This window comes from Impatiens glandulifera, chromosome 7 (genome assembly GCF_907164915.1).
Source record: "Impatiens glandulifera chromosome 7, dImpGla2.1, whole genome shotgun sequence".
NCBI lineage: Eukaryota > Viridiplantae > Streptophyta > Magnoliopsida > Ericales > Balsaminaceae > Impatiens > Impatiens glandulifera.
Window position 1 is genome coordinate 49,322,954 of NC_061868.1, and position 51,053 is coordinate 49,374,006.

A 51,053-nucleotide genomic window follows, 5' to 3' on the forward strand; every position below is an offset into this window, starting at 1 on the left:
CACATGTTATATTTCATTAATTCTAATTTTACAATCCACTTTAAATTATTGAAGTGAATGTTAACTAAGAAGATTTATCATTTTATATTTAAATATAAAAAAATATTATACTCTATAATATTGTATAATATAATACCCATATAATATTATAGTATTAGAAACTCGTTACACGAGACAATTTGTAAGGACAACCATCTCATTTAGTATAAATAATCAATTAATTTACATTAATTATGATAATATTCACAATGATTTTGTATTTGAAGGAATCAGGTTTACGTGGGCTTTTCTTAAATGTATTTATCGGTATTTAAACAATAACTTAAAGGAAAACTGGGCCTACTCTAGTTGATAGACCATTAAAGTAGTGGGCTTTACACTATTGTACTAAAGGAAAGGTAAAATTTGCATTTATAATCTACTAACTTAAGTCAAAATCAGGTCTAAACTTTAAAATTAAGAATTTATTATTAATTTTTAAAATATTAGTTATATATTATGATTATTTATTTATATAATTAAATATTATATATATTGATTTTTTAAGTTATTTAAATATTAAATTAATTTTAAAATAGTAATAAGTAAATTAGATTATAAAAAATAAAATTATATTTACAATATCAATTATATTAAATTTTTTATTTGTATTTTTTATTTACATTTATTTATTTTGTAACGTAAAATCTTATAAACCATTAATTTGAGTGAATGCCGTTTTGTGGGGTTAAAAACAAAATTTAAATTTGAGAATTAAGGAAATAAAAAAAAGTTAACTAATTTAAGAATTTATCTAAATTAAATTTGTCAGTCTCTTCCAAAATAAGTCTATTATCTTTTGGTAATTCAAACTTCAAGGACTACAACTATAAAACAATAACAATTAAAATAATTTTATAAATTTAATCAAAATATTGTTTTTTAAAATATAAACTATTTCTTAAGGATGCTTGGATTTCAATTTTTAATTTGTCAAAAACAAATTTGTAGAAATAAAAAAATAATATGAAAAATTAAACTAGCCTAAACAAACCGAACCTAACAAATAAAAAAAACCCTATTCTGTATGCGAACTAGCAGCCGGACACAGATGATGGAGCCGGTGAAGATAACGTCGTAAACCTGGTAAAGGAGATAGTGTCTTTGTCGGCGTCGACAACCTTAACTCAGTAAAGGGTCTTCTCGGATGAGTTAAAGTTTTAGTTTTAGTTGAGATTGAGCAGTGAAAATGGTGTTAAATGATCTATGGGAAGCTCTGAGTTTCGTCTGTACATTGCAATTCTGGAGGATGGGCGTTCTCTGGACAATCTCCATCATTTTCTCATATTTTCAGTTAATCTTTAATGGGTTTCTTCGAAGGAAAGCATTTTCTTATCCACGTTGTTCCTTATCTACAACAATGGCAGCTGGAAGATCCGTCTGTATTGTCACCGGTGTAAGTCCATCAAATAATCTTATCTGGGTTTATTTGATTATAATTATGAAAACAAATTAGACATTGAGTTGACAAATCTGTACTTCTTTTAAAGGCAACATCTGGTTTGGGAGCTCAAGCTGCTTATGCACTTTCGAAAGAGGGATTCTTTGTTATTCTAGGTATTCTTATGTTTCACATTAAGTTTAAAACTATAGTTGAATTTCCCATAAATGTTATTGTCTTTGTTTCTATGTGCAGTTGGAAGATCTTCGAATCAACTGTCAAAGGTATAGTGATTTCCTTCCTTCATTGTGTTACCTTTCTTATAATGTTAATGATTTTTTTTATTCAGGTGGTTGAAGACATTAGAATGCAGAATGAAAGTGCTCTTTTGAAAGCTTTTGAGGTAGATATGTCGTCCTTCCCATCCATAATGAAGTTTAAAGCCTCCCTTGAGAAATGGCTTTTGGATTCCAACTTGCATTCTTCAGTTCAACTACTGATCAACAATGCAGGGATTCTAGCAACGTCATCTAGATCCACAGTTGAAGGCTATGATCAGTTATAAACAATAATTCTTTCGATTTATATCTAATTTCAGATGCTATGTATGATCAGTAATCAAATGTATATTTTTTATTTCTTACAGAATGATGGCTACTAACTACATTGGTTCATTTTGCCTTACCAAGGTCCTACAACCGCTTCTTCAAAACAGCTTAATTCCTTCACGGGTTGTTAATGTTACTTCTTTTACACATCGAAATGGTGAACTTTCTTCACTATCCTTACTTAGTGAATGAATCTTTTTAATTTTTAAACAGTTTGATGAACCTTGCTCTGTCTGTCGTAGCTGACTTACAGGTTGTTGACAAAGAGAGTGTTTGCGGACGAATGTTCTCAAAATCTAGAAGATATCCTTATGCACAGATATACGAGTTCTCCAAGTGTAAGCAGTTTTATTTATTTACTTACATTAATGTTGTTGACCATAATTTTTAAATTAAAGTTTCCATTTGTCAGTGTGTATATTACTCTTCTCCTACGAGCTGCATCAGCAGTTTAATGCAATGGAAAATTCTCATCAAATCTCTGTTATGTAAGTAACTAAATATGTGGATTTCATTCTTAAATACATGGTACTTAAAATGAGGTTCATTTGTGTAATTTTTTGTCTGTTTTGGGAAAATGAAGTGCTGCTGATCCTGGGGTAGTTAGAACAAGAATCATGCGAGAGATTCCAAAATTTCTGTCGTGTACAGCTTTCAGTGTTTTAAAGCTTCTTGGACTTCTGCAGTCGCCTGAAATTGGAATCCACTCGATTATCGATGCTGCACTAGCACCTCCAGTAAGTAAACCATGGTTTGCATCCATTCTCTTCTGAATAAACCCTTATATATATATCTCATTTACAGGAAATATCTGGGGCATATTTTTTCGGGGGCAAGGGTAGGACAATAGACTCTTCTACCCTTTCATACAATGCAGCATTGGGGAAGAAACTCTGGGCTACATCTAATGACATATTTATGGAGTTGCAGCAGCACAATAATGTCAATGGCTTATGATCTGTTTATCCAATGTACACACTCTAAAACTTAATTAATTTTGCAGTTTCTTTATTGGTTTACCTGTAAGATTACATACTTCAATACAATAGTTATATATACACCCTTTTAGGATACTAAATTCATTTTACTGGCTTAAACAACTCGTATCTTTTGCCTTGTATCATATAATGTTTTTTGTGCAATACTGATTAATGAGCTATTTACACCATTAAACAGAAGATTGCTGGTTCGAAGAATTTGAGAAAGCTAAAAGAATAAAAACCCGGAAATTGGAGAATCTAAGACAATGCAAAAACTAGGGAAGTTTCCTTCTGTGGGTCACTCCTTATACTGTAACCCAGCTAAGATACAAAGGAGTTAATTCATGTAGAGAAAATAACTTTAGTCAAAATCTTACCAACACAAATATTGAACATTCAAACACAAGCCTTGTTTCCTTGCTGCTTCTTGGGGGAGAAAGTAAAGCATAGAATAAGACTTATCCACACTCGAAATATATATCGCTTTATTTGAAATTGACAACTCGTATATTGTTCAGTATTCGGGTTTGATTATGTCAAATATACCATAAGATCAAACACAAATGCCTTAATTTCCAATTTGTAAAGTGAAAAAGTATGATCTTGTAATCTATGGGCAGAGAATTTAATAATCTCCACCAACCCTTAAAGAATATCTGATTTAATGTCTTACTTTTTTTGGCTTAGATATTGAAATTGAAGACTCTATCTTTCTGCATCAACTTTGATTATGCTTTTTCTCATTGAAATGTAAACCAGTTACATCACCATCCACTTCTAGTAGTAATACTAGTACTACTTCTTCTTCCCCAAATTACTCTTATATATTACTTGTTTAAGTGTGACAGTCATATTTTCATTCTATTTGATAACCTAATTCAATATTGCTTCTTATACTTTAGTTTATAGTTTCAATGCTTCAACAATATTTTTGACATTTCAAAGTCAAGTTTATAAAAAAAAGGATAGTTCACATTTAAATATTACCTTATGTTATTGAAAATAATTATATATATACATAAATCAATTAGGATTTTGTGTATAAAAACTCAAACTTATAACTTTATATACATGAGCTCTTAAGTACTATTACATTAAAATATTTTATTCCAATATTGATTATAATTGTTTTAATTTAATTATATTTGTTGGTAAAATGTCAACCAATGTTTGACAAAATGAAAGAAGGGTTGATGATCTAACTTGGAATTTACTTATTTATTGAAGATTTGTGGGTAGTTGAGAGCTTCAAAGATTCTGTTCATTAGTTTACTTGGAGCATTAGGAATTTATTTTATTATTTTAAATATTTTTACTTTATATTTATTAAAATTTAAATACAAAATATCATTTTAATAATTCAATATACAAATTTACAAATAACTTAAATTTTTATAGATAATTTTTTTTTAAAATCATAAAAAATTCAAGATCAAACAAACTATTGGCTCAGGTACTTATAAATTATAATAAAAGATTGGATTAAGTTGTGTAGGGTGGTTAGTATAAATCCCATCGCATTAAGTACAAATGTTATATAATTATTATTTTTCTCAAGTAACAATTCAAAGTAGTTGGATTGAAAAAAAATGAAATTGAAAAAACATTAATAAAAGAGAGGCTTATCATATGGAATAAATATTCATAATTGGGTAGGTTTTAAGTGGAATAGTGATTTTTTAATCTCTTTTAGTCAATAATTATTGTCATTTGAACTGGTTTAAAATATTATTCTAATATAATATATATTAAAAAATGGTTTTATTTGTCTAAATTCTTTGGGTTTTTATGGTTTTTTCTTTAATACTGTTTTTCAGTAAGGTTTAGAACATAAATTAATAGTTAATATATTCAAAATATATCTTCCTTGGCAGTTTAGGTTTCTCATCTTAATTTCCCAGCAATTTCTCAAAAGAAAATATCTATGTGCGCGTAGAGACGTTAGAAGACCATCAAGTAGTATTTAACAATTAAATGGTTTAATTCTTAAGTAAAACAAAAATTTTAAAAAAACATTTGCTTATATATTTTTGTGGTCTCGTATTTGGGCCGGTGGAGTGAAAATATATTTGTGTGCTTAAAAAATAACGAAAAAATTATGAATAAATGTAAGTTTTTATTTTTTTGAGTGCACTGAACCCTATATAGACCCGCTCCTCCTTGAAACTAAGTTGAATGTCACGCCTTTGGAATATTCATCATTCATGTTATGTAGACAATATTTGTTTTAATAATATTAACTATATATAGTCATGATCTTCAAACATCTAAATCAAGCAGTTGTAGTGGTCCATATTCTTGTTAGTTTGGTCAATGTTTATACTGTTTATTTAGTTGTTTTTTTATAAGCAAGGTCTGATCTAGGTAGGATTGAGTTGGACTTATGTTCAGTCTAGAAAAAACAAGTAATTATGTATCCTTCATTCAATTCTCTCTAGGTGCATTTTATTTTAGAACTTTTATTTACATTAAATTCAAAACTACAATAAATTTGTAACTTAATTACATTTTATTGAATTCCCCTGATTATAATTTCTCGAATTATAAATGTCTTTATTTGTTCATAAAATGCAATTTTGGCACTATATATTTGAATCTGTAATATAGTCGGTGAAGAAATTATTGGACGGTGATTTGCGGCTCCGTTTATTTAGTTGAAAACAAATGAAATTAGCTTTCACCATCATCACTTTTATAATCATTCTCCATTAATATATACTGGACGGCTAACTATAATTTCCTTCAACATTGACCCGTTTGTAAACATTTGAAGTCTCAAAACCTAAGAGCTTGTTTGATATTTGAGTTTTATGGGTTGTTGATAAAAAAGTTTGTTTGTGTTAATTTATTTTAAAACTAGTTTTTAAAAACTCATAAATTTTTACTCTTTAAATAGATGACATAGAAAGATTAAAGAGAATATATCAAATAAATTTTATTAGATAAAGTGAAATGATGAAAAATAGGTGTGCAGAAGATTTTAATACTAAAAATGAATTATGTTGAGGTTGAATAAATGATTATATAGGGTATGGGATCTTCTAAAGAAATAAATTATCGTTTAAAAATAAATAAATAAAATGAGTGGATATGGTTAGATCAAAGAATTAGTTATAATGTGTTTGAAAAAAAATTGAATTTGGAAAAAATAAAGGTGAATTATTTTTAAATGGATTTGATTGATGGTTAATTAGATTGAAAAATTAGGGAATTATAGGTGTTATTATCACTTTATTATATTAAAAGTATCCGATGGTTAAATTGGAATTGGAATTTATATTAAAATTTTAATTTAATGAGAATTGGTATTCGAATTATCATATTTAGAAAATTAGAAGATTGTAATTTAATTTTAATTCTTATATTTGAAAAAAATAATTTTAATATATATTATTTATTTTATTTAAATATTAGTTTGATGCAACTAATTAAGATAACTCAATTGTTAAGAGATTTTTTTAATTTTCGATTTTTATTAAAAAATAATATCAATTCAATGTATTAACTTTATATATTAAAAATTATATTTGTTCAACATTATAAATTCTTAAATTCAAAAATAAATATATGTTTAATATTTAAACTTTTTAAATTAAAAATTTATATATATAAATTCAAAAGGATATCTTACTAAATTAAAAAAATATATTAAAAATATAAAAAAATTGAAATTATAATTTACTATTTAAAACATTAGAATTAAGAATTATAAAATTACACTGTATTGAATTTCATTAAAATTCTAAATAATATATTCAACTTAAGAATTAAAAATTAAAAATTAGTCTAATTCTAATTCTAATTCTAATTCTAAAGTTATTCAAAACAAGAATTATATATATATATATATATATATATATATATATATATATATATATATATATATATATATATATTATATTTGTTTGAATTACAGAATTATATGTCATCACAAGTGGGGTTGAAATCTAATTAAAAATAAATTCAATTTTTCAATATATAATGAGACATCATTCCTAGGTATAGTTAGTAAAAAAATATTCCCTTGTGAAATTAAGTCCAACTAAGCCTTAATGTAAACTCGCCCATAATACCATTAGTCTACATTTAATTAATGTATATTTATTATAACTAGCTATATATTCGAAACAATAAGGTGACTTTAAAAAAATGTACGAAAATAGTGTTTATTGTATGTAGCAAATAGTAAGAGTTTAGAAAGATCAAATATTGACCTTGACCAATGACATGGGGATCACTTAAAACAAATATCTTAGGTCAAACTTCAGGTTTGACTTTGCAATTAAAATTAGACTTTCGACCATATATTTTAGCACTTTAAACAATATATTTCTATTGCTACATATTTTATAGCAATGTTACCAAATTTTTAAGAAAATAACCATAATTTTGGACAACTCATAACAAAGAATATTGTATTATTAAATTGAAGAGCTCTGTAAAAACAAACATTTAAAATTATCAATAAACATTATTACTAATTAGGATGTAGTTCGTGAATTTGCACGAGTAATGATATAAGAATCGAAAAAAAATACGGTTAAAATGTATTAACATTTTTAATTTACTCTCACATATATATCTAAATTAATCACAGATCTCGACCCGGCAATTCGGACACTTTAAAAATTAAACATCATATTTTATATATATATATATATATTAGTTAGCTAATAAGTTGAACTTAAAATGTCTCGCGTTCATCAAATTTTGTGTTAAATTTAAAATATAAAGTCTTATTAGTGTAAATTTGAAACATATTTATAACATTTTAAATTTTATTTTTAACCGTATTAAATTTATGGGCGGGTCAACTCACAATCCGACTCAAATATCCATTACTCTCACATATATTTCCAAATTAACCACAACTTTCAACCCAAAACCTAAATATTTTGAAAATTAAGCATCATTATATAATATATATATATATTAATATATATTAGTTAATTAAAAAATTAAACTTATATTGTTAAAATGTCCCACGTTCATCAAATTTTGTGTTGAATTAAAAATATAAAGTCTTATTAGCCTAGTTGGTTAAAGAGTTGTACTTATTTTGTTATGTTGTAATTCGAAACATACTTATAACATTTTTAATTTTATTTTTAACCGTTTTAAGTTTATAGGCGGGCGAACACAATCTGACCCAAATATTCATTACTCTCACATATATATCTAAATTAACCACAACTCTCGACCCGACAATCCGGATATTTTGAAAATTAAGCATTATTATATATTAAAATGTCCCGTATTTATCAAATTTGGTGTTGAATTTAAAATTTAAAATTTTATCAGTTAAAGTACTTGATTTTGTTAAATTGTAAGTTCGAAACATATTTTTAATATTTTTAATTTTATTTTTAACCGTTTTGAGTTTATGGACGGGTCAACCCACAAATATCCGACTCAAATATCCACTCACTCTTATATATATATATCCAAATTAACCATAGTTCTTGACTCGACAATTCAAACAATTTAAATTTTAAGCATCATTATATATTTGTATTATTGTGTGTTATTGTAATGATAATTTAGGATGTTTATTCAAGTGTTGGTAGGGAGACTTATAGCCGCTTTTATGTGAGTGGGTCAGTGATAATAATCACTTTGTTTGTTTATACGCGGCCTTCATTTATACTCTCGTTCTACACATAGTATTTTACCTAACTATTTCAACTCCAATACTTTTCTATATATATTGACCACATCACCATTTAACACTAATTAATTTTTTATTAATCTTCATATTCATTTCATGAAAAATTAAACCCTGTTTAAGAATAATAAATTTTTAAAAGTAAACCCTCTATGTTTAAACGATAAAAACAAAAAATTACGAATTTAATCCTCCCTTAAAATTAATAGTTAAATTTGTGTCTAATTCATGCAATATTTATTATTTAGAAAAATAATAAATAAGTCATATTAACACGTCACAGCTACAAGTGACTACGTTATTTTCACAAAATTATAGTTGACCGTTTCATTAAAAGGACAATGGTTTTCTTTTATAACCAAAGGATAAGGCAGTTGACTCTTTTCTTATTATCAAATTTTAGGCGCGTTGGAATATTGTGGGACAACAAGACAATATATCAAATTAGTCCTTTAATTTTTATTTCTATCAAATTACAAACTTAACTAAATATGTCAACTTCTTCTTAACTTAATCTTAATTTAATTTATCATTTAATTAATTTGATATATTTATAGGATTACCTTTCATTTTTTATTATTTATTTATAAGGTACTTGTTCTAACTTTTCATACATTTGGATTAATATATATATATATATATATATATATATATATATATATATATATATATATATATATATATATATATATATATTAATATCCCTATCTACTTTCAGATATATATATAGCCTTTGACCTTATAAATTAATTAATTATCCTATTAAAATAATTTGTGCATGTCCCTCCCCTGAGGCATGGTACATTTTACTATTAAAAATACAACAAGTCTTTTGGTCTTAGTCTTGACGGTCTCAAATTTTATATAATTCTTAATTCTATATATTTTCAATTGATCATTTATTATTTAACTTTAATAAATTCAGATTTTTTAAAAATTCTAATTGGTTATAATATTGTAATTATGTAAGAGTACTACTTAATTAATTAAGAATAGCTAAAAGTGTATAGGTGTTGAATTTTAAGTCTTGTTAAAAAAAAGTCTCTTTTAAATTTATTTTATACTAATCACCCTACCCAGAGCAAATAATTTTATACTACAAAATTATTAGACTTAAATACATATTCATAATTATTTAATTTATTTGTATGTATGTAGGTAGGGTAGTCAAGCAACATTAATATTCACAATAATAATAATAATAATAATATATTTATATTAAAGGACGTCCTCCAAGGCCTTGGCTTGGCCCATGGGAAGCAAACATATTAAAAAAGATTTAGAATTGTCAAACACATATAATTAATTTTGGTGGTGTTCCCCAATCCAAACCAAATTCTTGGTCGGTAAGTATTATTTATATCCTAAACAATATTTTTAATATTAACCTAAGTTATTGTTTTTTTTTTATTTTCTTATAAGAATATACCCAGTATAGAAATAATTAATTAAAAATACGATCGAAGGTGTGAAAAAAGAGCATTCAACGAATCAAACATTGAATACGTTGACAAATATGAGGTGAGTTGTTGGATTCTTAATTAATGTCGTAGACAAAGAAGTCTCTCCATGATCCGTGCGGCTCAAATTTACCTTCTGTTGTATATATATATATATTTTAAACGAATATTACCCCCAATAAATTGACCATTAATAATTAATATTTTTATTTTTGAACCTTATATTAATTATGAAAAACGATAAACTTAACATTTTTTTTTAATGTCTGACATGTGGGTAGGAGAAAAAAATTAAAATTGTCCCGAAACGCACGTGGGTAGGAGAGAATGTTAAAAATGTTTCGAAAAGATCATTTCGAAACAAAAAATAATAATTTATGGTTCTGAAATGAGCGTTTCGGGACCTAAAATGAATGTTTTCGATACCCAAAATGAGCGTGTCAGAACTCGAATTGTGCGTTTCGAAACATGGAAACAACGTGACAAGACACGTCGGATTCATGGTCTTGCTTTCGCTTACCTTTTGTTTAGTTGATAATTCCTCATTAATTATATGGTCTATTGTGTTTGGGTGTTTTATTTTAATGATCATGTGATGTGGCATTCTTTTGTCTCATTGGCTATAATATTCTTTTATCCGTGAATTCAAAACATTTTCTATATAAACTACCATTGTGTATTTCTACCATTTGGTACGTAAATAAATTTCTCTCTCCCTCTCTCTCTCTAAATATATATATATGAACATGATGCAGACCGGATCGAGGATTCCAGTTCAAACCCAGACTGGTGTCAGCTTCAAGATTAACATGTCGGAATTAAAAAGAAAATCCTCCCCGGAGAATCTTCAGACTTTCCGACCAGCTGAATCTACCAGAAAATACCTTTCCAATCTGGAGAACTTCCTCAAGATACAGTCACAGCCAAGTCCGCCAGAAACAGAACCAGTTTCAAAGAGATTACCAGAAAACAGGGGTAAGTCAGGGTTTCTGGAGAGACTGAATTTATCCGGAATTCTGAACCAACAAAAGGTGGTCGAGGAAATATCTGAATCTACCAGAAAACACTTTTCCAATCTGGAGAATATCCTCAAGATACAGTCACAGCCAAGTCCGCCTGAACCGGACCCAGATTCAAAGAGATTGCCGGAAAACAGGGGAAGGTCAGGGTTTATGGAGAGACTAAATTTAACAAACGGAATTCTGACCAAACGGAAGGTAGCCGAGGAAATACCCCCAATTCATATCAAGAGGCTACAACGTTTGCTCTCGAATTCAATGGAATATTCTCCCAAAAACAAACTCGGCAGCCGGTGGCGAGAATATCACGGCTGCAATGACTGGGCCGGTCTCCTCGACCCATTAGACAACAATCTCCGGCGAGAAGTTGTCCGGTACGGCGAGTTTATCCAAGCCGCATACCAAGAGTTCCACTTAAACCCCGCCACCGTTTCAAACGAAGCCCCAATCCCCCGTCAGGTAGCACTTCCCGACAAGTCCTACAAAGTCACTAAAGAATTATACGCCACGTCATCAGTCGGCCTTCCTAAGTGGGTCGATGAGGTGGCACCGGATCTCGGGTGGATGACCCAGAGAACTAGTTGGGTCGGGTATGTTGCGGTTTGCGATGACCAAAGGGAGATAGCCCGGATGGGGAGAAGAGACATCGTGATTGCCCTCCGGGGAACTTCAACTTGTCTAGAATGGGCCGAGAATTTCCGTGACTTATTGGTTCAAATCAACCCGACCCGGGACCAACCCAAAGTGCAATGTGGGTTCTTAAGTCTATTCAAAACACATGGAGTTCACGTACCTAGTCTATCCGAAACCGTAACCCAAGAAATCAAACGCTTAATAAACCAATTCAAAGGCGAAACATTAAGCATTACCGTGACCGGGCATAGCCTCGGTGCAGCCCTAGCTCTATTGGTGGCCGACGAGTTAAGCTCGTGCGCCCCAAACCCTCCCCCGGTGGCTGTATTCTCGTTTGGTAGTCCTAGGGTTGGTAACCGATGTTTTTCCAACCGGCTCAATGCAAAAAAGGTTAAGGTTCTAAGGATAGTAAACTCTCAAGACATAATCACTCGTGTTCCGGGTATTTTCGCAAGCGAAGAACTCGACAAGAAGCTAAGAAGCTCGGGGAGTGCGACGGGAGTGTTGGATGTTCTAGACGATAACATGCCGTGGGCTTATTCTCATGTTGGGACGGAGTTGCGGTTGGACACGAAAATGTCGCCATATTTGAAACCGGATGCGGATGTAGCATGTTGTCATGACCTAGAGGCATATCTACATTTGGTGGATGGGTTTTTGTCATCAAATTGTCCTTTTAGACCAAATGCTAAGAGGAGTTTGTGGAAATTGGTAAATGAACAGAGTTCTAATGTGAAGCAATTATACACAAATAAAACATTGAGTCATAATAATATTGAGAGTAGACAAATATTAGATAGAGTTCCTGTTTACCCACCAAATTAATTAAACCAAGATATATATTTATTCAATATATATTTACTTTACTTGCCAAATCACTCTTGTAACTAAAATATATCAGGATAGATCAAATGAAACATAATTGAAGTAGATACAATGATTCCAATACATTCTTTAGCTTCTTCCAAAGAAAAACAGTACAATGCAAATACATTATTGAGATTACTAGTAATTCAAATATGTGAGATATATATTATAACATAGATAATATATGTTGAATTATATATCTTGTATTTAAACAGGTAATTTGTTTTAGATGATTTAAAAACAACTAATTTAATTTACAATTGTATTAATAATATTCTTTGTTTATATATATAATCAGGGCTAACCATAGATAATCTCGATAAACTCATAAGTTAGGGCTAGTGTTAAGACAGACCAATCCTTATGTAAAAAAAAAGTCAATCCAATATATCACCAACATCATTTTTCTAATTTATTATCCATTGGAATTCAATCATTACAAATAAAAAATTTATTTATATATACTAAACGAAAATAAATATGAATTAAAGATATTTGTTAAGTTTGATAAAATAAAATTTAAATGTACATGACATCACAATATTAAGCTGTTCCAATACATATAATAGAACTACTTATTTGGGTATGAAATGATATCATTATTTTAAAAAAATATTACATATTTCTCATACAAGAGATTAATCTCTCAAATATTAATACGTCCATTATTCTTAATGTCAATAGTTATGAAAAATGATAATAAGGTTTAAATTTTAAAATAGTGTTAATTTTGTAAATTAAAAAAAAAAATAGTTATAAGAAATGGAGATGAGAACTAACTATAAGTTAATGTAATTCAGTTTATTTGTTTGAACTTATTAATTTTTTTTTATAGATTATCCAACTTATTTTTAAATACTTAAATACATATAATTTAATTTATACACAATAACTTTTCCCTAGTTTATTCATATTTATATCTAAGTGATACAAAAGAGATATAATGGATCTGCCAAAATATAGTTTGGGCCTTTCCTTTTTCCAATGGTTACTCATGAGTCATGCCTAAAACAATTGAGCCTTATTAAAGAAGAGTTTTTTTTATTGCTAAAAGATAAAATTAATTTTATTTTAGCAAAAAAAGTATTATTAATTTCTGTATGTACATAATGAGAAATGATATTCTCAACGACAAGTTAGCGAAAAAATAAAATTGAAACTTTCTATTTCCCCCCAAACCAAAATCTTATTTTCTCTCTCTTCTATTTCCCCCTAAAACCAAAATCATATTCTTTCTTTCTCTTTTGTTTCATTCTCTCTCATTCTCTTTTGTTTCATTTTCTTAAACTCACCGGCGATTCTCTTCTTTCATTTTCACCGACTTCTCTTCCGATCGATCGAAATGGTAAGACTTCTTTCGTTTATGAAACGTTTCATTTTTTCCCAAAACCAAAACCCCCACGACAATCTCTCTCTTTATTTTTCGTTTCAATTTCCCAAAACCCAACTCACGTCGACTTACTGAAACGTTTCATCGACTCTTCTCTTCCGATCGATTGAAATAGAAAGTCTTTTTTCTTTCTTTCGTTTATCTTCCGTTCGAAATGATTATCATATCAATATTTATGTTTAACGTTTATGGTTTAGCTGCTGAATCGATTTAGATTAGGGTTGTAAAAGATCTGGATCTTTATACATAACTTACAAATCAAATTAACATTACAATAAGATTATTGGTTTAAAAAAGAAATAGAATAGCCATAAAAGATCGTATATAAACCATTTCGGAGTCTGAAATCACACTGAAATGGTGATTTCGGGACAAGAAACGCTAGTTTCGAGACCAAAAAAGCTGGTTTCGGAACTAAAAAAGCTAGTTTCGGGACCCGAAATGAGTAGTTTCGTGACCCGAAACGGCCAAAAAAAAAAAGTTTTTTTTTTTCGAAATGAGTGGTTTCGGGACCCGAAATGAGTGATTTTGGGACACTTTTTTGAATTTTTTTTTAAAATTGAAACATTATAATGAATCTTAGAAAAACAAAAATAATTGAAGATAATGTTGTTATACTATAAATTTACATAAATAAAAATTTATTTACAATGTTACAATTTGAGAGATCTCAAATAATCTAATTTCTTCATTAACTTGATCAATAAGAAGATCTGGATCTTCATACATGACCTACAAATCAAATTAACATTACAATTAGATTATTGGTTTAAAAAGGAAATAAAATAGCTATAAAAGATCATATAGAAACCATTTCGGAGTTTGAAATCACCCTAAAATGGTGATTTTGGGACAAAAAAATGCTGGTTTCGGGACTAGAAATGCTAGTTTCGGGATTAGAAAAGTTGGTTTCGGGACTTGAAACAGCCAAAAAAAAATGAGGGGTTTCGGGACCAGAAATGAGGGGTTTCGGGACCTGAAATGAGTGATTTCGGGACACTTTTTTGATTTTTTTTTAATCTGAAACATTATAATGAATCTTAGAAAAAAAAATTGAAGATAATGTTGTTATAATATAAATTTATATAAATAAAAATTTATTTACAATGTTACAATTTGAGAGATCTCAAATAATCTAATTTCTTCATTAACTTGATCAATAAGAAGATATGGATCTTCATACATGACCTACAAATCAAATTAACATTACAATTAGATTATTGGTTTAAAAATGAAATAAAATAGCTATAAAAGATCGTATAGAAACCATTTCGGAGTTTGAAATCACCCTAAAATGGTGATTTTGGGACAAAAAATGCTGGTTTCGGGACTAGAAATGCTAGTTTCGGGACCAGAAAAGTTGGTTTCGGGACCAGAAAAGGCCAAAAATAAAATAAAAAATGAGGGGTTTCGGGACCAGAAATGAGGGGTTTCGGGACCCGAAATGAGTGATTTCGGGACACTTTTTTGAATTTTTTTTAATCTGAAACATTATAATGAATCTTAGAAAAAAAAATTGAAGATAATGTTGTTATACTATAAATTTACATAAATAAAAATTTATTTACAATGTTACAATTTGAGAGATCTCAAATAATCTAATTTCTTCATTAACTTGATCAATAAGAAGATCTGGATCTTCATACATGACCTACAAATCAAATTAACATTACAATTAGATTATTGGTTTAAAAAGTAAATTAAATAGCTATAAAAAATCGTATAGAAACCATTTTGGAGTTTGAAATTACCCTAAAATGGTGATTTTGGGACAAAAAATGCTGGTTTCGGGACTAGAAATGCTAGTTTCGGGACCAGAAAAGTTTGTTTCGGGACCAGAAAAGCTGGTTTCGGGACCCGAAACGGCCAAAATTTTTTTTTTTTCGAAATGAGTGGTTTCGGGACCCGAAATGAGTGGTTTCGAGACCAGAAATGGTTTATTTTTACAACCCTAATTGAAATTAGTTCTGCAACTAAACCCATAACAACAGCCAAACATTATATAATCATACTTTCGGGTCCCGAAACCACATTTTCGGGACCCATAACAGCCAAACATTATACAATCATACTTTCGGGTCTTTAAACCATCCATTTCCGGACCCATAATGCAGCAAATACACAATAATCATAGTTTTCTATCGTTAAAATCATTAAAATCCCTATCCCTAACCCTAACCCTAACCGCAAAAAGCTAAACGATCTCCAAATAATCAAAATGATCTACGATTCTAAAAGAGAAAATGTTATTTACCTTGTCCTTTGAGATCTGAGAGATCTTGGAGTCTTGTATGGAGATGTATCTGAACCACCAGCCTGAAAAAATAGTATGAAGTCAACACGAAGGCAGACAATAAAGTGAACATACACGAAGGAGTTCTCTTACCATTTTCGATCGAAAGAAGATGAAGAAAATAGAAGAAGGCGGGGTTCGCCGAAAGTGATAAATGAAAAGAAGAAAAAGAGAGGGAAGATTAAAGAGGGGGGAACTGAAATATTTAATTTTTTTTTATTTTGTTTTGCTTTTTCTCTCTCCTAGCTGGCAATGCCACGTGGGATTCGTGGCCTTGTTTTCGCTAAAGAGTCGTTGAGTTTATCAATACTCGTACATAATATAAAAAATATTAAGAATTTAAATCTCATTATTACACAAAAATATCGTTGATATTTATATTTGAATTATAATATAAACCAAATTACATAGTTTCATATTTTTGTTAAAATATTATTAAGAGAAATTATTATATTCAATATGAAAATAGAAAAAAATGTTTTACTATTTTTTGTTTGCTTTTAGTCATGAATTGAATAAAAAATAATATTTTATAAATTACAAATTAATAATATATATATATATATATTAAAATAAATATAATATTTATGTCATTTTTTAAACATTTTTATTATTTTTAATATATATATATATATATATATATATATATATATATATAGAGAAAAGAAATGTATATATTAAAATATATAAATATATAATAAACATATAAACAATAAAATAATTAATCTAAAATATAGTTATTTTTTCTTTAAAATTATATATATATTTTATTTAAAATAAAGAAAGTTATAAAAAAAATTCTTATTTTTTTATAATATTCATATATAAGAAAAAGAATATTTTGAAATATTAATATTTGTTTTTTAAATTATAAATAATAAATATTTGTAAATATATACGATTTTAATATAATATATAAAGATTATGAGTGCGGGTGCCTATCCTTTCTTATGGTAAACGCGCATGCAGCATAATACAGCCAAGTAGGGTTTTGAAGATAAAGTTGCGTAGCATCTCAGTTTTCTGTCTTACACTCCCGGCTAGGGTTTTCTGTGTTTCACTTCATCTTCCCCTCGCTCGCCGCCGTCGGCTCTAATTTATATTCTCTCTCTTTCTCTCTCTCATCAATTTTCGATTTGCTACTCATCGAACTATGAGATTAATCAAACACTAGGAGTTGTGCTTTCAAACGACTCGAAAGCTTTCAGCTTTACATCAACTATTTCATTTGAATCCTTGACAAATGGCAACCATAAACCCTTTCTATCTTCTCGACGGTGATGACAACGAGGATCCCACCCAGCTCATCGCTGCTCAGCTTAAATTTGAATCGGCCCCGAAGAAGGCCCCAGCTGTTCTTCCAGTCAAGGCGGCGACTCTTCCAACCAAACCCCTCCCACCTGCACAGGCTGGTCAGAACCCTCTTCTTATTTTTCTTTTTTTATTTACATATCTATATACTCTTGTTTTTGCTGCCTCCGATCAATTGACGTGTATCGGTCTAGATATAAATTGAGTTCTTCATTGATTCCATTGTTAGCGTTATTTCTCAGCAAAGCTAAACGGAATAGTTTTCATTTAGTACGTGCTTTATCAGATTTGACTTTTATAGGGAGTGTTGGGTATTGAATTTCATTGTAGTTCTCTAAGGCCACACTGTATTGATTTCATCAATAATATTATTCATTGAGTTTTAATGTTGAAAGTTAGATTTAATTGTATCTGTTAGAGGCTAAACTTTCTCTTTTGGCTGAGTAGTAAGAGAAGCCAGGAATGGTGGTGGTCCACGTGGTGGAGGTCGTGGTGGTGCTGGTGGTCGTGGTTTTGGCCGTCGTGGTGGATTCAGTAATGATTCTGTCAGCAATGAGAACTCCTTCAATGGTCCTCCTAGAGGAGGATTCAGAGCATCTGAAGATGGAGAGTCTGGAAAGCCTTATGAAAGGCGTGTTGGCTATGGAGGTCCTCGTGGTGGGGCTGCTGCTGGTGGTCGTGGTGGGCGTCGTGATTATGAAAACGGAGATGCTGTGGAAGGTGGTGAGCGCCCTAGGAGAAATTATGAGAGGCGCAGTGGCACTGGCCGTGGGTCAGTAGCTTTTCATTCTGTTTGCTTATTTTTTGTTTTTGGTTTAGAATTGGATTTGATAGTGTTTGAATAATGGCATTGTTTTATACAGAAACGAGGTGAAACGTGAAGGTTCAGGCCGAGGAAACTGGGGATCTCCTACTGAGGAAGTTGCTCCTGAGACTGAAGAGGTGGTAAATGAAGTTGTTGAGAAGAATGTGGAAGCTGAGAAACCATCTGATCAGGAACAATCTGGTGATGCTGCCAACAAGGAGAATGCTGAAAAAGAGGCTGAAGAGAAGCAGCCTGAGCCTGAGGAGGATAAGGTATATACATTCATTCATACATCAATTTCTCCCTAGAACTTTTTTATTTATGTAGTTTGATTGATTATTGTGTTTGTATTAGGAGATGACTCTGGAAGAATATGAGAAAGTAAGGGAAGAGAAGAGGAAGGCTTTGTTGGCACTGAAATCTGAGGAAAGGAAGGTTCAAGTGGACAATGAATTTGCAACTATGCAGCTGCTGTCTGGCAAGAAAACTGAGGCCGAGATCTTTGTCAAACTGGTAATCATCATCATCATGTATATTCTGAAAGCTTATTCAATATTCTTACTGTTTGGATTAACGACAGGGTTCTGAAAAGGAAAAACGCATTAAAGATGCTGCTGAGAAGGAGGAACGTGCTAAAAAGGTTTGAACTCCTTTTCATTTACTCGTATTCATATTTCTAAGTATATGAGCTGTTTGTTTGTGAGAGTATTAATCGTTAAAATGGGATGCAGTCTGTTAGCATAAATGAGTTTCTGAAGCCGGCTGAGGGAGAAGCATATTACGTGCGCGGTCGTGGCCGAGGAGGACGTAGAGGCGGTGGAAGAGGTGGAGCTGGAGGAGGCTATGGTGGTGGCAACAGATGGGATTCTGCAGAAATGGCTGCTCCTTCCATTGATGAGACAAACTTCCCCTCTCTCGGTGGTAAATGAGGGTAGTTTTAATTTTATTTGCAATATAACCACAGGATTGTTAAATTTGTCTTCTTTTTAAGGTTTCAACATAGTCTTCTCTGTCACCCCTGCTTCTCTAGAAAAGGAAAAGAAAATCTGTTTCATTTAAGGGAGTGTATATTTTTAAGATGTCTTTTGCCTGTGGGATTATCTATTTGCATTTTTTAGTTGTTAGGTTGCTTTGTTTTCTTTCTATTTTCTTCATTTCGAACCTTTTAAACAGTTTTGAATCTATTTTTCTCTATTGTTATTGTCATTTCCTTGTTAAAATGTCATATTTGATAATATTTCAATTCAATTATTACTGCATGTTTGATTGAATCAATATATATATTTTTTGAATGAATTTTGAAGTTTATAAAAGGGATTTTGAAAAGAAATCGCTAATTGTGCATAATAAAAAACTTAACAGCAGTTAACAAAGACCTGTGCGGTTTTGGAGATAAAAGCATATTGGTTCCAAATGTGACTCAGTCATTTCATTCTCGGTCGGGTACAAGAACTTTGTTTTGAAAGAAAATAATCCCTTGATTTTAGACAAATATTATTGTTGCTATTTGACCAATTCAAAATCATTAGTAGTGACTCCGTCCTTAACGCTCTATTTATCTCATTGGATCTGGAATTCCTTTGTTCCATCTCTTTCCCTCCCTCACTGATCAGGAATGAGATTGATTCTGCTTTGCATGCATACAAGCATGCAGGTCATATTGCTTGGATCGTGATTAGTTCTTAATTTCTCGCAAATCTCTCTATTCTCATCATCATGAGTGGTGCTAAACATGAATTGATATCGGTTCGCCCTAAAGTGCTCAAATTCCAATGTACGATTATCTTTGTTCTTCTTCATCTGTCTGTACACATCATTGTCAAATTATATGTATATGTCTTGAATGCTAACAGGTATTGTTCTAAGCTAATCTGTTCTTGAATGATACAATTGGAAAAGGCTCTGAAAATGATTCTGTTCATATAATGGTGTGGCACTACCTTAATTTTCTTTCAATTGATAGTAATAAACTGATAATCCAATGTACCTGTTCTTAGTTGAGCTGGAAAAACAAACTTATTGTGTTCTTGAAGTTGAAAATAACAGATTACATTCTGTCGCTTTTAAGGTACTCTCCCAATTCATTTACTTGTCATGCCTTCCTCAGAATGATAATATGCTATCTATCTATCAATCCAATTCATCATATTTATAGGTAAAAACAAATTCACCAGAGAAGTACATAGTATGTCCAAACAAAGGTGTTATACAGCCTTGGCAAATATGTCTTGTAAGAGGTGAATGATGATAATCCTTTGTTAGTAGTTTGCTTGTTCTTTGTTCTAATAGATTATTTGAAGTTGCTGCAATATATCTTCAGTTACTCTTCAACCTCAAAAGGAATACCCTCCAAATATGCAATGTAAGGATAAGTTTCTCATCCAGAGCACAATTGTTGATCCACACGACGAGGTTGATGATCTTTCACAAGATACTGTAAGACATGTCTAGCGGTTAGTGAGCCTATTTGACTGTTTTGCTCCTAATATGTTTGACTGTTTTTCATGTTTTCTTTCACAGTTTACAAAGGATTGTGGATGGTCAATAGAAGAATGCAAGGTTAAGGTTACCTATGTATATCATGAAGCATCTATTGACGATTCAGAAGACGACCAAGAAACATTTAGGATTGGGAAAAGGGATTATGAAGACAATACTGTGAGTTTTGGGCATTTTCTATCTGACATAAATCTTTAATTGGTTGTTATATCCTCATTTAAGCTGGGAGCCATAATTAACAAGAATTTGAATTGTACAGGATGTGTCGAAGAGGAGAAACCCTTTATTCAGTTTCTTATTTTCATTCCTAGTGGTGGTGGTAGGATTCTCGGTTGGCTTCATTTTGAAACTTTTGAGTGAAGAATGATCCCACCCATATTGCTTTAAATTATGTATATTGTTTTAATGTCTCAAGTTTGATTCTTATTGAAAATTAATGTTTAGATTTCATTGGAGATTATATGATATCCAAAAAGTTTGTCAAACAACGATCTTCACGAATATTCTAAGTATTCTAACAAGCATGTATTTTAACTGAAAATGTTTGTTACACCATTTTTTTATGGTAAAAACTAAAACTAGTTATGCTTGTTAGAAAAAATAGATTAAATTTGTTTAAGTAGTTTTGATTAAAAACGTTACAAAATTTTCATTCATTTCTTATAAAAAAATGTGTTTGTGATAGTTTAATTAATCTGTATATGTTTTGTTATTAATTTTCATTTAAAAAAAGAAGAAAATTATAATAATTCATCCGGATCTATATATAAAAAAGAAAATAGAAAACTATAGAGATCAGCATTTAAGTTCAAACTTACAATAATCGGGAATTTCGAAAAGAGCCTCTTGCGTATATATAGATTGGCGTTAGTCTTCTTTGATCTGATTAATTATTATCGCGTGTTTGAGAATATCTCTTGAAAAACCAGAATCGATCTCTATCTTTGGCATTTAGAAATCAAAGAGGAATCGATCTCTAACTTTGGCATTTAGAAATCAAAGAGGAATGTATATGTTTTCGTAGTTCTTTGGATCCAATTCTGCACCTCCAACCGGTTGGAGTTATGAATCTCTGAAGAATTTCCCCCAGATCTCACCGATCGTTCAAAACCATCTCAAACAGGTTTTGATTGTTGTAGGGATCCTTGGTTACATCGGCAGTATTGTTTGGATACCTTGTAATTTATCAGTTGCAGTTTTCTCCCTTGTGCAACCAGAATTGTTAATAGATGCCTAATTCAATTGTTTTATTTTGTGCAGCAAAAGAGAACCTTTTTCAAAGGGGCTATTGACCCTCTGATTGAGCTAGATACTGTGGCATTATGTTCATTTGTACAAGGTTTGAATGAAATTTAGTGCATACCCTAATAATAATATATTACTTTGTCCTGTTGCTGTTTGTGGGTTACATAGTTGTAGACACACAAGACATAAAAATATGTCAAATTGATTTCATTGCAGCTTAAGAACTTCGAGTTGAAAAACAAGGAGAAGAGATCAAGATCAGATTTGAATCATATCAAAATAGAGGAATTGTCACTGGGTTACAAAAAGGAATATAATTAAATATTAGAGATACAACTATTGTTTAAGGTATGTCGTCTTTCCACCACCTGGGTCGGGTGAACACTATGCCCCGCTTCACTATTTCCAGGAGATCTGCTTCATCTTCATTATCATCATCATTATTATGGCCTTCCATTTCCATTTTAGCATGGAGAAGAAAGTTCATCAAATTCTGATGATCGGTCAGTGGAGGATCATCTCTCTTTTCCTCCTGCCCAGCAACAGATGAACTCCCGTCTATAGGTGTTTTACCTTTTTGATTTTCGGTCAAGTCAAGTTTTCTCTTCTTACCCATCTGTGGCGAATCTACAACATTAATGGGTGATCTGTTCAAGTCTGGTATTTGTTCTTGTATAGACTCATTGCCTTCCACCTCCATCGTATCGTCTGCATCCCTGCTACTGCTACTGAGGTTTTGAAGTCCCAAAAGAAGATCCAGTGAGTTTTCACGTACTACAGGATCCGATGTCTTCTGTTGCATTGCATCTCCATTGCCAGGGTTTGACGAAGTCGAACCCTTGGTGATTCTGACCGGCATTTCATTGTTGCCGTCAGAATCATCATCGGACAAAAACTCCACTTCGCCTGCAAAAGGGCATTTTCGGAGATATGACTCCTGTGACTCACTGATATAGCAATCGTCTATCATTGAGCCGTAACGATCATAGTCTTCTTCATTCATATTTTAAGAAACACAAACAAGGGTTTAGAGAAACCTCTTTAGGGTTTTACAGAGACCTTTCTCACTAAGGAAGAACTTCTCTTGCGCGGTGGTGTTGTACAATATTAGGCTTGCTTCAACCTATTTAATCTATGTTTTGATTCAGGCTTTTATTTATTTTTTATATATAATTAATATTATATATATATTTATTAATTTAATTTTAAATATTAATAAATGATTTAAATTAAAAAAATAATATATTTAAAAATAAAATATATTAATATATTATTTTTTTTAAAAATTATATAATTTTAAATATTAATAAATGACTTAAATTAAATAATAATATATTTTAAATTAATTATATGAATATATTAATTTATATATATATATAATTTTAAATATATTTAATATAAATATGTATATTAAATAAAAATTAGTTTATTTTAAAATAAATAATATAAATATATTAATTTTTATAAATATTTTTTTCTTTATTTCTGTTTTTAATTTTTTTTTTAAATATTTAGATGATTGATTCAGGTATAGGTATATATTATTAGGTGATGCGTACTAACATGTCTGTGAGTACCCGATGTTTAGGTTCAGGTATTGTAAATTGGGTTCGAGGTCGGGTCAGGACTCAGGTATAGAGGAGGGAAGAAGGTACCGATTGGTTCGGGGTCGAGGATGAGGAGTGTGTGAATACCAAACCCAATACTCGACTATATTAATATAAATATTTATTTGTTTTCACTAAATATTAAAATGACCTTTCACATTCTCATCATTAACTATTTTATAATAATTACAAAATTTATTTTACTCTTATTGACACTCCACTCCTACTTACATTTCACACTTACCCAAACTTCACAAATTTTCACTCCTACTTACATTTCACACTTACCAAACTTCACAAATTTTCACAAATTTTTTATTATAATTTTTTTTTCTCTATTATAATTCTTTTTTATTTTTATTTGTTCGTCTTCAACAATCCAAAACTTGACCTTCATCACTTCTTCATCTTTATTTCTTAATATTTTATCTTCATTTCTTCTTCAATTATAATAATAACAACGTTGTTATTATGTCTTCGATATCTATAACATACTTATAGACAAATAATGCTTCTATTTTTTCTTATATTTCGATATTACTATTTTAAATTTATCTATTCTTTAATTATTCTTCAATATTTTGTTTTTGTAAATTCTATCATTTATATTTTATTTGGGTAATGGGTACCCGACGAATCGAGCATGTGGAAGAAATATAGATACCTGTCGGGTTTGAGTTTAGGGTCGGGTAGTAAAATAAAAATCGAGTACAGAGATGAGTACTTCACTACCCGACGGATAAGGTACTCGTTGTCGTCGTATCTATTATTCATTCGATATTCGTATAAGTTGATTATAGTTAATAAAAAAGTAATTTATTATTATTATTATTATATATCTTTTCGCTCTTTCACTTTATCTCTTTTATCAAAAAATTTAATTGTCAATTCATTTTCAGGTCCACTCACCCTCTTTCTATTATCATTTATTTGGTCACATTTGATTTATTTAAATTATAATAGGTACTTTAAGATAAATAATTAAACATAATTTTATTGTCAAAACTATAATTTTAAATTTAAAAAAATCACAGTCTATTTATATTTAGTATTTTGCTTGATTATTTTATATATTAAAATATATATTATAAATAATAAATAAAAATATATTTTCATATATGTTTTATTATTATAATAATTTTATATAAATATATAAAAATATTAGAAATAGATGGAATAAATAATAAAAAAATGTAAAAAATAATTAAATAAATGTAAAAAAATAATAAAATATATAGATGAAAAAGAATAAATAAAAATATATATTTAAAAATGATGAGAAAGAAAAATGTTGATATTACACAAAAGAGGTAGAAAAAAAAATTGAGTTTAAACTTAAAATGTGTTTAATTATAAGTTTGTATGTATCCAAAATTAATGTAACAACTTATTATGCAAACACTAAAACAATATTTAAACAATAAAAGGAAGTCTTAGTTTTTCTTTAAGGATAAAATAATCAACACCCTTCTCTTAGGCCTTGTTAGTATTTGGGTTTTCAAAATAATCTAACCAAATCAATTGTCACTTCACTCCCCTTCTCATCCTTCAAATCAATCAAGTCATTAACCAAAATACCCTCTATTTTAAATTATAATTATTTATTTTATTTATATATATAAATACCTTTTAAGTCTTTTTACCAAAAAAACATAATCATTTTCTCAAAATTATCACAAATCATTACAAATAATCATTTTTCTTTTTGTCAGGTTACCGAACAAGTCCTTAGTTATTTTTATTTTTTTATAAATTATAACAGTAAAGTATTATATTTTATAGGACAAATTATCTAGACGACCCTTTAATTACTTCGATCGTTCACTTTTAGCCCTCAAATTATTTTTTAAAACAAATCGTCCCTTCAATTTTTAGAAAAATCACTAATGACCCTTCCGTCAAGTTTTTAGTTAAACATAACAGTTAAGCTTAAAATATTATTATTTTTATATATTATCTTTAATCTTATTATTTTTATATTTATATATATAATCATTAAATCACTTATTGAAAGACCGCCTAAATAGTTTGTTTCTAAATTTAGACAAGCGTTTTTCTTTTATTTATTATTATCATTATTAAGGCTATGTTTGGTACCAAGGATAAGACTGTAAATATTGTATAAGTGTATGTTCAGTAAAAGTAAATTAAATTGGCTGTTTGGATGGATTGTTTTTATATCTATAGTGATATTGAAGTATAATGAAGTAATCCAACTAGTTACAACAATGTATAAACTTTTTTTATAAAATTTAATTCCTCTTAAACCCTCTAATTTTATAAAATCATTAAAATTAAAATTTCTTTATTATATTTTAAAATATAATAATAAAAAACTATAACTAAATATTTATTTATATTTAACTAGGTTTAATTTTATAATTTAAACAATAGTAATAAATACTTAATTTTTTTATTTGATTATTAAATTTTTATATATATTTTTATCTTTATAAACACAAATTATATTACAAAAATAATTTAAATGTGACAATTTTATATCTAATAAAATATAATAATTATTTTAAAAAACTAATAATGTTAATTACAAAATAATAGTATATCCAATTATAAGAAATTATATATAAAATAATGTAAACATATAATAGTATTTTTACATTATAAGATATTTTTATTATTAATTTTAATATAAATAATAAAAAAAATTACCTATAAAATAAATATAAAAAAATAATTTATATAAATATAAGGATAAAATAATTTTTTACCTTTTTACTACTTTTTTATAACCCAACCAAACACAATAAAATAAACCTATTTAATTTATACTCCTAACTAAACACAAAATATATAATTTATACTTTTTAATACCTACTTACAATTTATATTCTTTACAATTTATACCTATATAATTAATACCACATACAAAACACTACCTTCAGATATATATAACGAAATAGTCAAGATTTAGAAGATTTAGAGTTTAAATGTTTCCATTTGAATTAGATATTTGTAACCAATTATTAACCATCAATAAATTCTCTAATTTGTCTAAAGAATGAACTAGATATATTAGTTTTCAAGTTTAAATATTCAAATTTAAGTTTAAAATAGGATAAAAAAATGTTTTTAGTAATTTAACATATTTATTTTATAAAAAATTAAATTATTATTTACTATTTTGTCACACTCACACTATAACCAAAAAAATCACACAAAAAAAATCATTTATAAAAATTTATCATTTATTATATATATTTATGTTTATGTGTATTTATTAAAATATTATTTATTTATATATTTTATAATTAGTATTAATTAAATTTAATATATTAAAAAAATGGTTTAATAATAAAAAAATTGAAGGAGAGAGATTAACAGGGTGAGTGGTCAACTCATTCATTAATTTCACTTCCCTTTATGGCAGTGTATTAATACTTTCTTTACATTAAGAACAAATTAGTTATAATATCTATTTTAAAATTATAATATTTAAATATTGTTTATATTTTAAAAAAATAAAAAAAAAATTTAAGAATATTAAAAACACAATTCTTACAACGGATTCAAATTAGAACGATGATTCCCAATACAAATATCAATTTTCAAGAAATGAATTGTAATCAATATATATTTTTTTTTATGATTACTTCTGAATTCTGAAAAAGGAATATAAAAAGAACTGTTGTAATGAGGTGCCTTTTTATACTTGTCCTTATATTGGGCAGAATCGCTGATTCTTGCAGTGGGACGTTCCCTTTACAATTCGACCTTTACTTTCTCCGGCGAATGATCGTCTAATTTTATTGCCGGAGGTAATTACTCATCCATTTTCCGATCATAGTTCTTCACGTATTTTTCCGATTAGGTTTTCCTCATTTCTCCATTGTTTTCTTTGTTTGAACTCTTTTCATTTCGATTTTGGCAGGTGAAATTGTGCAATTTTTGAGCTCTATCTTCCAATTTATTGCTGGATACTCCTGAGTTATCAGATCAGGTTCGTCTTCTCGCTTTACATTACGATTTAAGCCACGAACGTGCTTAGTCTTTGTTGTCGATACTTTGCTTGCTTACTGATTCATTTAGATGTTTTGGCTTTTTTGTATCTAATCTGGATCACTTGTTGCTCATTGCATGTCAAAATTTAGTTTGTCTTTTATCATTTCTTATCCTCTAGGAATTTAGGTGTTTCATTTTCATTCTTTAGAAGTGCTGTTAGAAATGTTTGCTAATGTACTAGATTCTTCAGATCAGTTGACATTTATTCACTATTGAATGACAGTAACTAGAAGTTCTGTCCTAGTTACTTCAGTTAGAGAAAGACATTATCAGACGGCTGATTTTTACTATTGAATGTTCTCATGTTCCTTTTGATCCACATGATACACCATGTAATAACTTGAGTAGAGAACATCTGTTGTTGAATCAAAGCCTCCCAAAAGTTCTTAATGTAATTGAACATGACCTACTCAGTGTATACATGTTTTCATCACTTCCTAATTATGATATCTTTTAACAATATATAGTATTGTTCTACATTAATTAAACTATTAATTAGAGACTGTGTTTTGTTTTTTAAAAAAGAAAATTTCAATAAAACCATGGTAAATGCAAAGATCATATTTGAGGCCAGTGTCAGCCTGATTATCGGGAATTCAATATGTGAAACTCAAATGTATTGATTTATGATACTTCTCGTTTTCGAACCAAAATAAAGCGTGAAATGGAACCCCTTTATAAAAATATGTCTAGGTAACTTCTATGTTGTCACTTCTCTATTTGGATTACACACTTATTTGACTTCTGTAGTTTTATGGTACTTGAAAAGTGTTTCTAATTTCTAATGTATATTGTTCTGGTGACAACTGCTGAAATCACTTCTTTGATGTTTTTTCTACATCTTCCATTTTTATTATCAACCTTTTTCTTGAAGTTTCTTCATATGATGAAGATGATGCAGTTGAATATTGTATATTGTTTAGGTTTTATATTCATCTTCAGAAGCAAGAGCGGGAGGGGTGTATACTCGTGTCTGATACCGAGTCTCCTAAAGTATCTGTTATTTGGCATTGAGGTAAGTTAAGCAAGAAACTGAAGTGTGTTCTAAGCTGATCGAAAACTCAACTAGGAAAAGGTACTGTACAAGGTGGAGCAATGAGAAAACCGAGAAATGATTTGGCAGGAAAGTCTGTTAAAGCGACAATATCAAGTTGTGCCAAAGAAATGGCTAGTAATAACGTGTCAAGTAGAGTTCTTCGCAAACGGAAGCCTAAGGAGGAGTTACCTGAGAAGAGGACGAAATCTAAAGTAACGCGTGAAAAGTGTAATAATGATCATGATGGTGGTGTTGGAGACGAGATGAAAGTGTACAAAACCGACAATAGAGTTAAAACAAGAGCATCAATTGGTATTGACGAAGGAAAATCAACTTCTTCTCAAAAAGATGTTTTTGATAAGGGAGACGAAGAACCTTCTTTCCCCCCCAAACCGGAATTGGAAGTAACACTACCTCCTTTAGGTCCCAATGCTTCAAATCAACGTGATATACGTAACAGAGTTAGAGAAACCCTCCGCTTGTTCCATTCTATTTGTAGGAAGTTGTTGCAAGAGGAAGAAGCAAAATCAACTGGGAATTTGCGAAGAGTTGACCTTTTAGCTGCAGAAGTCATAAAAGAGAAAAAGAAAGAAGTTAACACAGAATCTCGTATTGTAGGATCTGTACCTGGAATTGAAGTAGGCACAGAATTTCAATACAGAGTGGAGCTTGTGCTTGTAGGTGTTCATCATCTCTATCAGGCTGGTATTGCTTACACTAGGAGCAATGGAAAGATAATCGCGACAAGTATTGTAGCATCAGGTGGATATGCTGACACTTTGGACAATCCTGATATTCTCATATATTCTGGTCAGGGAGGTCATCTTCCTGGTAAAAATAAAGCCCCTGAAGATCAAAAGCTAGAACGAGGAAATTTAGCTCTATTCAATAGTATTTCAGAAAAAAATTCAGTTCGGGTCATCCATGGAACCAAGGAAACAATCAAACCAAAATCCAAACTGAACTCCAAATCCAGGCCAAAGATAACAACCACATACACCTATGATGGTTTATATCTGGTGGAAAAGTATTGGCAAGAGATTGGTCCTCATGATAAACTGGTATACAAGTTTGAGCTGAGGAGAATTCCAGGACAGCCAGATATTGCATGGAAAGAAGTGAAGAAAATCAAGAAATTTAAAGTAAGGGAAGGTGTGTGTGAAGATGATATATCGCAAGGGAAAGAATTATTTCCCTTTTGTGCTGTGAATACAGTAGATAACGAGAAACCTCCAGGATTCACTTACATAACGAAAATGCGATATCCTGATTCATACGACTCTGTTCCTCCAAAGGGTTGTGATTGTACAGATGGATGTGTGGATTCCCGCAAATGCTTGTGTGTAGTAATGAATGGGGGAGAGATTCCGTTTAACTATAATGGGGCGATTGTTGAAGCGAAATCTGTTGTGTATGAATGTGGTCCTTCGTGCATGTGTCCTCCATCTTGCCACAACAGGGTGAGTCAGCATGGGACAAAGATACAGCTTGAAATATTCAAAACAGAGTCTAGAGGTTGGGGGGTTAGGTCATTGAATTCAATATCTTCAGGGAGTTTTGTATGTGAGTATATGGGTGAGCTTATAGAAGATAAGGAAGCGGAAAAAAGAAAGAATGACGAGTATTTGTTTGATATTGGAGAGAAGTCTGGTACCGGTGGCGGCGGTTACACAATTGATGCAGCTGAGTTTGGAAATGTTGGTCGTTTTATAAACCACAGCTGTAGTCCAAATTTATATGCTCAAAATGTGGTGTATGATAATGAAGACGAGAGAAAGCCTCACATAATGTTCTTTGCAGCTGAGAATATTCCTCCTTTGCAGGAACTGAGTTACGACTATAACTATGCTGTTGATAGTGTGCTTGATTCGTCTGGAAATATTAAAAAGAAAAACTGTTATTGCGGAACTGCAGACTGTACTGGAAGAATGTATTAACCATTTGTTACTGCTGCTGCTGCATATGATCAAGTAACTTTTTCTTCTTCTTCTTCTTCATCTTATATAAATCGATATTATGTTAAATGATGTCTTCTTCTTCTCAGGTTAATGTTGTATTCTCAACTTGTTTCTGGTTACTCAATCGGCAGGTGTTTGGGACTTGGAAGCACTCATCATTTTCCTTCATAGATGAAAAATGTTTCTAAGTTGAACCTTAGGTTAAAAAAATGTTTGTGAAAGGAAGGCAATTTTCTATAATGTAAACAACTTATGTTTCATCATCGTCATCTAATTGTAATGGATCCTTTTTTCCCAAATTCACTAATAGAGCATTATCAAATCAGTCTTAATTTACCATTTGTCTAGTGGTTAGAATATTTTATTGTTAGTTTATTGGTTGTGTTCTTATATAAGAATAGGCAGTCAAATGCTTAAATAGTGAAAAATACAATTGCAGAAAAGGAAATGATTTAAACGATAAAATCATATAATTGATTTGATAGTAAATCTTCAATCAATTAGACTAGCTAATTGATTGATTTGCTAATGACTTAAATTCTCGGTCAGTTAGCAAATCAATAGTCCCGACTTTCTATACTTGAGGATAATTCTACATAACTAGAGAAAAGAAAAACAGATAAATACAAGAAGACATGGGATAGACTTAGAATGGAAACAAATAAATAACTAGAGTTGGCATATGTGGATTGAATAGTGGATGTGAGGCAATTTAGTCTTGAGATACACTTAGAAATTATCCATGTCTTGAGATACACTTGGAAATTATCCATGTTGTTTTCGGCCGCTTTGTACAGAAATGCACAACTAAATTGTTCATTCAAACAGTTTTCGGTTTTGTTAGAATATCATTTCGGTAGATATGTTTAGTTGTTTATTTGTTTCTTAAAATTTATTATTAAATAATAAAACAATACATCCATTTTGTTTCTACGCATGATGAAGGCCTAATTGTTGTCCGTTGAAAATATGCCCGTAAGCGGTTCGATTCGGTACTAAATATGGAAAGGTAGATGTAATTCAAGGAAGGTGAGATTTTGAATATATGGAAAGGTAGATGTACACTATGCCCGTAAGGTACTGAAATTTACAACCAAATCGTTGGTGTCGGTTTGCCTAAATCATAAACCGTCGGTTTTGGTTTACTAGTCGGTTTAGTTTGATTGGTTTGTTCTATTTATTCGATTTCATCGATTTTTAAAATCTACTTTATAAAACCACTAAAATTTAACTTTATTAATCTGATATAGAAACATCAAATATGAATATAATTTAGTACTCTAACCACATATATAAAATAAAATTTATAGCATTATCTAGTATTATTTTGCAATTTCTACTCTAGTTAATGGTACGATTGATGAAGGAAGCTGAAGACGAAGAGTCTCTCCATTCAAGAGGTTGATTTCCCGATTTGCTGCATTTAAGTTGAAGAAGCGTGAGTGAGAGTGAAGAAAAGAATAAAAAAACTAGGACTCCATTTAAGCTGAAATACAACCGGCGGTTCGGGTCGGTCGGTGTCACAGTTCCGCAACCAAAGAACTGACACACTAAACCGGATGGGTTCGGTTCAATCTATTTCGGACAGCCAGTTTTTCGGTTTGATCGGTTCAGCTTGTACGCGGTTCGATTAGCTCCGGTTCGGTCGGGTTTCAGCGGTTCAGTCGGTTTGCTTATAGTCCTATGTAACACCAAAAATTGACCTTTCTGAAAATGAGATTTTTGAACTCGATAATCGTGCTTCATAATTTACCTTACTATCAAGTTTCGAGTGAGATGGGTAACTAAAATGGTAGGTTTGATTATAGTGCATTTAAAATTGTCGATTTAGACTAAGTTTTACATTTTTAGAGTATCACCTAATTTACAATTCGAAAATTTAAAAAAGATTTTTTTTACGTATTCAAATGCGTTTTAGAGATTCTATTATTGATTTGGTGTTTGATTTACTTTAAATTTTTTGTTATTTAAAAATATAAATTATTTGTTTATCATATCCTAAATAATGTTATTAATGATAAATTCAAACATAAACATGGAATTGTGATTAGACTTGTATCATTATGTTCTTTTAACTATTGTTCTTTTAACTATTACACATAATTATTACTAATCTTAACTAAACATTACACTTTTATCAATCATATTTATTTTTATTCCACACATTAATCAATCTCAGCTCCATTATTTTATTTATGTTAGATATAATAATTTTTAATGTTTTATATATATTTTTAATTGTTAAATATAAGTAATTAATATAAATATGAACCAAACAGTTTCTAAATAAAATTCTTTTTTATAAAATTATTATTTTTAGGTGTTATATATATATATATATTTTTAAATTAATTAAAACAGTTAATTAATGTACAAAATAAAATAAATATCAAACATGTGAAACAAACTGACCCTTAGGCAAACTAAGGAGTCAAGTGGGATTTGCGGGTCTGATGACTAGAGGTCTTAACTTGAGAAAATGGATTAAAAGTCTAGGTTCTGAAAAGTGAGGAAGACCTAAATGAATAACAACAGGTAAACCTCCATGGTGCAATTGCATCCTGGTTCACTAAACCAAAACCCACCAAACTTTGATAAAATGTTCTACACTCATTGAATTAGGTAGGAATCAACTACAAACTCTAAATCATAACATATGCGAAGAACCAAACCTAAAAACATTTTCCCATAAAACTTCAGAAATTAAAAAAAAAAATCATGTAAACATTATTAGAGTTTGTTCCAAATCATTCCGTTACACATTCTAAATATCATAAGAAGTGCTTATGAATCTCCATCCTCGAACATTGACACAAAAATACCAATCTACGTTTTGAAAATTTCAACTCAAATTGGGCGTTTTCGATTCGTGATGAATTAGGCCGGTTTGCTTTACAAACGAGTATATATAGAAAGTGTCTCAATCAACATACTAACAAAGTACTAAGGAAATTAAAACCATATTTACTCAAGAACATAAAGATGAATTTTCATTGATATAAGTGGTTAGAGGCTTAGATGTTTACACACGTTCTAATGAACTTCAGGAACAACCTTCAATAACTCCCTTGGAAAACAAACACTTCAAACTCTAAAAGTTAAAAATCTGAAAAAGTCTTAACTTTATAAAAAAAATACTGGATCTTTGTTCTTCACCCCCTTTCCCTCTTTAGAGCTCTCCTCTCCCTTCTTGTGATGTCTCGAAGAGTCGAAGGTTATAAATACCGGTCCGCCTCAAGCCATCCCCTATTGTCTCAATTTCCATTTCGGTTAAAAATTCAACGAAAGTTCATCTGTTAATTTTTTTTTGAAAAAAAAAAAATAAAAAAAAAATAAAAAATAAAATTTAACAGATGAACTTTCGTTAAATTTAACTTAACTAGTTCATGATTTTGTGCAAGGGTTTAGAGAAATTATCACAATTCTTTTGTGATTTTTTTCTTTTCTTTTTGAATGATCGAAATGGTGCAAAAATGAGCAAGATTACATTTTCAAAAATTATTATTTTTCTTCCGTTCTGTTGTAGCTGCTCCAATTGTCGTCCGGGAAGAAGGGTCTATGTATTTTCGGATAGTTTGTTTTCGATTTCTCCCTGCTTCCTCAAAGGGAGGGGCAAAACAGTCTCTAATGAGAAGGAGCATGGAGAAATCGAAAGCAAGTGATCATATTTGGGTCTAGGTGTCCTGTTGCGCTTAAGCCCTGTTTTTGCTTATTATTATTTTCTACACATACAAAGATACAAACACAAACATTAATTATAAATTAATGTAATTTTGTTTAAGAGTACTATTTAATAGATTAAAATTATGAAGCTTATGATGTAGAATGTGCATATCTTACAAGTGTATTTCTTATAATGGCTGACATATGAGAAAGTGATTTTTAAGAAAGCTTATTCAATTCTACTTACATGGTGGAATTATGTATCAAGCTTTAATAAAATATATAATGACCACTTTAGGAAGTGAGGCGGAATATAGACGAATTCACATCCACAAATCATCTTTGTGTTCATCATTAATTGGTTAATTTGGATTGAGAGGAAGAAGTGTATATATATTCATAGCCTCGTGGGGTTCGATTTCCTCATCGCTTGTTTGGATCAAGGTGAAGGAGGCACGATTGAACCAACTTGATCAAGGTTTTTTTAAATGGTAGTAATTGGTTCCTCCCTTTAAAGGTTTTTTTTAGCATTCTAGACTGTAGTGATCATACTCCAAGTTTATATTATTTTGTGATTTTTTTATCCTTTGACATAGTATTGTGGGGAGTTTCACAATCATTTATGGATGACATTAATGTTAAGGTTTGTCATTTTCTTCCCAAGGTTGCGGTCATCGCGTGATTGCATAATTGATTAAACGATTTTACTTTTAGATACATATATCAATCTAAAGTTCAAGTAAAGTTCTAAGATCGTGCCAGAATAAAATTCAAACCAAGGATCATTTTCTTTCAAACACCTCTTTAAGAACAATTGTTTTATCCTCAAATTAAGGATATTGCCAAAATAATTAATGTTCTATGCCCATCTCTCATTGTATTTTGAATATCATCTTAGCACTTTCTTTGAGTTTTAGAATTTTCTTGAGTGACCAGACCATATCAATTTTAATCTCGTAGATCCTAGAAAAATTAATTAACTCTCTGACCGACCGACTCCTATATATCATTGAAGGGTTTGAATGATTTTCTCAAAATGATAGTTATCAGAAAATAAAAATAATCAAAATGATAACCCAAATATTTATGTTTGTCATGAAAACCGCGTCAATCCAATTTTTTTAACAATAACTTGAACATCAAAAAAAAAAAAATTATAATTTTTACTTCAATTCATTATAATTACATAAGTTATCCTAGGTTAGTCAAATTAAACTCCTTTGTATGGGAAATGAGGAGACCTTGACCATCTTCTTGGGGACTTCACATTTGCTTCCTTACTTTGAGATAAGTTTTCCACATCAACGAGTCTCCTTAGTTTCCTAAAACAATGAACCGATATCAAAGAAATGATAATAATCAAGACAAAAGGTAATGACTTTAGTTCAAATGTCTTTAATTAAATATTTCTTTGCAAACATTGTTTATCATATTTGGATGGAGAGGGATGCATGTAAGAACATTTTCAAGGGTTCAAAATGATCATGCGAAGTTTGTTTGGAATGAAATTATATTTATTAGAAACTCACTTATTCGAACGCGGAGACAAATTCCTACTTGTGAAAAAAATTGGTTAATTTGTCAAAGATTGAACATTGCATATAAGAAAGTCACTCTTATTTCTAATTTCAAGGCGCTCTAAACTTTGTTGTTTTTGACATTCACTTTTGTTCTAATTCTGATTGTTTTTTTTATTTTGTTGATTCATTAATTTTTGTAAAGGATTGTTCAACTTGAATCTTTAACTTTTGTAATCCTTTACCATTTTTGAGTTTTTTTATTTAATGACGTTATATCGATTTTCAAAATAAAATAAAAACTCAATCACAAATTTTAAAAAAAGTTTCGAAAAACAAAACCCACTACATAATACATGTGAAACGAGCTAAAATCAACTTGAAGCAAAAGAATTTATATATAATATAAAAAATAATCTAATTAAGTAGCTAAAATCAACTTGAAGCAAAATAATTTAAATATAATATAAAAAATAATCTAATTAAGTTACTTAAACAATTATATTAAACTGTTTTTCATAAAAAAATTAACCCTAAAATAATTTATTTTTTAAAATTAAAGCCAATTAATGTAGCAAAAATCCTCGGGGCAGTATTTAACATAAAGAAAATCAAAATAGGTGCAGGGAAAACAGTCAATAGTTGCAAGATCAAGACTCATGGAGTTCAATAGTTGAATATTAGGGTTCTTATATATCATGGATGCTTCTTTCTCCAAACGAAAACTGATAGAAAATCATTAAACCCTGTCAGAGAAATCATTAATCATGCAATATTGTTTTATTTTTGTCTTCTTCTTCTTCGTTCATTGATCATCATCGAGCTCACCGGAAGTAGGTAAGATTGATTTCTTGCAAGAATCATCTTTGATGAGTTTAGCCCATATATATATAATCTGTTGTCCTTTTAACAAAAATAAAAAAGAAGAAAAAGAGACATGACTGCACGTTGCTAGCTTAAAAAAAGAAGAAAAAGAAGAGCAAATGCAAAATGATGGTGTAAGAAGAAAGCAAATTAAAGCTGTGAGATCAAATGTCTAAGCACAGATGATGAAGATCATCAAACTCTAGCTAGCTCTCTAGCTCTTCCCCCCAAAGGAAGAAAAGGACATATCTGAGGATAACGTTAATAATAATAAATTTGTACAAACATATATATATATATATTTTTTAAAACGTGGGTAAGGGTTTCCATCCATTGTTGGCAAACTAACAACAGGCAACACCTACCTACTAAAGACTACATCTCCTTCTGTCTGTCCTCACCTCACCTCAGATCCATCCATCCATTTTAATGGAGTTTTTTTTTTTTTTTTTACTGTCAATAAATAAATATGAGCCCCCCTCCCCCCTCCGGGAACAGTGACAAAGAAGCATTAAATATGAAATGCAGGCTGGAATGGAGTACTGGTCCTAATTCATATGCAACTGCTCTTTGCTTCCTTCAAGAATCCATAATTAAATTAAAAATATCTCTCTCTCTATCTCCTTAATGAATCCATGGAATGAAACAAATTTAAATGCCATCTTGACTCTACTTCACATTTATTCAACCATATGCCATCTACTTGTCTCAATCTCAAAATGTTAATTAATCATCAACCCAATAATTACCTACCTAGATTTATGAAAAATTATGTCATGATTTAACAGTACCCAAATGTAAAACCAAATTAATTAACAACAACAAAAGAGAGGAGGAATTCATGATTATAAAGATGTTCAATCACACAACAAAATAAAGCTCCAAACTTGAAAGAAAGAAAGAAAGAAAAAAAACATCATAATTAAGACATGAGTATAAAAGTTAATCAAAAGAAGAAAAAGAAAACCATAATTGTTAAGAGACTAATTAACTATCACAACTAGGTATGCAATTGAGGAACCGCATATGTAGTATCATGATATTAATTCCTCAAACACCAAACAAAGTCTTAATTACTTCAAGCTATTATTAATCTAATAATTAATCAACTAGCTAGAACCCTAACAAATGATCAATCAACAACTGATAATAAACTTTCAGAACTGTGGCCTACCGCCATTCCAATACGCTTCTGTTGAAGGCATTTGAATCGAATTTAGCATATGACCTGGTACTGCTGCTGCCGACTCCAATCCATGAAACATTGTTGGATCCGCCACACCCGATCCCATCAAAGATTGTTGTTGTCCACCATCCTCTGTCATCTGAATACCACCGCCTCCTCCTCCTCCGCCAGCATCCTCATCCTCCAAGGGTAACCTCTCATAAGCGGCATTACTGAATGACGCAGCCATGATGACAACCGGACCTGCTGCAATTAAAGACCCGACAACACTCCCACCCACCACCTGTCCCTGTCCACCTGACAAATATATAGTTAACCCGGTTGCTGCAGGCGGAGCCGGCGGCGGGAGAAAAGATCCAGCCAGAGATAAAATCTCGAAACGTCCGTGAAGCGAAACCACAGCTCCGGCGGAAGAAGGCTGACGGAGGGTTACGTTCGTTACGATTCCAGTACCGCTCAAGACGCAGACGCCGCGTTGACGTCTACGAGCGAAGGTGTTGACGCTCTCTACCACATCGCAACCGTCTGCGACTTCCATGACATGGGTTCGGAGCGCGTTGGCGCTGTCTCGGGTTATTATAATGGGAGGTTTCTCCTTGTTCTTGGAACCTGCAGGACGGCCTCTTGGCCTGCGTAGAATCATCTCTCCGCTGCCATCTCCTCCTCCTCCTCCACTGCCGCTGCCTCCGTCTGCGGAGAGTTCGTTGGAATCGGGATGATCGCGTTTGAGCCCGACGGTGGTTGCGCTCTGCTCGTCGTCCATTTGGTGATGAAATTGATGAGGTTGGAGAGAGAAATCACGGGTGCGGAACGGAGGTGGGAGGGAGTGGCCGTGGGCCGATGCAGACATAGGATCCATGAATTAGATAGATGTAAAAGAGAGATAGAAAGAAGAAGATGAGCTTAATTATATGTCATACGAGCCTGATCTGATCTAGTTGATTCTCTGGTTTCATATATAATTGAAGTAGCCAGCCAGGCTGCCAAGCTGAAGAGGTGACGGAGAAGTGGAGAATTTGAAGAGAGAGAAAGAGTGAAAGAGAGAGAGAGTATTTCTAGCTAGGGTTAAATTGAAGTTCTGGGTTAGGGTTAGGTTGAGACATATAGATGAATGATGGGTTTGATTTTGGTAAGACTTTATTTGTTCCCTTTCCCCTCAAACCCTCTCTTTAGTAAGCGGTGGATGGATGGATAGATCATAGATGGGGTCATCTCTCTCACACACACACAGAATATGTATTGTTGTTGATTTATGCAGTCCAAATGGAGTCACTTTCACTAAATTCAACTTCTTCTTCTCTCTCTCTCTAAGATTATGGTATAATCTCATTAGATTATCAAAGTTTATTTGAAAATAAGATTACAGTAATCTAAATTTAATGAAACTATAGAACTTTATCTATATAAGTTATAATCTTTCCTTTTTTTAATATAATATGTAAAGTTACTTCCAAAAGTAAAAAAGTTAGTAAAAAGTAGATTATTACAGAAACTGAAGTGCATGCATAAAATCTCCTTTTTTTATTTTAATTAAAAAAAAAAAAGATTACAATTTGGAAATAGGGTGAAAAGGAAAGTTGTCTGTCATATTTGTGTTGGTTGTGTGTGACTCTCTCTTGGGGAAAGGAAAGGGCAAACAAAGAAAGAGAAAGAGAGATCTAGAGAGAGAGTTCCAAGAAGAGTGCCGCACATGCGCACTTGGTCCCACTAAGCCGAGCCGAGCTTAACTGAGCCGAGCCAAGCCTGCAAGTCTCTCTTTCTCTCCTCTCTCCCGCTGCCAAATATTGGCGGTCAACTTCCCGCTCGCTTGACACGTTTCTTCTAAATTCATTTTTATTAAATGATTTAAATATATTTTAATTAATAATTGAGATTATTTTGCTGAAAATTGAATTATTTGAAAATAATGCTTCATAGCACTAATTTGAAAATTATTTAAATCTTTTTAAAATAGATAATTAAGCATTTCAAAGTTTAATATAAAGGAGGTCAACAATACATTTAAAAAATTAAATATTAAATAAATTAAAAAATGTATTCACACAAATAAATAATGGATCAAATCATCCCGTCAGAATTTAGAAATTATAGGTGGAATTAGCTTAAAAATATTTTGGTAGGTTTAAAAATTTGGAATTAAAAAATTAGAGTTAGGATGTGTTTAAATTTTTTTTTTATTATGCTCAATTTTTTTTTTTTTGATATACTTAAAAAATAATAGAAAACTATGAATAAAATGAATTGATAAACGTAAATTTTACTCCATTTTTAATGAATTATAAAAAAAAATAATTAATTAAATTGAAATTGGTTAAGAAATAAAGAGTGCTCTCCAGCTCACTCGAGCTCTAACTTAGACCGCATCCGAAATCGTTTATGGTTTAATTAAATATATATATATATATATATATATATATATATATATCAAATATCTGACTATTTAAAAAGAAATCTGCATTGTATAAGACTAAGAGCCATTAATTACTTATTAAGAATGCTTAATTAAAATATGTTTGGTATTTAATTAATATTTTAAAATTTAATTAAAGATGTCATTCATATTATATTTATCTCTTGTTAGATAAAGGGACGTCCTTTATAACGTTACCATATAAATATATATATATATGGTTGCTCCAAGGCTGGAAGACATAATTAAGAACTAATTAGAATTCTGCATTTATTTATTTTTATGAATCCGTACAAGTGTAACTAATTACCCTTCAATAAGCATTATTATTAAATTCCACAAAAATATATATTTAAGGCATAGATAGGTTTTTCAAAGCAAGAAGAATGCCTTCTCAATATATATATATTTTTATATGTCACAAAATTTTCTAATGGTGCCAACTGAGATCATAGCCTAAATATCATATAAATTAATATGCTAACGGAGACTAATTAATTTTGAGGCCATATTAGACAACAGTTAGTTACGGAGTAGATGAAAACATATCATCGGGTCTATTGGAATGGGTCGGAAAATTACCAATAATTGATATATCGAAAATACAGTAACGTAAAATATAAAAAATATTAATTTTTTGTATACCAAAAAAAATTGATAAAGTATGATACTGGTACCAATAATATAAATATGAGATTTTTAAAATTTTAATATACTGAAATACCAAAATAATATTTATAAATTAAAATATGAGAAATTATTAGAGGAGAGAATTAAGTGGGAGCAATCTAAGATTCTGAAAAATTAACAAATTTTATCTCTTTCCTCACCCTTTATTATTTTTCCATCTAATGATATAGTGACACTTCTTCTAAATTCCTTCCGTCTATCGTTCCTCTTAAAATATATATAATACTTATAAGTAATTAAATAAAACAAATGAAATTATAAATAATTAAGTAAAACTATATATACTCTTTATTTTAAAACTTGGATTTACGGATTTAACGCAATTATTATGAAGTTTTTAGCAAATTAAATGATAACCAATGAATTAATTCATCTTAATAAATTTATTTTCTTCTAAAAATAGACTTAATGAAGTTTAATATGTTATCAAGTTGAGACGGAAAGTTTAATTCTAATCTAGCTTGGGAGTTTATTTGTGAGAGGGGGAACGATGTGTGTTGGACTCGTGTTGTATGGTTCTCCAAAATCATTTCGAGACAACAATTTGTGTTATGGTTGTTGTTTATGAAAAGACTTTTAACTAAGGATCGACTTAAGCGGTTTATGGATATTCCGGATTCTAAATGTCTTCTTTGTGATGACAATGAAGAGATGATGAATCATTTATTTGGTGGCTGTCCGTTTACACTCGAGTTATGGAGATGATATACAAAAGCTATGGAGTTAGCTTTTTTCCCCTCGGATTGGATTGATATCAAAGAGATGGTCATCTTGAAAGCTAAAGGTAATCTTTTTCATTCAAATATGTTTAAATGTGGTTTTGCTTCTATAGTTTACCATATTTGGATGGAAAGAAATTCAAGAGTATTCACGAGTGTGAGAGGTTGTGTTGATGATGTTTGGAATATCATAAAGTTTTATTGCAATTCCCTTGTTCGGACTTGGAGGCAAATTCCCAAAAATGAGCAAAATTGGTGTTTATATCAAAATTGGGACATTAACTATTATAAAGTCACTCAATCTAGCAACTTCAAGGCGAGATCATAAAGTTATTATTAATTCAAAAACACGACGAAATTTGAAATACAAGAGTATATTAATTTTGTCTAACCGTAGTAACATATTGAATTGTTTTTAAGTAAATATGGTTTTTTCAATATGAGCGGTATAATACGGATGCATCACTAAAATAATGGTATAAACTCAATATTCGGTAGGATCGGTATGTTATTTGTATCATATCAAAGTATCAGTACGATAACGATGTGATTTTCCATGTACTAAAATTTTCAATACTATATAAAGTATGGATAAAAAAATTATGGTATATCGTACCGACCCACCATTATAGTTATGTGTTTGAATCTTTTCACTATAACAATTTATAAATAAATCAAAATTTTTTGAGGAAATATTTAGATTTAATTTGTATGACAATTGACAAAGTTGATTAGGAGAGCTAAACAATGGGTTGGATCAACACGAACTCACACGATACAACGTTAACACGATATTAGTACGGAACAATACAATACGATATTATCTCACTCGAGTCGTGAGTTGGACACGACACAAACACAAGATGACACAATCACGACACAATTATGAGTTTATACGATTGTAACACGGTCACGAGTTGAACATAGACATGATACGAGTATACAAACGAAATGACATAAACACAATTAGTCACATAACTTAAGCTACTCAACTTTACATTAATATTGTTTCAAAATCTATTTATATTCTCGTTCAATTAATAAATTATTTAATTATATAAATGTAATATAAATAATTAAAACTAAACATACTGAAATAAAATATTAATTTAAATAATATAAATTAAAATATTTTTTTTTATATCAATAGAAATATGAGTCTCTTACTAAAATATTCAGATATTACTTTTTATTAATGAATGTATTTATTTATTTTTGAAATTTTAAATTATTTTATAATTTTAATTATTGTTAATATATTAAATAATAAATATATTATAATAATTTAATTTTGATAGTTTAATAATATATATTTATAATTTCTACCTACCTTTCAATTAAATTATAATATAATAATATATATTTATAAATATGTTAACTATAAATTTATTAAATTTTTACTCACCTTTCTCATTTCCTTCCCAAAATTATCCACACATTTCTTATTTTCTTTCTCAAATTACTCACAATTACATTAATTAATATTTTTAATTTAAATCTATTTACATTCTCATTTAATTAATAAATTATTAGCTAATTTTATTTAGATAATTATTGATAAATTTTAAAACATATTTCAAATAGTTGATATTCAAATTATTATTTAACTTATTAAATTAATTTAAAAAATTTAAATTAAATAAATTAATAATTCATATTTTATTATTTTTATTAACAATATAATTTAATATATATATAAATAATTAATATGAGTATGTCAATAAACGACATGACACACATGAAAACGGGTATCAACACGATACAATTGGGTTGAAACTCTAGTCGGAATAACACGAAACACGAATTAGCACGACACGAATAAATTTGTGAATACGAATTAACACGACACGAAAGAGCTTGTGAGGATCCTAATATTTTGATTTTAGTTGTCTTGAATAACGTGTAAAATTAAGACACGACACAACACGGCTGAGAGTCTAACACGACTTCTCAAATCGAATAATAATGTTTAGACATATGTTCAACTGTAGGTTAGTTACCTTGAATAATTCTTAAATAAAATAATGTATTGAAATATGGGCATGTATGTAAAAAGTATTTTATTTTTTTTCAACCTTGGAAATGTTGATATTCATGATGTACCACTGCTCTCAAAATGTGTTTAGATCTTATTTAATTTTAGAAACAAAATAATTTATATATTTTTGAAACTGAGCCAGAGTTTGGATAGGATAGGTTGTTGGGATTCTCGATCTCTTTCTTTCTGAAACTGATGTTTTCTTTCTCTCTCTTTCTCGCATGACTACCGGGGACGAATATCCATGAAAACGAAGATGCTTCTTGTCGCTAAATTGCATGTATTAATTATTATTAATATATTATAATTATTCAACCATTGTTTCAGCTGACAATTAATAGGTAGTAGCTACTGTGATCAAAATGGTGGTCCCTAACTACTAATTCGTCTTTATATATAGATCTATCACACGCAACTACATGCTTATTAAATTTGAAAAAATTACAATTTCGATTTAAAATTTAGTTATGTTCGGTTTTAGTTTATTTAAAAAATGTTAGAGTAAAATGAGTTTTGAAAAAATTATTAGTTTTAGATTATTTGAATTATTTTTTACAAAAATATTATTTTTATCTTGTTATTTATCATTTAAACATCCAAATGTCATTCATAATAATAGGTTAAAATACTAAAATATTTTTACAATGTTTAATTTATTTTTAAAAAGTTATATTATCAAAAATAGAAATTATTTAAACACAACAAAACAAAAAAGTTATAGAAATCAAAAACTAAAATTTATGAAATTAAGAGATTAACTAGCTAGCAGTAACTTCTTATGGGGATAAATTTTACAATCGAATTACACGCTTTCCAAAACAAATCTAAGAAAGTTGGGTAAGTTTATCTGTTTTCTGTGTCATCTTCATGGGTAAAAATGTAATATATATTTTTATAAACTTTTTAATCATTATTTTTTCCGTGAAGGCAAGTAGGAGTTGGTCACTAAGATACATATTTATTTAATAATCCTAAAAGAACACTTTGAAAAAAACTATGGATTTCATAATCTCAACTTTTACCAATTAATCTAGTTAGGGTTTATAAGGCAGTAAATGACAGTAAACCTAAAATAAACGTTTAAAAATGAATGGTTGCAATAATTTGAGGATCTTATGATTGTTGTACACTTGTAAGAGAGAGGAATAGGTAGTCAAAGGTCAAAGTAATTTAATGAAAAAAAAAATGTATATGTAATTAGTGTAGTTGTCATGTCGCTCTCCCATGTGGCCTTAATTATCGAAAAATGTCAAACAGATATGGCCATCGATCACCACATTTCTTGCATTCTCATTATTAAATTTTGATCATTTGAAATTATTCAAAATTTCAGATTTGTTTGATCTGGGATTATTTTAATCTAAAATTTAGATTATGAAATCCAAATTTTGAAATCTAATAACTTTGTTGGATTATATAGATTAAATCATTTTAAAAAATAATTTAATATTTTTATTGATAAAGTAATTGATGATATAATAAAATATATATTTTTTAAAATCTAAGATAATCAAAGTGGTTATTATGAGAATGACCTTTAATTAAATGCTAGTGTATTAAATGTATATTAAAATATTTGTTGAAAGGATGTAGATTTTGCTAATTTAAATATATATTGAAAAAAGTTCATTTCATTATAAAAATATATATATATATATATATATATATATATATATATATATATATATAATAAAAAAGTAAAGAATGAGAAAAAAAATCCATTTAATATTATTATTTTCTTCTTATATATATATATATATAAAAAGTAGGCACTCCCCTTAATCATAGTTTTAGTTAGGGATGATGATTAAGTTTTCAGTTAATCCATAATTAATTATTTAACCAACAGAATATAGTTCGGTTCTCCATCTTGTTTAATGAAGTCTTATTTAAAGAACATGATGAGATCTTTAAAATAATCGGACTATTTTAATATACATTTTTTGAGATAATTCATTATATCCACTAATCAGAATATATATTTTACTATCAAATCATCTACAAAATTGTAATTAATAAAATAATTTAAGAGATTATTTAAATAAGTTTTTTATATAAAAAGATTTATATGTATTAATAAAAAACATATAATATTTAATTAGTTATTAACTAAAAAGACTAGAGTTGGTTGAAAAGATGATAAATTTTATAGGAGATTATATAAATAATATCATAATATAACATTCTAGCTAACAACATTTATCCAACAAATAAACCGTTGCATGCATAAATTTATGTGTGGTCGTATATTTTTCCGACACAAATGTATATGATCGGTTAAATGTCACCGGCGCATATATGTGCTTTGTCGAAACAAATTTATTTGCAGGTATATCATCTTAACAATGCTCATATAAGTGTCGGGTAGATATTACCGGCGTATAGGTGTCCATTAACGACATTTTATAAGTATAAAGTCGGAAAGTTTTATCAACGCATATATATTTTACCGACAATTATTTGAGTATCTGTAATTTTTACCTGCGCATGAATCCACCCTACCGACAATAAGGTGTGCTGGCATATTCTTTGGTATTTTCACTCACTTTATTTTTTTTTAGCACCGCTAGCATATTCTTTGATATTTTTACTCACTTTATTTTTTTCAGATATATATTATACATTCGTAAAATTATTGGGAATAAGAAATGAGCATAAATTGGGAAGACCTAACCCCAACACTAACATAACCAAAAATATTAGTTTGGAATGAATTTATTTGGGTTGAGTTGAATTCAGATTGAATTTAATTCGTATTGGTTAATGTCACAAAGGATTATTACGCAGCGGATTTTTACTAACTTTTTCTCCCTTGTGCGGCTTGTTTTGCGTACCAAAACAATCAGCCAAACTCAACATCGAGGTTTATTTTTCGCACAGAAATAAACAACGAATTCACAACAATCGACACGCCCAACTTTATAATTTTATTTCGCTCACAAATAACGATTATAAAGAAGACTATAAACTCACTTGGCTGCACACAAAAAGACTCTCACTAGCTGTGGGTATTTTTCTACCAAAACTCAACCAATCGTCTTTGTGCAGCTCAAGATGTATTTATAGTCTTGGAGATAACAATCAGCTTAAAGGAAAATAACCAACTCCGCAGAGTGGGGAAAAACCGTTTGGCAGTTATTGCTGGACTTGGTCCTAATTGCTGTTGGGCGACTGAACGTGGGTCTTCCTCGGTCCTAACTGCTGCTGGACTGCTGGACGTGGGTCTAACTGCAAGTAGTGGATCTTAACTGCCCCATTACTTCAGTCTCACTTCCTTCATCGGTCCTAGCTATTGTTGGACTGCTAGACGTGGGTCTAACTGTAAGTAGTGGGATGCAATTGCCCACTATGACCACGTTTTCCACCAATCCCAACTGCTCCCGAGATTTCTGCCACATCTGCCCATCAGCTTGATTCTTTTCCGCGCATCCTCTCAATGCACCTAGCGTTGTCACCCCGCCTAGGTCGCACGCACACGACCACACTTAAGCTTGGTCTCGGCACTCCGCCTCATGCCAAGACAAACACGCGTGCTAACATCCATCTCTCGGTCCTTGTATTAAAACTCGCGCCCCGATAGAAACTTTGGACACTTAGCACTCTGCAACTCTGGTGCCCATGCCGCACACCCGCAACATTCTTTTTAGGCACCTCTCGGTAATGGCCCTCCGCAATCAAGCCAAGACCGAGGCCAACATTTAAGGCTGTAACAGTTAGAGTTAACCAAATTAAATAAGTTTAATTAAATTATTTTCATCTCTCTTTCGTTGCTCTACATTTTCATCATCTCTGCCTCCATTTCACTTAGCAAGCATTTATATGAAGTGAGATCAATGTTGGGAGGGGATATTAAGCAGAGGCCGACAAAATCGAATTTCTTTGGCATCAACGCAGCTAAACCCTCTATTATGAGTATGTTTCTTTAGCATTGAAGGGAGCTAATCATCTTGTTCTTTATCAATTTCCCAATTGAAGTAGTCGATGATAGTTTTCCTAATTTTTCTAGCTCAACCGATGCCTTATATAGTGTTACAGATTTTATGATATGTTAATTACTATAAATTTTTTTAAGAAATGTTATTGTATTTCATGAATAGTTGGCATGTCTCAACCTTTCAAGTACATAATAAGGGATTAATAATCAATCTTTGGAGTTTGTTGAAGTTAATGAATAAATGTTGTTTTTAAAGCTAAATTAATCAGACTTAAATTACAAATGCATGTTGTATTAAGTCTAATTAGATTTGCAAACTCACAAAATCAAACAAGTGCTCATGTAATTGGATTACTTTTCAAAAACTGATTTGTAACATTGGCATAAGCTTAAGTTAGTTTGATTGCATTCCATTGAATCATGCATTATTTAGAAATTGCTTTATTAGCTTGCAAAATATGTCATTCAAATTATATTCATGGTTGATAAACATCTTACATGGGTTCATTAAGATATTTATTATAACTTGTTCCATGTTGGTACAAAGTGATTGAAGCTTGTATTTCAATTTATGGTTATTTGAAGCCATGAAAGAGTTGAAATTTATTTGAATATTGATTTCTTGTGTAACTTTTTATCTTTATCAAATCTATTTAAATATGATGTTTGCAAGTATCTCTCAAATGATAACGTCCAAATTATTATTTTTAATATTGTCTTTTTAGTTTGTGTAATATACTATAAATTTTCATGATGTTAGTCTTTTAAAATGCAAAGTTTGATAATTTAGAATTTTACAACTCTAATAAATAAGATGTCTTAAATAGAAGAGTTGGTTGATGCCAAAGACATGAGTAATAATGCATCTAATTCTACAAGTTCAAAAATACAAAGAAAAAAATGATGCCAAGGTCGGATGTGTGAATCCATTTCGAAAGATTTGAAAATATGAGGGAAATCCGATATATAGGTGCATACATTATAAGAAAGTGTATATTGCATCATCGAGATATGGAACAAACACCTTGAAATAATATTTAAATAGTTGTCAAGCAAATCTTTCGTGAGAAAATGGTCTAGGCACAAGAAATATAGGCTCTCCTCCAACATTAAATTTGATCAAGATAATGTTCATAAAACTTTGGCACATATGATCATAATAGATGAGCTTCGTTTTTTTTCATGAATGGGAAAGATTTAAGCATTTTATGTCATATGGTTGTCCTAAGCTTTAAATTTTATCAAGATGGACAATGGCTAGAGAATAGTGTTCAAAGGGTTTTCATTATTACATAAACTTGGACTCCGGTTAAAAATAGTAATTTATTTGTGTATGACTTGTCATTTTGTTACTAATGATTTGAAGTTAAATAAAGAATATTATGCTTATGTCTGATTTCAAGTCACTCTAGCAAATCAATTGGAAAAACGATAAAAAAAAAATATTTGATTAATTAAGGAATTGATAAGATACACACTGTTAGTGGCATAGTATAACATTTTTTTTATGAATTAGAGAACTATCATTTTGAAAGGAAAATTGGTGCAAATATGATGCATTGCCCATACTGTGAATTTACTGGTTACAGATTGTTTGAAAGAAGTGAACGATTCTATGATGATTTTGTTTGATGTCTCAACTCATTGGTATTCTACTTATTTAATGTTGAACACTGCTAAAAAAAATTTGAAAAGGTATTCGATAGATATAAAAGAGAATATGTTAATCTTTTGTTTGACCTTAATAACAGAGTTGGGATGTCAGAAGTTGATGATTGGACATACACTCACGTTTTATTTTATGTTGAAACATTTTGATGACCTCATGTTATGAGTATTTCAAATGTAACTTGCAATATTTTACTTAAAAAGATTAATATGGTTCACTGCATATTGCAAGATTATGAAAATAGTGAGGACGTACAAATATGTGACATGACAAGAAAATAAATAAAAAGAAATATGAGATATAAAAAAAATGAATAAGTTGATCTTTATATACATTATCATTGATCTCGTCAAAAGATGAATTATGTCAAGTATGTTTAAAAGAAATGTATGGTAAAAAAATTGGGGTTAGAATGAGTATGCAAATGAAACAAGATATATGTGAATTATACAATGCATACAAATATGAGTTGAATCATCTAGTGATACAAATGAAAGAGTTCAACTAAGTGAATTGTTGTCTCAATTAATTTCAATGAAAGACACAATGATATTGTGTTATAATAGGCACAAAATGAGAAGATTAGGTGAAGAAATAAAATCTAAATTTGACAAATATTTAAATGAAGATACCGAGAAAGATGTTAATGGATTTAATGTTTTGGAATGATAGAAAATAAATTTTCATAGATTTTCTATCCTTTCACAAATGACTCATGATGTACAGATAGTTTCGGTCTCCACTGTTGCTTCAAAGTGAGCATATAGTAATCCTAGAAGAGTTTTAATTGATTTCAAAAGTTTACTTCGTAAATTGTTCAAGGCTAATATGTGCTCAAAATTGACTTAGGACACAACATTCACCTTTTATTGATATTACTTAAAAATTATAACATGGAAACATTAGAGAACCGTATAATATACTATTATAATTATAAGTTTTTATCATATTTTAAATTTAAATTTGTATAACATTCGTCGGAGTCGTCGTTAATGGAAATATCGGAAATATGATGACTGTCAAACAAAAACAAAAGTATATGTTTAGCTTAATTCATATTTAAAATATATATTAGATGATTTGTATGTAACCCTTATTTATTTTAAGTATAGAAGATTTCGATTTTAGCACATGTTATATATATATATATATATATATTACCACTTTTATAATAAAATTAAAACCGAAATATAATCGTTGACTAGCTAGACTGTCTCATGAATCATCCAAGGACTATTATCCGTTAGAACTTGGGCTAACAATGGACAATCACTCACACGTTATTGGGCTTTAAATGTGCATTCCTTTGGTTTAAAAAAAAACAATCCATTGGGCTTGTTTCTACTGTCTGGCTCTGTTTGCGTCCAATCATTTATTGGCATTGATAAAGTTGGTTGTATTATATTATTATTGAGTGTGAAATTTTCCTCATGACATGGCTCACTTAGAGTTAGAGATATAACTTATAAGTCTCCATTATTATTATAATTATTACTATTATTATGGATTGAACATTTCATATAATTTATATTTATTAGTTATAGTTA

At 29.8% G+C, this 51,053-nt stretch overlaps 6 protein-coding genes across 7 annotated transcripts; 5 read left to right on the forward strand and 1 right to left on the reverse strand.

Annotated features, from left to right (window-relative positions):
* Positions 1-1,069: 1,069 nt before the first annotated feature.
* LOC124945281 (dehydrogenase/reductase SDR family member on chromosome X) lies at positions 1,070-3,131 on the forward strand. The gene is made up of 9 exons (XM_047485683.1): positions 1,070-1,435; positions 1,530-1,596; positions 1,676-1,704; positions 1,770-1,978; positions 2,067-2,185; positions 2,271-2,366; positions 2,441-2,516; positions 2,612-2,765; positions 2,833-3,131. The coding sequence occupies exons 1-9, from the start codon at positions 1,229-1,231 to the stop codon at positions 2,983-2,985; spliced, it is 1,110 nt and encodes a 369-aa protein (XP_047341639.1). The 5' UTR covers positions 1,070-1,228; the 3' UTR covers positions 2,986-3,131.
* A 7,748-nt stretch (positions 3,132-10,879) lies between these two features.
* LOC124910138 (phospholipase A1-Ibeta2, chloroplastic-like) lies at positions 10,880-12,610 on the forward strand. Its single transcript, XM_047450754.1, has one exon. It carries the CDS (start codon positions 10,880-10,882, stop codon positions 12,608-12,610), a length of 1,731 nt encoding a protein of 576 aa, XP_047306710.1.
* Positions 12,611-17,361: 4,751 nt separating this feature from the next.
* LOC124910835 (RGG repeats nuclear RNA binding protein A-like) lies at positions 17,362-19,645 on the forward strand. The gene is made up of 6 exons (XM_047451518.1): positions 17,362-17,747; positions 18,094-18,418; positions 18,510-18,723; positions 18,806-18,964; positions 19,032-19,091; positions 19,183-19,645. The coding sequence occupies exons 1-6, from the start codon at positions 17,579-17,581 to the stop codon at positions 19,378-19,380; spliced, it is 1,125 nt and encodes a 374-aa protein (XP_047307474.1). The 5' UTR covers positions 17,362-17,578; the 3' UTR covers positions 19,381-19,645.
* A 113-nt stretch (positions 19,646-19,758) lies between these two features.
* LOC124910836 (vesicle-associated protein 2-1-like) lies at positions 19,759-21,443 on the forward strand. Its single transcript, XM_047451519.1, has 5 exons — positions 19,759-20,519; positions 20,607-20,688; positions 20,772-20,887; positions 20,972-21,109; positions 21,210-21,443. Exons 1-5 carry the CDS (start codon positions 20,433-20,435, stop codon positions 21,315-21,317), a joined length of 531 nt encoding a protein of 176 aa, XP_047307475.1. The 5' UTR covers positions 19,759-20,432; the 3' UTR covers positions 21,318-21,443.
* A 5,994-nt stretch (positions 21,444-27,437) lies between these two features.
* LOC124910834 (histone-lysine N-methyltransferase, H3 lysine-9 specific SUVH5) lies at positions 27,438-31,081 on the forward strand. 2 transcript variants are annotated; one of them, XM_047451516.1, is made up of 4 exons: positions 27,438-27,578; positions 27,692-27,760; positions 28,746-30,828; positions 30,903-31,081. In XM_047451516.1, the coding sequence occupies exon 3, from the start codon at positions 28,918-28,920 to the stop codon at positions 30,793-30,795; it is 1,878 nt and encodes a 625-aa protein (XP_047307472.1). In that variant the 5' UTR covers positions 27,438-27,578; positions 27,692-27,760; positions 28,746-28,917; the 3' UTR covers positions 30,796-30,828; positions 30,903-31,081. The 2 variants fall into 2 exon arrangements, with proteins under 2 accessions (XP_047307472.1, XP_047307473.1); XM_047451517.1 differs by having other exon boundaries at positions 30,948-31,081.
* Positions 31,082-37,730: 6,649 nt separating this feature from the next.
* LOC124910651 (AT-hook motif nuclear-localized protein 26-like) lies at positions 37,731-39,176 on the reverse strand. The gene has a single exon (XM_047451324.1). It carries the CDS (start codon positions 38,903-38,905, stop codon positions 38,018-38,020), a length of 888 nt encoding a protein of 295 aa, XP_047307280.1. The 5' UTR covers positions 38,906-39,176; the 3' UTR covers positions 37,731-38,017.
* Positions 39,177-51,053: the final 11,877 nt, after the last annotated feature.

What these genes read in the sequence shown, in the direction of transcription:
- LOC124945281 (XM_047485683.1), top strand. Translation starts at nt 1,229, where the DNA reads ATGGTGTTAAATGATCTATGGGAAGCTCTGAGTTTCGTCTGTACATTG. An exon ending in ACAGTTGAAGGCTATGATCA is followed by an intron (nt 1,979 to 2,066) that starts GTTATAAACAAT and finishes TATTTCTTACAG; the next exon opens with AATGATGGCTACTAACTACA. An exon ending in GATATACGAGTTCTCCAAGT is followed by an intron (nt 2,367 to 2,440) that starts GTAAGCAGTTTT and finishes TCCATTTGTCAG; the next exon opens with TGTGTATATTACTCTTCTCC.
- LOC124910138 (XM_047450754.1), top strand. Translation starts at nt 10,880, where the DNA reads ATGATGCAGACCGGATCGAGGATTCCAGTTCAAACCCAGACTGGTGTC.
- LOC124910835 (XM_047451518.1), top strand. Translation starts at nt 17,579, where the DNA reads ATGGCAACCATAAACCCTTTCTATCTTCTCGACGGTGATGACAACGAG. An exon ending in CCTCCCACCTGCACAGGCTG is followed by an intron (nt 17,748 to 18,093) that starts GTCAGAACCCTC and finishes TTGGCTGAGTAG; the next exon opens with TAAGAGAAGCCAGGAATGGT. An exon ending in CCGAGATCTTTGTCAAACTG is followed by an intron (nt 18,965 to 19,031) that starts GTAATCATCATC and finishes GATTAACGACAG; the next exon opens with GGTTCTGAAAAGGAAAAACG.
- LOC124910836 (XM_047451519.1), top strand. Translation starts at nt 20,433, where the DNA reads ATGTACCTGTTCTTAGTTGAGCTGGAAAAACAAACTTATTGTGTTCTT. An exon ending in TACATTCTGTCGCTTTTAAG is followed by an intron (nt 20,520 to 20,606) that starts GTACTCTCCCAA and finishes TCATATTTATAG; the next exon opens with GTAAAAACAAATTCACCAGA. An exon ending in GGGATTATGAAGACAATACT is followed by an intron (nt 21,110 to 21,209) that starts GTGAGTTTTGGG and finishes TGAATTGTACAG; the next exon opens with GATGTGTCGAAGAGGAGAAA.
- LOC124910834 (XM_047451516.1), top strand. Translation starts at nt 28,918, where the DNA reads ATGAGAAAACCGAGAAATGATTTGGCAGGAAAGTCTGTTAAAGCGACA.
- LOC124910651 (XM_047451324.1), bottom strand. Translation starts at nt 38,905, where the DNA reads ATGGATCCTATGTCTGCATCGGCCCACGGCCACTCCCTCCCACCTCCG.